The sequence below is a fragment of the Saccostrea cucullata genome, unplaced genomic scaffold (genome assembly GCF_032062105.1).
Source record: "Saccostrea cucullata isolate Sc308-1 unplaced genomic scaffold, CSIRO_AGI_Scuc_v1 ctg1381, whole genome shotgun sequence".
Classification (NCBI taxonomy): Eukaryota; Metazoa; Mollusca; class Bivalvia; order Ostreida; family Ostreidae; genus Saccostrea; species Saccostrea cuccullata.
Window position 1 is genome coordinate 120,569 of NW_026923903.1, and position 72,089 is coordinate 192,657.

Here is a 72,089-nt window from a genome sequence, read left to right on the forward strand (position 1 = left end):
GAACACATGAGCTTCAATGTCCATCAGCTCTTACATGTTGCCCAGAGTGTCCGTAATTGGGGTCCAATATGGGGTACATCTACATTTCCTTTTGAGGGCAATGGAGGACATTTATTGACGATGTTCAAGGGAACCCAACATGTATCAACGCAGATATGCAAATATTTGATTTTGTTTCAAGAAGCAAAGAGACTTTCCTTGTTTCATTTGTGTAATGCATCTGACTCAGTGAAATTTTTCTGTGACAAGTTACAAGGTAAAAAACATCACAAATCTTACATCAGGATCAATAAGGAGCTTCTTTGAGTTGGAAAGAATGTACACAGAGCGTTATCAGTTTTTGAACAATTAGCCATAGAGAATCACTTGAACATTAATTTGGAAAATCCGTGTGGTGTATTTTTTGATAGATTTTTGTTTAAAGACAATTTGGTTTATTCTCAGTCTTACACTAAGAGTGATGGAAAATCAATTAACTATGTAATCAAAACTCTGTCTGGTGATTTTTACATTGTTGAGAAGTTATTGTTATTTAATGAAGAATGTGAACATTTTTCTTCTGAATGTGGATGTAAAACACCTTACATTGTTGGAAAAAAACTTGAGAAAACAAATGAGCTGTTGTTTATTGACACAGATAGTGGTGCTTCATCTTTTTTCATAACAAGAGTCAAGGAAACCCAAGCTAGAGTTGTCATTGACATTGAGGACTTTTACTCAAAATGTCTACTATTGGTCAGTGGTCTTGTAAAATTTGTTGTGTGTTTGCCAAACCATTATGAATGGGATTGAACATTTTTCATGATGTGTATCTGTATATATATAAATCATGTAGATGTATCAGTTATGCTATGAAATCTGGTTGGACATGTTGAAATGATGCCATTACCATGAAAAGATTATCATTTTAATAGTATTCATGTTTGCTTTAATGAACTCATCAACAAGTTGCTGACAACATGCAGGTGTAGATAATGTGTAGCCAAAATAGCTAGCTTTCCAAGTTGTATATATGTTGATGTTGATATGTCTATTTTATATGTTGAATTATGTTTTCCTCAACAAAGATTAGATACAACTGTATCTCAAGCTGGTATTTTTGTTGTGTATACTTTTAAAATGAAATAAAACACCTGTTAAAATACATGTGATTATATGAATTGGTAAAGAATAAAATGTATATGAATGCAATTAACTCTTGTTGTTTACTTACAAGTCGTATAATACAGTTAAATTTTATTATCTCGAAACTGATGGGAATGAGATAAAACTTCCAAAATATGTAAAGATTAAATACTAAATGAATATGTGGTTGGGCCGGACTTCCATTCATGGTATTCAAGATATTAAGTATGAGATACCCAAGTCCAACTGTGTTAAATGAACAGTTGTTGAAAACTGGTGTAAGAACTGTGAATTCCATCAAACAAATATTAAGGTATAATCAGTATTGGGATTTGCATGGATTTTATTCTGCATATTAATGAAATGTTGCATTGAAATGTTAAAAAAAACTCGTGCAATTGAATCAGAAACTGAATACTTTCCTACAATTAGAAAGATAATGCACAATTTTTTGCATATGTATATTCTTATATACATATGCAAAAAATTGTGCATTATCTTTCTAATTTTAGGAAAATATTCAGTTTCTGGTTCAATTGCACGAGGAAATGCAATTTAGAAAGGCCAAAGTATTTCTAGCTATAAACCTACAGAACTCCACTTGAATTAAAAAGATGATATAGTCAGACTTGTGAATGAGATTTAGGAGTATTTCTGTATGGGTAGAATGGCATTACAAGAGGGTAATTTAATTTCATTGATAAAAAATTTCAGTCGAATAATTTAAACCCACAATTTTCAATAGTTTTGAGAGTATTTATGCAATCCGCAACAATTCAATGTGCACGGAATTGGTTTTATATATTTCAATGCGATGTGTCATATCCTATTTAGTCCTGGGCGGAGAAAAAAACATTGGGATACAAAATGAAAAACAATTACGGATGTAACAACTGGTTGTTTTTGTAAGTATTGTGTGTTTTAATTTCCCTTGTGAGTTTTTTTATGTATGAGTATTTTATAAGTCACACAGTCGTCTTTGATTCCATATTCTACTGCGTTTTGATAGAACAGTTTTTATAGGTCAATTTGGTCACTTTTACTTATGATGAAGTTATTAGAAGCTGTTACGAAAATTGTACCAGAGGATTGAAACACGTATGAAAATATCACCTCTTATTGCCATTATTGCATATTCTGGGCGTTCAGGATACACTTATTCATAGAACCTTCAACATGTTGAATCAATAAATGAATGTTTACATCACCTTTTAAAACAAATGAAAAAATAATGATGGATTTTAATGACAAGGTTGTCATACCAGTTTTGTTTATAAACATTTAACAAGTATTTCAGAATAGAATAAATATTTTTCATTTGTATAAGCTATACCATTGTAGTAACTTTTGAATGATAATCAGATAATAATAATAAAAAATAAACAAACACACACAAAAAAGGGGGAGGACCAATTAAACTAATAGATACACTGTAGAATACCCAGGTAAACTTATGTATTGAAATGTGAGGGAACAAATTCACAATTATATTAATGAAATCCTTTGAAAAAAAAATTGTTTTTTGATACACCATAGAGAAAACTTTGAATTTTTTATTTAGCATAGTGAAAAATTTGATTTACTTTGCAAAAACTTGGGAAATTTGATTAACTTTGTCGAAAAACTTTTGAACTTTGATTTACTATGGCGAAAACTTTGGAACTTTGATTAACTATAGTGAAAACTTTGGAACTTTGATTTACTATGGCAAAAACTTTGGAACTTTGATTAACTTTGACGAAAACTTTGGAACTTTGATTTACTATAGTGAAAACTTTAGAACTTTGATAAACTTTGGTGAAAACTTTGGAACTTTGATTTACTTTGGCAAAAACTTTGGAACTTTGATTTACTATGGCGAAAACTTTGGAACTTTGATTTACTATGACAAAAACTTTGGAACTTTGATTAACTTTGACGAAAACTTTGGAACTTTGATTAACTTTGGCGAAAACTTTGGAACTTTGATTTACTATGGCGAAAACTTTGAAACTTTGATTTACTATGACAAAAACTTTGGAACTTTGATTAACTTTGACGAAAACTTTGGAACTTTGATTTACTGTAGTAAACTATAGTTAACTATAGTAAACTATAGTTAACTATAGTTTACTATAGTATTTTTTTGTTAGGGGTGCCTTCTTTTTCGGGGGAGTATTATTATTTTCGTACGCATTAGTAGCTTTCCTTTTCATAGCTCCAGGAGTCTTCGCTCCAGACGACGTTTCCATTTTGTTTACTTTTAAAGCATTGGCAAGACTGCGATCGGCTTCTCTATAACCGACGATACAAACAAGCGTTGTAAAGATTCTGAATATATTATTATAATAGTAGAACCTATAGACGGCCAGCTTTAAAAATTCCGGTATTTCAAACTTTGATCGTGAAAAACTGGAAATCAGAACAATAAACAGAGAAATCGTAAGGCGTATTTTAGACCCTCAATTCGTAAGCCTTACGCCAAAATCGTAAGGGTTGGCATCTCTGTTTCTGTTATCAAATCTCTTGACCAGTGCTTGATAATTACACTCACGGGAGACATGGGATTTCTCTAACATACATAATATTTGTTATGGATTGCTGTCAAGTATATGCTGCAAAAAAATAAGTATTTTCTTGATTTAACATTTTTTAATAAGGATAAACAAATTTTTTACATTTTTTTAGGATTATGAAATGCAAAATTCAAAAGACTAAGTTTATAGGTCACCTGAGTAAACTCAAGTGACCTATTGCTATCTGTTTTCGTCCGTCGTCGTGCGTCGTCCGTCGTGCCTTAACATTTGAACATTTTCAGCTTCTTCTCAGCAACCACTGGACCAATTTCAACCAGATTTGGCACAAAGCATCTATGGGTGAAGGGGAACAAAAATTGTGAATTTCATGATCCTTGCCCCCCTGGGGCCATGGGCCAAAACCACTAAAATTAAAGCAATCTTTAAAAATCTTCTTCTTTACTCCTGGACATCAAGCAGTCAAACTGTTCGCATGATTGTAATCAGCAATGAGTCCTCTACCAAAATTGTCAAATTCATGGCTCTGGGGTCAGGGGTTCTAGTGCTAGGGCGGGGCTAAATAAGTAGGTAGTGAAAATGCATTATTTCTTTGAAAATCTTCTTCTCTGCTCCTGGGTACTAAATAAACCAACTAAGTACATAGTTATGATGAGCAAGAGTGCCTTTAACAAAATTGTGAATTTTATGGATTCAGGGTCAGGGGTTCTGGAATTCGGGTGGGGCTCTATTGATTATATATAGTGAAAATACATGATTTTTTTGAAAATCTTCTTCTCTGCTCCTGGGTATTTAATAAACTAAGTACATAGTTATGATGAGCAAGAGTGCCTCTACCAAAATTGTGAATTTTATGGCCCCATGGTCAGGGGTTCTTGTTTTAGGGGGGGGGGGGCTCTAATGATTGTATAGTGAAATGCATGAATTCTTTGAACGTCTAATCCTTTGCTCCTGGTTAATATACAATACTAATGATCTAATTACATATTTAAGGCCAGGATTTATTTTATTTGCAGTTTTACAAACCCTGCGCTCAAGGTTTTGCAATTTCAGAAAAAAATAAAACAATTTTTTCTTTCCGATGTCAATTTGAGTCGGGATCGAGATTTCAAATTTACGAACTCGCACTTCCGGTTTTAAGATGAAACGGCAGGTAAATAAAGCCAGATGGTCTGAGAAGATAGCTTGGTTTAGTGTAAAATTCTTTGATACGAATGCCATTCAAAACGTTTCACCCGTTCAAAGGACAAATAAAATGCTGACGACTTTGTTGCATAATGACATGCTGGTGAGATAATTATGTATTCGTTTCAAAAGTATCTGTCTGTAAATTATTTCCCCCCCCCCCAGGTTTTAAACTGCCCGTGGTAGCTATTGCATATTGCCAGCGACATTGTTTAGGACTCTGTTATAGCTTACAGTCTAAGCATCATTCTTCACAAAAGGGTTGCTTATGCATCAGATGTAATGAATAAAACTGTGGGAGAAGTTAAGTCCATTTGAGGAAGAAATAAACAATAACCTGAAGACATTTTAAAAAATTCAACTATTAACAGGCAAGAATATACAAATATATACAGGCATGTAGTATCATTTGTATCAGCCAGTAAAATTGTTTTACACTTAATTGAAAAAATGTTCACCCTACTCCCCAATTCTCCCTGTCTATTTTATGATAGGAATTATAATTTTAGGCATCAAGTAAATTTTAGAACAATGTCTACACATTTACCTAACACATATTTAAAAAAAAAATTATTGTAATGTTCATAACTAAACCTGAACATAGAAAAAAAAAATGCTGGCCTTATAATGAAGAAAGGGGCCTCTTTCAAACTAGATAATTTCGGGGCCGCTGGGCCAGGGGTACCAGGGGGGGGGGTACTTTGACTAAAAATAAATTAATGCTTTGAAATCCGTCCTTTGATAAGCAATGGTGCCTCCTTCAAAATTTGTGAATTTTATGGCTTTTGGATTAAAGCATGAACCAAATGCAATCGCTGGAAAATTGTTACATGATACTCAGGTGACCTATAAGGCCCGTGGGCCTCTTGTTTAAAAATATTTCACATAAATTCAAGGTCACACTGACCTTGAAATAGGTCGCAACACACCTTCCCAAGATGTATACATTTGCCAAGTTTGATAGTTCTCGGTCTATTAGTTTACTAGTTATGAGCCGGACAGGATTTTTCCATATTTGGCCATAGCATCTGAATTAAAGGTCAGAGCGACCAACTTTTTGCGCGTGACACACCGTCTACCCAAGAAATATCAGTTTGATAATCCTAGGCCTAATTGTATTGAAGTTATGAGCCAGACATGAATGGACAGACAGACAGACGAACATGAAGTCTATTACATAATACGTCCCGTCTTAAGACGGGCGTATAACAATCAATCATTTAAAAATCATCTCAAAACCATAAAAGGATTGGTTAGAATCGCCAGAAGTCCAGTTGTATAAGTTTGCAAAAACTGACTGAAATTAGATGACAGGAAACAGACAGGGCAATGTGAAAACAACAAACAGAATTCTTGTATCTCAAAAAAGAATTGGTGTTTTCAGATAGAGAATGAAAGCTATGGATTTGTTTTAGAAAAGACAGAAAATGGTTCCTTCACTATATTGTGATACCAAAGTCAACAACAATTTTTTAAGGACTTCATGCGATTCAAAATTCATAAACATTGTGTATATTCGAAAGAGTGGTTCGCTAAATGATCAAGCATCAAGATATTATACGGAAGGTTGCATGTATAAAGTGTCATCAAGGATACACTGCTGTATGGGCCTGTTGTAGAACGTTCATAAATTCATTGGCAAGTTAACTAATGTTGAAATACATTATTTTTGTTGTTTCTGTTGTTACACTAACATTTTTTTAGGAATAAGTCATGGATGAACAGGAAATTAAAAAAATCATTTAATGTATTTTGTATATAATTTTTGTAGTTATAAAGATTACGTTAAATGTTAAGAAGCGGTTTAGAGCTGTGTAGATGGAAAGAGATCAGGAAAAGGAAGGAGTAATACCATATTCCTGGATTAGGGAGAGAATGGTTATGTTGCCACCAGGTGAGAGTGCAGCAAGGGCACTGAGGGACAAAAAAGGAGCCCCAAGTCGCATGGAAATTTAAGGTGATCAACGTTAAACACCAATCTGGTATGTAGTAAATGTTTGATACAGAACACCTGCATACTTGAACAGTTTGCTAAATTTATTTGTCAGAGTAAGAAGGATATGGAAATAACAACAGTATTCAATCTCAACGTTCATTAAACAAATATACAAAATAAGAGCAGAGCAAACACGGACCTCTGAAACATCAGAGGTGGGATCAGGTGCCATGGAGGAGTGAGCATCCCCTGCCGACCGGTCACACCCGCAGTGTGCTCGTTGTCATAATCAGGAAATAACGGAAAAAATCCGTGGTCAATAAAGTGTATAAATAATGGACTAACAGTTGGTATGAAAAACGTCAGTCAGCATTTCATTCAATGATAAATTGTATTTGCTGACAAGGTCATTGTATCGACCATAGAATTTACGAAATGATGACTTTAAACGAGACTGTTGATATTCTTGTTTCATCAACTTGCTTGTCAATAATTTACCTCGTTTAAGAAATTGTTTATACATAGAGCATGCTCTTGCGTATCGAATCAACTGAGATATAAATACTCCGTATGCAGGTGATGAAGGTATATTGCTGCATAAGTAAGGGAAGTTGACGATAGAAAAGTTAAAGTCATCACGTTTATCATATAGCTTGGTTGTTAGATTACCATTAGTGTCTATTTCAAGTAAAATATCCAAGTATGAAGCAGAAGTGTCGGACTCTGTGGTATCTTTTATCTCAAGCTCACCAGAATATATCGTGTCGACGTAGGAATGGAAATTATCATTATTAATTGACAATACGTCGTCGATATATCTAAATGTCGAGTTGAAGGCCACAGCAAGTGTTTTCTTCTTATCACGTAAAAGATTTTGCATAAATTTTGCTTCATATGAATATAAAAATAAGTCTGCTAATAACGGAGCGCAATTTGTACCCATGGGTATTCCAATAGATTGTTGGAATACCTGGTCTCCAAAAACCACATAGATATTGTCAATCAGAAACTCAAGCATCTTCTTGATGTCAACTTCAGAGTACTTATGTGTGCAATCAGAATCTGTTTTAACAAAATAATGAAACAAATTTTTAAATGATGGCCTAATAATGAAATTTGTCATTGAAACATTGAAATAAATGTGCAGTTGAGGATTAGAATTAAGGCATGAACATGGCAATGTAAACATTGCTTTAGGCCGTGATGCTAACTTTTAAAGTCTGCACTAATAACAGTTTCCAATAATTGTGTTTGTGAAACAGTGGAAGAAGGATAGCCTACAGAAAGGTTGGAGCCTCCATCAGTCCAAAATGGCGCGTGGGTCACGCATGTTGGACAGGGTTTCAATGTCTGTTTCGCTCCCCAAAGATGGATTGATTGTATATTGTTTATCGTCCCTCTCGAAAATTTTTCACTCGTATGGAGACGCCACCACTTGCCGGTGGAGACCTGCAAATTTTGTCCCATACTCGGCACTCACTGTCATGGAGCAGGAAGGGATATTTTTCGTGTCAGCATCTACTGCAACATGGGACCTCGGGTTATGCAAATGTATGGTCTCATCCAAAAGACCGGTCTCCACGTCCCACAATTGGATTCGAACCTGCGAAGTAAGGATTGACTCCTTTGGCCACACCAATAATTTTTTTGTTCGACGGACCTGCGCGCTCGTATTTAAATAGAACTATACAAATAATATAAATTTAAAATACCCGCACTATGGGAATTTTCTGCGGTTTTCTGTTCTATTTCCGCTCTTTTCATCATACTTTTAATCTATTTACTGTAAATCAGAAAAAAAATAATTCTCCGCTCAATTTTTTTTTTACGCCCCGCTTAAAAATTTAGCCTACAATAAAATTATAATATTATCATTTTGCCGCTAGCCCGCTCGTAGGTTTTTCATCAAATATCCGACGAACAAGAAATTTAATTGGCGTGGCCTTACTTCGCTACTCTAGAGCAGACGCTCTAACCACTGCGCCACACGGGCGACTCCCTATAAATGGAATATTTGAGTCCACAGGCTCTCAAATTTCCTCAAGGAAGGAAGGAGACCTTAAGAGATTGTTGAACAAAGCAATCTAAGAGCCGGATTCCGAGAGTTTATTTTCCCTGGAGGAAATTTTAAAGTTCTGATACGGTAAAAAAAAAACCATCAAACCGAAAGACTGTTGAGGACACTTGCTGTGGCCTTCAACTCGACCCTCAGATATATCGACGACATATTGTCAATTAGCAATGGTTATTTCCATTCCAAAGTCGATACGATATATCCAGGAGAGCTTGAGATAAAAGATACCACAGAGTCTGACACATCTGTTTCATACTTGGATATTTTAATTACGTTAATGGTAACCTTACAACCAAGCTATATGTTAAACGTGATGACTTTAACTTTCCTTTCGTCAACCTCCGTTGCAGCAATATACCTTCATCAACGTCATACTGAATGTATATTAAGTTGATTCGATACCCAAGAGCATGTTCTACGTATGAGCAATTTCTATAACGGGGTAAATTATTGACAGGCGAATTAATGAAACAAGAATATCAGCAGTCTCGTTTAAAGTCATCATTTCGTTAGTTCTATGGTTGATACAATTACCTTTTTAGCAAATACAATTTATCATTGAGTCAAATGCTGACTAACGTTTTTTTTTTTAATAATTGTTAGTCCATTATTTGAAAAACAATGTCTGGTTTAAAAAACAAATTATGGTCGGGGGTATAAAATAAGGAATGTCGGGTAACCGGAACCACACATATTTTTTTTTAGCTTCAGTAGTTTTCATATTAGTTCAAATCATTGAACTGAGATTACTTTTTAAGAATTAAAAGGAAAATACAGATCTGTAAACAAATTGGTAATGCCACTGAGTTTATGCTATTTTAATACCTTGGATATGTCAAAGTGAGCTAAAAGCTCCAAACACTTTTTATTTGTATATTTTAACTTTGAATTTCTGGACGTTTTTTTTCTTGACCCCATCCAGCCTTTTCTTGCAGCATAGCCAAACACAATGATTATGTAGTAAAAAAAAGGAGAATTGTTACTGAAAAAATATGGGACCTTCAATCCCATCTGAAATAGGAGTTTTGAGATTCGATAAGCCCCCCCCCCCCAATTCTTATAGCCAGTCAACTTGTGTCAATGTTTTTTTAGGTACCCCCCCCCCCTTCAAATAGATTCTACATCTCTGATCAGTGTCATAAATGCTTAAGAAAACATGTATTGATAACATAAAGGTGCAGAAACAAAAAAGAGATTTATTCATAATACACCATTCATGTAGTGTTACTATTATTTTTAACAGGCTAAATATTTAGATTAAAACGATCCGAAGAAAGGACAAATGTCCTCAATGCAGTGATAGAGGAGGGGGGATATGTTATGATTACGTAGATTTAGAACATTGCGCCATCTATACAATGTAGCATTAATTCAGATATCAATCGCTCCTTACACATCTAGCACCTATTATGTTTGAATATGCTTGTTTGTTTTTTATTTATTTTTTTTTATTCCTTTATTTTTTTTTTTAATTTAGTTAATTTGTTTTATACTTCAGTAAGTTTATGGACTTTACTTTTAGGTTCGGCATTAGTATTAAGGTCTTTATCAACACTACCTGTCGCCTATAAACTTTTGTAAATAATATTTCCATAGATACTTCGCACTAACAATCGTAAGAAAAATATGGGGTATACACCCCGCGTACAACATGTTGCATACACCCCGGACACAACATTGATTTTTCGTCAATATCTTTATATACGAACTGTCTTATTAAGAGACAATTTGTACAAACATTTATATAGTAAACATGTATTTAACAATAACATAAAAGTGATGATAAAGCAAAGCTTTCTTCTGATATTTGATCATAAACACAGTATAGCGTCAATCTTGCTCCGATCCTCGGAATTATGTTGAGGTGTTTGATAAAACTAGAAGATATCCAGTGGATTCATTGGTATCCATATACTCCTTAGATAATGCTTTCTTCCGTAGGCATATGCTTTCTGGCGAAAAATATCCGTAAATTGAGAAAATGGACAAAGAACCTACATTGACCCCCTTTCTCTCGCTTCGGAAGCATACACCCCACGCAACATAGTATACACCCCGCATGTTGGGATATACACGGTGCTTTTGTAGATGCATATGATTTTGTACATCAGATCTTTTAAGTGTGTTATAAGTCTGTGCTAACATGTATTATAACAATTCTCATGCAGCTGATTAAGGTTGATGTAAGAACACAAGCAGTAATTACAATAAGTTTATGTCTGGAACCTCTACAAATGAAATAACATTATACTTGACTTTATATACTGGTATAGATACTACATCAGTGTTGTCCAACAAGTTATTGGGTTGAAAGATGAGGAATTTAGGTGGCTGTGCAATCACCTAGGGCATACAGAAAAGGTACATGAGCCTTACTAGTGATGCACATCTAGTTCCATTGAACGGATTGAGATTGCAAAATTGCTGATCATACAGGAGAAAAATGGTGGGGCCTTACTAGTGATGCACATCTAGTTCCATTGAACGGATTGAGATTGCAAAATTGCTGATCATACAGGAGAAAAATGGTGGGGACGTGTTCTGGGAAGAAGTTGTCAGAAATAGAGTTTAAAGATAATTATTTTACTCAAAGAAAAACACATAATAAAGTCATGTTTTAGTTCACTTTATTTAGGTCCTTGGAGTTACTTGGAAGAGCTATTGCTATTTGCTTTGTTTGTTGTCCATCGGTCATAGACTTTGGAATGTTGAACAAATTTCAGCCAGTATCGGTGTATAGGAACCTTGTTATGTCCTAGTAAAGGAGAACGTATATTGTGAATTTTAAGGTCCTTGCCTTCGTGGGGCCTGCAAAGGGGGGGGGGGGGGCAAACCAGCAAGTTTAAGGTCAGACAAAACCTCTTGTTCAGTAATATTTAAGTTCCCAAGAACTTATGATTTCAGTACTGTTTCCTAATTTCGAAGGAATATGGGTCAACTTTGGAATTGATTACAGCATCTTAGGAAGTATGTGGAATTTCAGAATGAACTTTGGCAGTAATGTAGACTATTTATAATTATGTTAATGTATCTGAAAAGAAAGTATACATGTGATATTAAATCGTTTCGAATATTAGTATTTCACTGATGTAATTCGGTATCCAATCTGAGATGTTCCATGCCTTTACTTTTTGTCAGCCAGATAAAAGCGATGTAAAGGCCTGTGTCATGGAAGTGTTCAGGCCTCATATTTGAATAGTGTCTTCTTTACTAGATGATATCCAGTTGACAAACTGTTCACATCATTGTAATGAACACCAAGCCCTCAACCTTAATTTAGAAATTCTTGGCCTCAAAGCCTATGGTTCAGACCCCTTGGTCATATATTGAAAACATATTACAACATTTGAAGTGTTTACTGTTGGATATGTTTGGAAAATAGTATTTACTGTTACCCGCTGCCAAAAGTATAAATTTTGCCCAATTGAGGAGGGAGGGTGTGGGGGGTTAGAATTATGCTTTCCCATTGCCTAGAGCAAGTGGAAATTTGTCTCAGGAAAGTTAAGTTTTTGTGCCAACTAACCTGTTATTGAAGGTACAATTGAACTGTTTTCTAGAATACCAGGGATCTGCATTTGCAGTCCCTATTGTTCTTTAGAGCTCACCCGAGCCGAAGGCTCAAGTGAGCTTTTCTGATCGAAATTTGTCCATTGTCTGTCGTCGTCGTTGTTGCCGTAAACCTTTCACATTTTCATCTTTTTCTCCAGAACCACTGTGCCAATTTCAACATAACTTACCACAAAGCATCCATGGGGAACGGGGATTCAAATTTGTTCAAATGAAGGGCCACGCACTCTTTCAAGGGGAAATAGTAGAGAATTTGTGAAAAAATAATAGCATCTTTGAAAAACTTTCTTCTCAAGAACCACAGGGCCCGGAAAGATGAAACTCATGTGGAAGCATCCTCAGGTAGTGTAGATTCAAGTTTGTTCAAATCTTGACCCCGGGGCTAGGGCGGTGTCATGTATCTATGATTTACTAATTGACATTTTATATTCCGGATTTCTATGTTCTGATTTATGATCATGTTTGGTTCTAAAAATAAAATATAGTTGTTTCCGGTTTAAAAATGGCTGCTTACATGTGAACACGACATGGTGTCAGAAAGTGGCTTATATCATATGTTTAGAGCGTCATCACAACTCACAAAGTTTGCATTCCTCGACTTAATCACTCGAGAAAGAGAAATATGGAGTCTCTTATTGGCGCAACCCCGAAAATCGACTGGAAAAGTGGTGATCTTCCGGGAACATGGACAAAAATTCAAGGCTCACACAGAATTTATGTTCAACGGACCGTTGAAAGAAAAATCCGAGGAAGAAAAATGTAACTACCTCATGATCTGGGTAGGCGAAAAAGGTAGGGATGTCTACAGTACCTGGCACATTACAAATGATGAGAAAAAGAAACTAGAGACATATTACACGAAATTTCAGGCCTACTTTCAGCCGAAAAGTAACAAAGTGTTCTCAAGATACAAATTTCAGTGTAGAACTCAGCAAGAAAATGAGACGTGAAGAATTCGTGACAGTTCTAAAAGTTTTAGCGAAAGACTGTGGTTACACAAATCCAGATGAAATGATAAGAGACAGAGTAGTGTTTGGTGTACGTTCAGCCAAAATAAGAGAAAAGTTGATCACAACAGGAAGTGACCTGACGTTAGCACAGGCTATAGACATTGCAAATTTATATGAACTTTCGAGAGCTCAACTCAAAACAATGAATGACGAACCTAAAGGAAATACCACAGGTAATGTGATGAATAAAGTGAACCGTATCACAGCAAAACAGTCGTTCAAAGGAGAACAATTAGACAATCCAAATTGTAGACAGTGTGGATATAGGAAGCGCAAGCATGGTGAGAAGTGTCCAGCGATTGGCAAAGTCTGCTCAGGTTGTGGAAAGAGAAACCACTTTGAACGTGTTTGTGAATCTAGTGCAACATATAACCGCACACGAGGAGGACATTATGCTCATAGAGGGAAACCAGCGCAGCGAGGAAAATTCCATGGAAAGCGTCCAGGAAAATTTAAGAGTCGCTCAGTGAACATGCTGGATGAATCCGACGAGAATGACTCGGACTGTCAAGATTCATTTTTCCTAGGAATGATTGACACTGGACATGTTGATGTCAACACCATAGACAATTGGATGACAACTTTACAGTTGAACAACACAGATGTACAGTTTCTCATGGATACAGGTGCAAAGTGTAATGTACTCACTAGAGACACATATCACAAACTTAAGATGTCACCCCTAGAGAAACCGAAAGCTTCGCTTACATCTTACTCTGGACATAAAATCATCACAGATGGTATGACAACAATACCGTTGCAATATAATGGCCAAACTCATGCAATAGAGTTTTACGTTGTCAACAGAAATGCACCAAACATTCTCGGAGCTGAGACTTGTTGTAAACTTGACCTACTGAGATGTATGAATTCTATTTCCTGCAAACTAGGATCTAACAAGGACAAACATCAGTCATCTGGAAAAGACATTTTGAGTGAACCTCAATATGCAGAACTATTTGAAGGGTTAGGATGCTTACCTGGACAGTACTCAATAAAATTTGATCCGTCGATAACACCTACCATACATCCACCACGCAAGATACCTATCTCATTAAAAGACAAAGTTCATCAAGAATTACAGAGAATGGAACAGTTGGGAGTCATTGAACGACAGACAGAACCAACTCCGTGGGTGAACAGCATGACTGTTGTGAATAAAGGATCCAAAATCCGAATATGTATTGATCCCAGGGATCTCAACAATGCAATTCAACGTGAACATTTTCCGTTACGAACTGTTGAGGATGTCATTGAGAATATGTCACAGGCAAAGTACTTCACAAAATTAGATGCCGTTAGTGGATTCTGGCAAATCCAACTAGACGAAGCTAGCTCGAGACTTTGTACGTTCAACACACCATTCGGGCGATACCGATTCAAGCGTATGCCATTTGGTATAAAGTCTGCGTCCGAAGTATTCCAGAACATCATGTCACACATGTTGGAGGACATAACTGTTGCAGAGGTCATCATTGAAGATATTTTGGTTTGGGATCATCGATTGAAGAACATGACCAGAGATTACACCAAGTTTTACAGCGTGCGAAAGAGTACCACTTGAAGCTCAGTAGGCAGAAATGTGAAGTGCATAAAACTGAAGTGAAATATGTAGGACAAGTACTTACCCAAAATGGAGTGAAACCTGATCCAGAAAAAGTGAGAGCTATTGTAATGATGCAGAAACCAGAAAATCGACAGGAACTACTTACCTTTTTAGGACTAGTTCAGTACTTAGGAAAGTTTCTTCCAAGACTATCTGATGTAAGTGCATCACTACGCAAATTGACTGAAACTTCGTCAGGCTGTGAATGGAATTGGACAAAGGAACAAGATATCAGTTTTGAGACATTCAAGGCCATGATTACCAAAGCTACGATCTTAGCATACTACAACCCAGGACTACCACTAACACTCCCATTGGATGCAAGTTCAAAAGGACTTGGTGCAACTATCTTACAACAAGGTAGACGCATTGCGTATGCATCAAGAGCACTGACAGCGTCTCCAAGAAATTAAGCACAGATAGAGAAAGAGGCATTAGCAGTTGTCTTTGGATGTCAAAAGTTCCATCAGTACATCTATGGTAGATCAGTAACTGTAGAGTCCGACCATAAACCATTACAGTCTATTTTTCAGAAACCGCTCTTAGCAGCACCTTTGCGTTTACAAAGACTACTTCTAGCCGTTCAGAAATACGACTTAAAGATTGAGTACAAACCTGGCAAACTTATGTTTGTTGCTGATGCTTTGAGTCGACACTATCTTGATGAAACCAGAGAAGAGTTGATACCTGAAGTTGATGTCAACAATATCACGCTCAACAGACACTTACCGATGTCACCTGATCGTTACAAGGAATTTCAACAAGAAACTTCTCAGGATCAAACATTACAACAGCTACTCAATACAGTACTGTTAGGATGGCCCAACAGTAAACAGAGCTTACCATCAAACCTTCTTCCATACTGGACATTTCGGGATGAAATATCACATGTAGATGGACTACTGTTCAAAGGCAGTAAACTTATCATTCCAAAATCGAGGCAGCAGAAAATGTTAGACTTGGTTCACGAATCTCATCTTGGTATCGTTAAGTGCAAGAGTAGAGCACAGGAGTCTATGTATTGGCCGGGCATTGCAGCACAAATAGAGGATAAAGTATCCCAGTGTATAACTTGTGCTGAAGTTCAGAATTCAAATCTAAAGGAACCAATGACGTGTACAGTGTTACCAGATTGTCCATGGTCCAAGATAGCATCTGACATTTTTGTATACAAGCAGAACCATTACATACTTACTGTAGACTAATACTCGAAATGGCCAGAGACAATCATCTTATAAGACCTTTCATCACTACAAGTCATCAACTCCCTTAAAAGCATGTATTCCAAGTACGGGATTCCTGATGAGTTAGTATCAGACAATGGTCCTCAGTATGCGAGCAAGGAGTTCAAAGATTTTACCAAAGAGTATGGATTTACACACACAACATCTAGTCCATTGTATCCTAAATCTAATGGACAGGCGGAGAGAATGGTGCAGACAGTCAAGCGGCTTCTCAAGAAAAACACAGACCCTTACAAAGCATTGATGGATTATCGCAACACAGAAATCCAAGGGCTAGGACAGTCACCCTCACAGATGTTTCTAGGACGTCGTCTGAAAACAAACTTATCTATTGCAGCAGATCTACTTCGTCCTAAGAACAACAACATGCAGAAGAAACAACAAGCCAGACAGTTGCAGTACAAGAAATTTTATGATCGCACAGGAACTAAGAGTCTTCCGAATTTGGACACAGGAGATAACGTTATGCTACAAGATGGCAAAACATGGAGACACGCGACCGTGGAATCCAAACTACCACTACCAAAATCCTTTATCGTATCGTGTGATGGGAAAAAGTATCGTCGAAACCGCTGTATGCTGAAAAAGACAAATTCCGTAAAACCCACACAGGAAGTCAGTGAGGATTTCGATTTCCAGATTCCAGAGAGTAGTGCTGAAGAACATGTTCCGCTAAAGCCGTCTTCAGAGTCTCACGAGTGCGCAAAACAAACTCCTGATGAAACCGTCAAAACCAGATCAGGACTTACTGTGAAAGTTTCATCCAAATTTGCAGACTATGTTATGCAACCAGTTTAAATGTAGTTTCAAAAGTTTTGTAAACTTTAAAGTTCAGTTAAGTCTTTACATGATTTCAGATTTCAATATTCATTGACTGTTTAATGATTGCTTTGAAACTGAGTTACTGTTAATTGATGTGATTATTGCTTTAAAAAAGGGAGGATGTCATGTATCTATAATTTACTAATTGACATTTTATATTCCGGATTTCTATGTTCTGATTTATGATCATGTTTGGTTCTAAAAATAAAATATAGTTGTTTCCGGTTTACAAATGGCTACAGAAATAGAAAGTAGTTATGCACATACATGGTCAGAAACCAGAAGAGCTTATGCGATAGTAATGCATCCGGCGTCCGTCCGCCTGTCTGTAAACAATTTTCAAAATGCTACTCCTCCTACAGTTTTGATCTGATTTCAATATAACTTGGCATACAAGTAGACTACACTAAGATACATAACTTTTGTATCAGTTTTTGATTTCGACGAACGCTGTTGGTGTTGTTAATAAATATAGAAATTTCAGTGAAATTCTTTCAAAATGCTACTCCTCCTACAGTTTTGGTCTGATTTCAATATAACTTGGCACACAGGTAGAGTACACTAATATACATAATTCTGTGTATCGTTTTTTTTATTTCGACGAACAATGTTGGCGTTATTACTAAAAATAGAAATTTCTATGAAATTCTTTCAAAATGCTACTCATCCTACAGTTTTGGTATGATTTCAATATAACTTGGCATAAAAGTAGACTACATTACGAAACATAATTCTGTATATTGGTTTTTGATTTCGGTGAATGGTGTTGGCGTTGTTACTAAAAATAAAAAGAACTAGAAACGATCTCATTGCGAGCAACGAGTAGGTCTTCCGTCCGATTCCGAAAAATAACCCATAAAATCGAGCTGAAAATGGATTAAACATATTTTGGACACATTGGGAATTGAAACAGGTCACGAGTGTGAAAATCCAATACGCTTATCGATTACGCTATTGAACAACTACTCTTACTTCACTTGTATGCACATATAATTCTGCAACAGTTAATCTGTCTTGGAACTATGAAAGAAGGGTCACTATTCATAATTTCGCGCCAAACGCAACGAGTAAATCTTGGCGAATATCTTTTGGAATGTTCATTTAAATAGGTGAGATAGCTTCAATCAAATAACAAAAGAACGTTCTTATCGCCTAGCCTACATTTTGAGGTGTGGAAAGTATAACACACACATGAAACATATCGTATATAGGCAAATAACACTAAAGCAGCGAAACAGCTATGAATTGGTAATTTTTCAATTTTCAATCACGAAAGTTGACTATGCCGATTACTTACACTTTCATGAAAAAGGTGGTATGTTTCACCGAAAAAAATGCCTCGATCGCCCTACGAGGGTCAAGAAATAAGATTCTATTATCTTCAATAACTTGCATTGAGAAAATAAAATGTTTATATAGGTCAATTAAACGGTCTTTGAAAAATTGTTATCTTTAAAAATAAAATATTTTCTTATTGTAACAGTTGTCCTTTCTATTGATTTAATATGACACAAGTGTGCATGGGAAAACAGTGGTCACGTTTTTTACCTACTACATTCTTGAAAAACTATTAATTTTAACTATGATTTAAGCTATGTGTTACCGTTATGCAAAACAAAAGATATAGATATTGTACTTCGTTTGCACATCAATTCTTTTCTATTTCTACTTTGAGAAACAACCAAAACCAATTAAAGAAGACTTGTAAGTAGACCTTGGATAATAAATGTAGTTTGACACCGAATTGCAATGAACCTACGACGTGACAATCCAAGTATCCCTTCAAATTTCATTGTTCCTTATGTTACTTTCGTTCAAGCAAACGCTCAGCTGCCTCTGTAAACCCCTATTGCGAAATGTCGGAATTGACAGAGACCGCCGCCATTAAGATCACGCTTCAGACTATTGAATGTTAATATCTCGAGTTCGAATTCATCAATTTACAAACAAATTATATATTAAGCCTAATGAGAAATGTTTCTATCAACCATACTAATATGATTTGAAAATATTGAAAAACAAAAAAGTTTAAAAATTTGACTTTTTTTCTTTGCATGCCGTAACGACAGGAAGTAGAGACGACGTACAAAAGATCGCGTCTTCGATAGTTCTTATCAAGATCTATAATCCCTGAAAGTTCCACAGTGATATCTTTAACCGTTCTTTAGATTATCCACGAATAAAATGTCAATTTAAAATCAGAAAATTGTCCGTAACTTGGCACCAGAAAGGAATTTCCAAAAAATCTCCAGGATATAGTAACTGCATATAGCAACACATTGTTCCTGCAGATTTCATAAAAATCCATCCAGTAGTCTTCGAGAAATCACGTGCACAAAATTTGATGGTCAGAAATATTATACTACACAATCTAAATATTTTGATATGCTAAATATTAAAGTATTTAATTCAAAAGTATATAAAAAAACACTAATTCAAGTGTATTTTTGATTTTACAATGTTCCCATTTCACGTGCACACACGTGCATACATGAGCATGTTGACCATACCTTCTTGTAGGAATTCATTACATATATGTTCTAAATCCCAACCTGTTTTGTTGAAAACCAAGGCAGTTATAGCTGTTTAACATTTCAGCCAATCAGATTGCAGCGCACGTACAAGCACATGTATGCATGTGTATGTGACCAAACCTTCTTGTAGAAGTCCATTATATATATCTATGCTCCAAATCCCATCCTGTTTGGTTGAAAACCAAGGGAGTTATAGCTGTTAAAAGTTTCAGCCAATCAGATTGCAGCGCATGTACACACACGTGTATGCATGTACATGGTGACCATACCTTCTTGTAGAAGTCCATTATATATATCTATGTTCTAAATCCTATCCTGTTTGGTTGAAAACCAAGGGAGTTATAGCTATTTAAAGTTTCAGCCAATCAGATTGCAGCGTACGTGCATACACGTGTTTTCATGATAATTGCTATATATTTTATTGTAGGATATCTTAATGCATGGCTATGTTTAAAATTTCAAAGGATTTCGTCAAAAAACAAGAAAGATATTGAGACTTTAGTTTCAGCCAATCAGAGTAAAGCGCACGTGCATGCGCGTGAGATCTTGCTATTTTGACCACGTCATCTTGTCTATACTACTATTATATCATTACATTATGAGTTTCAAAGCATTTCATCAAAAAATAAAAAAAGTTACGGCAGTATACATTATATTGGTCATTTTAAGTGTTGCACGTGCGCGCTCTTGCAGGCACGTGCGCACAAAATGACCTTCGTTTGGCAACTGTACATAACATGCCTACTAACCCTAAAAATGTTTCACCTAAGTCGGATGTATAGTTTACGAGATCACTCGTGGACAAAATTTTCCCAGGAATAATAATAATAACTAGAAAGTCTGCTATTGCAAGCAATAGCATATGTCGCCCCGTACTGGACAAGACTTTCATTTTAATCATCACTAAAACAAAAGTCCATTAGCTAAGTTTGAACAACCATCGAGTTGTATGATGGTCCTTTCCATTGGAAACGGAAGACCTTAATTGGGTACATCCCACTCATTATTTTTAGAATCGGTAGGAGAAGAAAGTAGTGCAGGAAAATTACAAGTTCCTAAATTTGCAGACTTGCATAAAAGAAATCTGGCAGATGTACTAAACTGAGCCTCATACTTGTTAATTGGCAGTATCTTTCCTATCATAAAAGCTTGGCAAATGTAATCTATGAAGAAGATCAGCCGAATTATTTTGTGTATTGTAACGCCAGTGAGAACTCTGCAATTTCCCTCTTTCACTTTCATTTTAGAGGTTCTACCAAAAAACGAATCTGACATGCCACCATCAATTCGAGCATTTCTGCATTGCAGAGAGCTGATGTTTGTTATGAGATGATAAATCATGTGTAAACTTTCTCAGTTTAGCGGAATCATGAACATTTTCGGCGAGATGAATGTTTTGTATACAGTGGTGATCAAGGCTTCGCGAACCTTCAGGAGCGGATCAAAAGATTTTTGACTGAATAAAAACTATGAAAATGACGTACCAATTTTTTAATTTATACTTGCACTATCTAATGAAATGAATAATATACAAGTGATAGATATACAAGAAAACGCGAAATGATAATAAATGCAGCTGACAATCGTTATTTTTTTTTTATATAGATAAAATAAAATATTTATAAATTCAAGAGACAAAACAGAAGGAGAATGAATGATGGCAAAATATCACATGACGGGAACTGAATTTTATGAATGAAGATTTTAAAAAGTTACTTGTAAGTTGTATATGTTATATCTGTGTATTCTACCTGGCTGTGTTCTTCAAAAGGGGGGGGGGGGTCGTCTTGAACATAGTAAATAGCCATAACGTTTGAACGGTAAGTACTAAGGCTTTCGTATTTCAAATATGTAATCCTTGTGAAAAGAACTTTTATTGGATACGACGAACTTTGACCTTTTGACCTAGACCTTGGAGAACACATGTGTACATCTGAATCTTTTTTTCTGTTTCGTTTCTATGGCAACTGTGAGCGACTCATTACAATTATTTTGAAAGTAGAAATCACTTTGACACATTGCAAGGAATTAACATTGAAAGTTTCAAAACGATTGCCTGAGTAGTTATTGAGAAAATCGAAATTAAAGAATTTTAACTTTCACCTGGTTTCCATGGCAATAATCGATTATTTGAAAATTTTAAATGCGAAGCGCACAACTACAGATACTAATCCTTAAAATAAGAAAAGTTTCATGACGAACGTTTAAGGGACCAGAGAGAACACTCTCGGACAAAATTTGTCGCTTTTTACAGGTTTCCATGGCAACGGTAGACATATTGGAACTGAACGACCTCACTGCACAACTACAACCAGTGATCGTCCTTTGAGGAAAGTTTCAGGAAGATTGTCCCAGCCATCTCCGAGAAACAGCCTGGATAAAAAAAACATGCGTACAATATCAATATGTCGTCCCCGACTTCGTTCGGGGCGACATAATAACTCCTGAATTTTTCTCATCAATAACTCCTGAATTTTCCCCTTCAATTCGAGCATTTCTGCATTGCAGAGAGCTGATGTTTGTTATGAGATGATAAATCATGTGTAAACTTTCTCAGTTTAGCGGAATCATGAACATTTTCGGCGAGATGAATGTTTTGTATACAGTGGTGATCAAGGCTTCGCGAACCTTCAGGAGCGGATCAAAAGATTTTTGACTGAATAAAAACTATGAAAATGACGTACCAATTTTTTAATTTATACTTGCGCTATCTAATGAAATGAATAATATACAAGTGATAGATATACAAGAAAACGCGAAATGATAATAAATGCAGCTGACAATCGTTATTTTTTTTTTATATAGATAAAATAAAATATTTATAAATTCAAGAGACAAAACAGAAGGAGAATGAATGATGGCAAAATATCACATGACGGGAACTGAATTTTATGAATGAAGATTTTAAAAAGTTACTTGTAAGTTGTATATGTTATATCTGTGTATTCTACCTGGCTGTGTTCTTCAAAAGGGGGGGGGGGGTCGTCTTGAACATAGTAAATAGCCATAACGTTTGAACGGTAAGTACTAAGGCTTTCGTATTTCAAATATGTAATCCTTGTGAAAAGAACTTTTATTGGATACGACGAACTTTGACCTTTTGACCTAGACCTTGGAGAACACATGTGTACATCTGAATCTTTTTTTCTGTTTCGTTTCTATGGCAACTGTGAGCGACTCATTACAATTATTTTGAAAGTAGAAATCACTTTGACACATTGCAAGGAATTAACATTGAAAGTTTCAAAACGATTGCCTGAGTAGTTATTGAGAAAATCGAAATTAAAGAATTTTAACTTTCACCTGGTTTCCATGGCAATAATCGATTATTTGAAAATTTTAAATGCGAAGCGCACAACTACAGATACTAATCCTTAAAATAAGAAAAGTTTCATGACGAACGTTTAAGGGACCAGAGAGAACACTCTCGGACAAAATTTGTCGCTTTTTACAGGTTTCCATGGCAACGGTAGACATATTGGAACTGAACGACCTCACTGCACAACTACAACCAGTGATCGTCCTTTGAGGAAAGTTTCAGGAAGATTGTCCCAGCCATCTCCGAGAAACAGCCTGGATAAAAAAAACATGCGTACAATATCAATATGTCGTCCCCGACTTCGTTCGGGGCGACATAATAAGAAACAGAGTAAAAACAATATGTTCCCCAACTTCGTTTGGGGAACATAATAATATGGAAAAAGAAACCGAACGAAAACAATAAGGTCTTCCGTTGGAAACGGAAGACCTTAATTTCTGTGAAATTCTTTCAAAATGCTACTCCTCCTACAGTTTTGGTCTGATTTCAATATAACCTGGCACACAAGTAGACTACACTAAGATACATTAAATAGTACCTCATTCTTTATATCTGTTTTTGACTTCAATAATCACTATTACCTTGGTTAATAAAAATAGCAATTTCTGTTACTCTCAAAATGTTATTTTAATTATAGTTTTGATTATAATATAATGTGGCATGCAAGTAGACTATACTAAGAACATAATATTAAAGAGACTTATTCAAGGATCATTATTCTCTCTTTTGCTAGTGTAAAGTTTAAATTCCCAACTGCTCAATTACTTTCCTTTTTTTCTGCTATAAGTACAAACCAGTAGAGCTTCAGTCCCGACAGAGACTTCTGTTTTAAATTGTGAGGTTCATCAACCTGGGAAAAAGTACTTGTATGATTCACTTAAAATTTTGAAAAAGAAAGGAAAAGTATCTCCGAACTCGACAGATCTTACTATGTAAAGGTGGGGAGGGGGCTTCATTTTGTATTCACAAATGAATTTCTTTATATATATGACAGCATTAGCCTTCCACTGAACATTTTCTACAATGAAAACAACAAATATTAGGACATATTTCTTTCCCCTTTTCCTAATCCAAAGGGGATCCAACTCCCGTACCTACCGCCACCTTCTGGATCCGCCACTGTCCGCGGAAAGTCACCCAGTTTAAGGTGATTTTATTATATACAGGACTATTGGTTCTGAGGTCTGTCTTGAGAGAAGATAAAAGCCATTTCCTGACAGTAGCTATGCTTATCATTAGGATTATAATCAAACTAAAACAAATGAATATTTGCAGTATGCTAAAGAATTATTACAATATTATGTGGAACATTCACCAGCCATAAATGGAGACACTTTTCCCACCTACATGTTTATATGTTCACTCTCTCCTCACTAACCGGATGACGTTCAGCACTTGGCACTTCATTAAATTAAATTTAGGCCTTATAACATGAAAGTTACCTATTCAAGTTAAGGAAAATATGTTCGAAAATCGAAACTATTTTTGCCTAGATAAGCATACATACGAATGAAAGAAATGGAGACATTTCCTAGCAAACAAATGCCAAAATAAGTTGCAGGTCACAATTTCTACCCAGAAAAAGAAAGGATGCTTTCTTCTTGAATGAAAAATTTGCTGTTGGGTTAACGAGAGCAAACAAACGTTTTCTCTGTGATGTGTTTACACATACGTCTTTGGAAAACCTAGCTGTTTGAAATCCCTGCTCTTCAAATTTGGTCGATATTCTAAAGTTACAAAATAAGCGCAGACCAGCCATGCGAATGTTGCTCGAGCTCGAGTATGATGAGTTTGAGAGGAAAAAAGCTTGCCTGCCAGATGATACAGGTATGTTATGATCTCCCTATGCCATGAGATGGAAAGATAGAGGTGTGAGTATGACGTGTTTTTGATCAAATACTGCAAATTTTTGGCATGATCAGACTAATGTTAATAAAAATTCTCAAGAAGGACGTTTAACAATCTACGATCAATCAGATATGTAAATGTATTATTTTAATTGCACTAGTATGTCAATTTAGTAAGTACACATACCAATTTTACTTCATTTTATATTTTTTTTAATTTAATATAGCTGAACATGCTAATTTGGTGATTAATTTTGCATGTAAACAAAGCATTTCAAGGTTTAATTAATTATATGTGAAGATGTCTCTTGTTTTTTAAGAAGGGTATGGGGATGACGAACAGTATTCAATTTCAAAGTCCATTGAATAATACAAAAAAAGAGCAAAGCAAACACGGACCCCCCAAACAACAGAGGTGTGATCAGGTGCCATGGAGGAGTGAGCTTACTTTTTTCAGGTGTTTATAAATGGCTGGGTCTAAAAAATGGCCGAGGGCGGTTTTGAAAGAAGGACACCAGGAAGAAGAATTGGCAATCCCTTTTTCTTCGTTTGAAGAAACCTTTTTCTTCGTTTGAAGAAAAAGTTTTGACGGAGTTCATCGAAGATCACAGTCGCCTGCATCGACAAACAGATCCGATTTACAAGCAAGATCAAACACATATGAACAAAGATCAAGATCACCAGCAAAATCCAACAAATCCGGCCGAAGATCAAGGTCACCTGCAGCTGCATGGTCCAACAGATGACATCAACGATCATATATCCTGCAGGAACAAAGATCAAGGTCATAACGAAGGTACAGTAGGGATTTATCCTCCACTGTAGCCCCATTTTAGCTCAGGGGTCATGCTGAGAACAAACTTAAAAATTATACTATATCGTAGAGAGTAATCATAAGTTTCAACATAATTTTAAAATTTGTGTTTTGGAGAAAAAACCTCAACAATTTAAAACATTGGATCAGATAAAAAATAATTTGATTAGAAAAGGTCGCTAGAGCTTTCAGCTGAAGTAACCCAAAGAGATTGATTTTGTAGCAAAACTAACCTTTTTATGCCTATATACATGAAATCTTTCAGTACATAAGATGTACAAATAATTGTAGCATGATACGTTTGAGTCTAGTATTTCTTATGAATCAGTGGGACAAAACAACACTGATGAACCAGTTCCAGTTGAGAGCAGTGATGTTCCTGCTTATGAAAACGTGCCAGATGAGCATCCCAGTAACAGAGATTCTTTGAGAAACAACATCACTAATATATTCCTTGTAGAAGAATATGGAGATAACGAACAGTATTCAATATCAAAGTCCATAAAACAATACAAAATAGGAGCAGATCAAACACGGACCTCCGAAAAACAGAGATGGGGTCAGATGCCATGGAGGATTGACCATCACCTGCTGACCGGTCACACCCGACGTGTGCTCCTGATCATGATTAGGAAATAAAGGGAACATACGTTGTCAATTCAGTCTATATCCTAAAAACAAGAGGCCCACGGGCCTTATAGGTCACCTGAGCATTATGCAACAATTTTCCAATTTTTGAATTTGATTCATGTTTTAAGCCAGATGCTATATGACATTCATAAATTTTGAGAGAGGCACCATTGATCATCATAACAATACACTTAGCAGTTGCCTAGCTTGGTTACTGAATACCAATATGCAGGTTAGGGGGAAAAATGCATCCCAACTAACCATTGTGCCCCTAACACTGTAACATAAACCCCTAACCCTAGGTCCACACATTGCACAAAGGCACCCTTAATATCAAAAAATTAATAAATGTTTTATAAATACAAAAGAGCACATTTCAAACAATAAATTCATTTTCAGTATATAAGTAGAGCCCCCACCCCACCCCAGACCCTGGGGTTTTGAAATTCACAATTCTGCAAGATAAGCACCCTTTCTCATCATAACTAAGGTAGTTCATCTGCTTTATACCCAGAGACAAAGAAAAAACATTTCAAAGATTTAATGTATTTTCCTTATATAATCGATTGAGCCCCGTCCCCTTACACCAGAACCCCTGACCCAGGGGCCATAAAATTCATAATTTTAAAAGAGGTATTCTTGCTCATCATAACTATGTACTTAGTTAATTTAATTCCTAGGAGCAGAGAAGAAGATTTTCAAAGAATTCATATATTTTCAATATATAATCAACAGAGCCCTGCCTTAACACTAGAAACCCATACCCGGGGACCATAAAATTCACAATTTTGGTAAAAGCACTCTTGCTCATCATAACTATGTACTTTGTTAGTTTATTAAATACATAAGTGCAGAGAAGAAGATTTTCAAAGAATTAATGTATTTTTACTATATATAATCTATAGAGCCCCGCCCTAACACCAGAACCCTAGCCATAAAATTCACAATTTTGGTTGAGGTACTCATGCTCATCATAACTATGCAATTAGTTGGTTTATTTAATACCTTCGGGCAGAGAAGATTTTCAAAGTAATCATGTATTTTCACTATATATAATAAATAGAGCCCCGCCCTAACGACATAACCCCTGACCCTTGGGCCATAAAATTCACAATTTTGGCAGAGACACTCATGCTTATCATAACTATGCACTTCGTTAGTATATTTAATACCCAGGGGCAGAGAAGAAGTTTTTCAAAGAAATAATGCATTTTCACTATATATTTTCAATAGAGCCCCGCCTTAGCACCAGAACCCCTGACCCTGGGGCCATAAAATTCACAATTTTTGTGGAGGCACTCTTGCTCCTCATAACTATGCATTTAGTTGGTTTATTTAATACCAAGGAGTAGAGAAAAAGATTTCCAAAGAAATAATGCATTTTCACTACATACTTATTTAGCCCCGCCCAAGAACTAGAACCCCTGACTCCAGGGCCATGAATTTCACAATTTTGGTAAAGGAATCAATGCTGATTACAATCATGCAAACAGTTTGACTGCTTGATGTCTAGGAGTAAAGAAGATTTTTAAAGATTGCATTAATTTTAGTGGTTTTGGCCCCACCCCTCAAGCCCGAGGGGGGCAGGGATAATGAAATTCACAATTTTTGTTCCCCTTCTCCCATATATGCTTTGTGCCAAATTTGGTTGAAATTGGTTCAGTGGTTTTAGAAAAGAAGCTGAAAATGTTCAAATGTTAACACACGACGGACGACGACGACGGAAGAAAAGCAATAGTTCACCTGAGTAAACTCAGGTGTTTTATTGGAAGATTTTGGGATTTATATAATACTTTTTTTAAATCTGAACAGATGTCAGGATTTCACCCCCCTTCTGTTGGAGAGAGAGTCCTCCGATCCTCCCCAGATGGAAACTGTATAGTAAGTGATGAGTCAATGGCCGTGCTTCTCAAGCTGGCATCTTTGATAAATATTGATGACCAGTTTATTCCATTTACTACGTATGTAAGAACTAAATTTCTTTAATTGAATAAAATAAAGGGAAACGAACTTTAATTTTCTCAAAATTGGGAAGTTATAATTGAATCTATTTTTCCTTCTTTTATTTCATGCTTATTTTAAAACTCATAACACTGACGTAAAAAAGTTAATCTAATTTTATAACAGTTGAACTTCGTGATTTAACCCCCGGTGAGCCTTCTGTTATCCTTGACACGGGAGTAAAGAAGACTGCATTAATTTAAGTGGTTTTGGCCCCATACTTCAGACCCCAGGGGGGGGGGCAGGGACAATGAAATTCACAATTTTAATTCACAATTTTTGTTTCCCTTTATCCACAGATGTTTTATACCAAATTTGCTTGAAATTGGTTTAGTAGTTCCAGAGATGAAGTTATGTGTTGTGATGTTAATTCTTGTAAATGAATGAGGTTTACGGAAATAGTTTTTCCGCCTTTTTTACTCAGGCAGTTATGTTATGCTGTTACGTCATTATGTTAAATTGAGCGCCTTTTTTAGTGCGCCTTGAGCAATTGATAACTACGAGCTACTTGTGCTATTCGCAAAAACATCGCAGTTGCGTTTCATACAGAGTGAAATGGTAGACAGAGAACGAAGAGCAAACGCGGGGGCCAAAATGTTAGAAATCATGAAGTCCTTGAAGGAAGGCGAAACGACCGGTATCGATACCACGCCAGTTCGACCCTCGCCAGCAGCAAAAGGTCAGGACGGTCAACACGAAAAAATTGCTTCCCCGCGTGATATAGCGGACCTCGAATCAAAGTGCCAAGATCTCGAGAGAAAGCTACAGCAGATGAAACTGGAGAATAAATACCGCGACTTGCAGACTCAAATACAAAAGGAAACCGAGATGCGTGCTGCAACCCCCCGTCCCGTAGAGGCACTGCCGCAAGCCCCACTAGAAACGGAAACGAGGACTTGGACTCGGGAAGTTCCACAGGAATTTCAAGGTAATTCTATTACGTCTAAGAAAGCTAGGAAAATTCAAGATTACGTTTGGACTGGAACGAGAGACTTGTTAGACGAATCGAAAACGATTGATATGGGCAATGGAGTCAAATTGAACGTAGGAGAGAAAAAGCTATCCCTAGGAGATGTAACGGTAGAGCAGTGGGGGTACGCAAGCCTCCAAATTCTATTTGAGATGATAGCAGATGGTACCTGTACTTTAAGACAGTCTCAAGACTACTTACGCTACACCCAGTCCGTCTTCAGATTAGCTGCTAATTATGTGTGGCCAAGCGTTTTGCTGTATGATAGAGAATACCGTGAAAATCAGTCAAAGTACTCTTACTTATGGAACACTCCGTGCGCTCAACTTCGAGAGTTTAATCTAATACCTAAGCGGGACAACTCTACCACACAGACAGTTTCGCACATGTATAGACAGCAAGTGGACAAAACAGCTACAGCGGAGAAGCCAGCTCACCAGCCAACAACGTTAGCACCCAACAAACGCGGACGAGGACCATTCTTACCAAATGGACGGGAAATATGCCGTCGTTTTAACCAAGACAACTGTGTGCGTTCAGACTGTAGGCTAGCCCACAATTGTTTTATTTGCTACGGGCCTAATCATCCAGCAGTGAAGCATGGCTTGGCAGGAAAAACGACAGATCCAAAAAACGCATAGGCAACCCTCCATCCCACGACCTGCAGCTATTGGCCTGGGAAAAACTTATCCCCCCCTGATGACTTTGATAGAGAATTCATCTTGCAGGGCGTAAAGGAGGGTTTTCATATTGTTGACAATGTTATAGACCTTGATACTTATGTTGAATGTAGCAATTATAAATCTTCTTTAGTTTTTCATGATCAGGTTGAGTCACAAATTAATTATGAGATTTTGCATGGAAATTATGTTGTATGCGGTAAACCTATGAATATTGTTAGTGCCCTTGGCGCTATTCCTAAGTCCTCTAACAAGGTTAGGCTCATTCACGATGCTAGTCGACCTATTGGCAAAAGCTTAAATGACTATACTTCAGATACTTCATGTACATATATGGACCTTACCCATGCTTGTAAACTGATCTCAAGAAACTGTTTTTTAGCCAAAGTTGACCTTAAAAGTGCTTACAGGTCAGTCAACATTCACCCTAGTAATTACAGATTTACAGGTTTAAAGTGGCAATTTTCAAATGAAAGTTATGCAACGTATATGTATGATGCAAAATTACCCTTCGGGGCTGCTAAGAGTCCTAGCATTTTTCAAAGATTGTCTAGCTGTGTTTGTAGAATTTTGAAATTTCAGTATGGTGTTACAGTGATTGTGTACATTGACGATTTTTTAGTTATCGAAGAAACTTTTGAGAAATGTTTGTTTGCTTTACAAGTTTTAATCAAAACATTGAGACAATTAGGGTTCTGTATCAATTGGAACAAAGTGGAAGGGCCGTGCCAACAACTGACTTTTCTTGGTGTGAAGATAGACACTTGTGATCTTACCCTCTCACTTCCTCAGGACAAAATGGAAGCGCTTCAAGACCTCCTGATGACCTTTCAAACCAAGAAGCGAGCAAGTAAACGTCAACTTGAGTCCTTGATAGGTAAACTAAACTGGGCTTGTCAGGTGATACAAGGTGGCCGCACCTTTCTACGTCGTGTGATCAACGCTAAAAATGTCTTACACCGCCAATCGGACAAAGTACTCTTGGATTGTTTTCGAAAAGACTTGGAGTGGTGGATAGCGTTCCTCCCCATATTCAACGGAACAGTGCATTTTTTAGAGACACGTCCTGTTCGTTCCTTGATGACGGATGCTTGCAATGCAGGAGGCGGCGGCTACTTTAGCGGTGATTACTTTTATGTGAACTGGACACTGGACGTGCCAGAAGTCGCAGACAAGCATATTAATACCAAGGAAACTGTGGCTATAATCCTAGCATTACAACGTTGGGCACCTCTGCTTGCGAACAAAAAAGTTATAGTGTACACAGACAATACTACTGCTAAAGCATACATAAACAAAGGTTCCAGCAGAAATACTTTTATTATGGAATGGCTCAGAAGCTTATTCTGGACTCAAGCATTTTATAACTTTAGTGTCTATGCATCCTATGTAAAGGGTAAACTGAACACAATAGCAGATGTGATTTCGCGTTTAACTGAACCTTACATGCTCACTAAGCTCTATGAAATATTACCATTTGATGGGTCATACATTGTACCTTTCACAGTAAAAGCACTGGTCTCACACATGTCATCAGCTTTTATTTATTGCAGATGGGGCCGAGCTTCGTCAAGCACTGCGCATGGCAGCCAGTCGCCTGAGGACCCAGGGATGGGCGGTTAGCACCAAGAAAACTTACCAAGCCCAACTTACCTGCTATCTGGACTTTTGTGCTAAAGTTAACTTACCTGGAGTACCAGCAGCACCTGAGCAGATTATCTTATACATTGCATACCTGGTGGATGTGAAGTCCTTTAAGTATAGTACCATCAAGAATTACCTGAACATTGTGAAACATTTACATTGTGCTAATGATTTAGATGACCCTATTCATGGAGTGTGGTCCATTCAGCAAACCCTGAAGGGAGCAAAACGTGAACTTGGTGATGCCCAGGGAGCAGCGACACCTATTCAGCCTAGACATCTCTTACTGATTAGGAGTTCCCTATGTTTAGATCTGAAGGAGGACTTGTCCTTTTGGACGGCATGCCTTATCGCCTTCTTCGGACTTCTGCGGCCTGGAAACTTCTTATCTCAGGGACCTATCTGTGTTCCAGACCGTGATTTGTGTATTCAAAATATAAGCCCACATGCCAAGGGCTTCTTGTTATCCCTGAATTGGACCAAGACCCTGCAATTCCGAGAGCACCAACTTCAAGTTACACTTCCTGACTTGCATGGTCACCCACTGTGCCCAGCCAGTGCCTTGCGCAGCTTATTTCATCTGCTCTTCATTGACCCTTTAACGTCTGACACCTCACCCCTCCTACAGAAGGCAAACGGCGAACCCCTGTCTTATAGCTGGTTTCTGTCGCGACTGCGGAGAGTCTTGCATGGAGTGGATATAACTGGGCACTCCTTTCGAATGGGAGGGGCCACTTGGGCCTTCCAGCAAGGATTACAAGGCGAGTTGATACAGGAACTGGGCTTCTGGAAGAGCAACGCCTATCTGCGCTACTTAGAGTCTACCACTGACCAAAAGATTGAAAAAAATGTACCAGTTTGGTAGAGGACTACCTTTCAGTCTTTAGGGGGGGTTGGGTTTTTTTTTTTTTTTGAGGTTTAGTCCCCCTCTCCTCTTTCACACATTATTTACATGGGTCTGGGAGGTTACATGTACATTCACATGTATGTTCTTTGTGTTTTTATTCTACTTTAAGTTGAGCTATTCACTGTGCATTGCAAATAAATCTTTGTACGCCCAGACTCATCTTTTTTAGATATATTGAAGTAAAATGTTAATTCTTGTAAATGAATGAGGTTTACGGAAATAGTTTTTCCGCCTTTTTTACTCAGGCAGTTATGTTATGCTGTTACGTCATTATGTTAAATTGAGCGCCTTTTTTAGTGCGCCTTGAGCAATTGATAACTACGAGCTACTTGTGCTATTCGCAAAACCCACCCACCCCCACCAGTAGTATTACTGCAGTCTGTATACTTTGTATAATTTAGCACATATGGGAGGTATATGTTACATGTACATTCACATGTATGTTCTTTGTGTTTTTATTCTACTTTAAGTTGAGCTATTCACTGTGCATTGCAAATAAATCTTTGTACGCCCAGACTCATCTTTTTTAGATATATTGAAGTAAATTAGGAAAATAGACATCTTTTTTTTTGGGGGGGGGGGGGGGGATGCTTTCACAGTAAGTATCAGCTTTTCTGGCGAAGTAGTTCCTGAAAAGATTTTTCCTATATATTCCTATGTAAAACTTTGATTCCGCATTATGGCCCCGCACAACTCCCTGAACAATGTCGAATCTAAACTATATCAGGATGCTACCACCTAAGTTTCAGCTTTTCTTGCCCAATGGTTCTATGTATACTCAGACTATTAAAATACGTCGATTTCTATTATTCTTAACATGCAAAAATTAAGAATTCGTTGGTTTAACAAAAATGTAAAATATGATTACTAATGGTTATTTGAGGACAAACTAATATGCAATGATTATTCACAACAACTCTAGACTCGATTATTAAAACATAAAAGAAGCTCCATACACCCCTCACATTGTCCGAAACTCCAAACCCAATCCTCAGCATTTTACACCAATTGATGCCGAGGAGTAAGAATAATTCAAAAATTTCGGTATTTTATTGGAGGGACTTCAACCAATAGAAACGAAATAATATGTTGCGAATATGTCTTCGCACCAATTAACTTAATCACTTAACGACTGGATGTGGTTAAGTCGTACATGGATATTCCTGACAGTATTTGAAATTTATTTAAATAGTATGTTTACGAACAAAATTTTGAATTTAGGTTTACAAATCTTAACCAGCTGCATTTAGGTCTGCGCATCTTCCCAAGTCAAGAGTTTCTGATCCGCTCCGCTCCACATTAACCCTTGACCGAATAGGCTAAGTTTGACGGGGTTTACTGTCACGCCATCTAGTGAGATTTACATATTCTGAACTCTCCTGACCTCTGCTATTAGCCAATCAGAGTAAACGAATTCAACAGCGAATTCGAGATAATATTGGTAGTCGGTAATTAATTCAATATAACTCAACTAAAAAACTGAGACAAACCTTTAAAAGGGCTATCTAATGAAAAATACATTATCCTTGGGACTAAAACTGACGTGTTTTTCTGTTTACGATGTAGTTTCAGTTGTTTAAATAAAACAATGATTTTGATTGGTTCCTGAAAACTTGCATGAGGCCATTCAGAGAACGCATTTCAAACCCCGTCAAACTTAGCCTATTCGGTCAAGGGTTTATGTGGAGCGGAGCGGATCAGAAACTCTTCACTTGGGAAGATGAGGTCTGCGATGAACGTTTCAAACACACTGAGACTATAATTATGTTCCCCAAAGTTTGGGAACATATTGTTTTTACTTTTTCTGAATTTTTTCTTTGTTCTCCGGTACTTTTTTGTCCGCGAGTGTTCTCGTAAACTACTCATCCGATGTAGGTGAAACCTTTTTAGGGTCACTAGGTATGTTATGTAGATGTGCGGAACGAAGGTCATTTTGCGCGCACGTGCGTGCATGTGCGCGCACGTGTAACACGTGAAATGACCAATATAATAGATTTAGCCGTAACTTTTTAAATATTGGATGAAATGCTTTGAAACTCATAATATAAGGATATAATAGTAGTATAGACATGATGATATGGTCAAAATAGCAAGATCTCACGCGCATGCAGGTGCCCTTCGCTGCGATTGGCTGAAACTAAAAGTCTAAATATCTATTTTGTTTTCTGACAAAATCCTTTGAAATTTTGAACATAGTCCTACATTATGAAGATCTACAGCATGATATATAAGAATAATCATGAACGCACGCACATGCACGTGTGCTGCAATCTGATTGGCTAAAACTTTAAATGCCTACAACTTTCTTGGTTCTCAATAATACAGGGTGAAATTTCAAATATGAATAGATATAATGATTGCCTACATTATACTACTATCAAAAGTAAATGCATGGACGTGCATGCACATGCGACCGCACACAATGTATTAAAAGACAGTATACTTGAGTGTTTGATGTTCATGCAGAATTAAGAACTTCTAAATGTCAAGACATGTAACATACTGAAGCATGCAGATCTTTTTACCCTTGACCTTGAAACTTAGGTCAAGGTCACTGGTAACCTGAATAAAATGTTGATATTAGCTATTTACCAAAATCACCTTGACCTATGAACTTGAAATCGACCTTAACCTTTGTCCTTGACCCAAGGGTAAAAAGAAACATGAAGTACATGTACATGTATCTAGAAACACCTTTCAGAGTTTATTTCGGTTGACAGGTTAGAAGTTAAAGAGGTGGTGGTTTTTAATGACCTTGACCTTTCATTCAAATGTCACAATCAATCTTAAGTTCTTGGAATAAGATACAAGATTCAACTCCAACGTTAAATAGGTTAAGAATAAAAATAACCCCCACCCCCACCCCCCACCCCCACACACAAACAAATCAAATTAATGGCAACGTAGAGAATCACTGTTAAACTCAAATAACACCTCGGACCCACATAAAATTTCAGGAAAACTGCAGAAAAGAGCTTGAGGAAAGTGTATTAAAATATTTCATTTGAGTTTCCAAAGTATATAGAAATTATTAATTTATACAGAAAAAATTACAAATCCTGTCGTGTTTAAAATTAAAGTGCAGATGACCAAAGTTGGCATATAAGCCTTTTATAGCCTATTTATTCAGATGTCGTTAATAGCATTCAATTCTACTGATTTGAAATAATATTTTAATACCAAGCATCCTTTGTTTAATTTACCTTTGAAATTTATTTGAATTTTTTTTTAGAATTACGCAATCCCCAGAAATAGCGATTTTCGGTATATTAAAAATCAATATACATGTACGCTCCTTCGTAAAATAATCAGATATTTGCATTCATGAAAAAAATATTAATAAGAAGGTGTTTAACAATATAGGTCATATTAGCTGACACGAATGTCTTTTTAAACATCTCTTGTAAAACCCAGAGAGTAGCCCCCTATGCATTGGAAAAAATGAATAGTTCCGGTCAAAAAACCTTTATATATTTATTTACAAAGTATATAAAATTTACCAGGCACAGGTATCAGAGTTGTCAAAATGGCCTGAGAGGAAATATTAAAAAAAATTCTGAACAGAAAGGAAAATCCCTTTTCCATGTATGGAACTACTATTGAATATAACCAACCCCGAGCCCGATCTTAAAAACACGGTAGTAGAAAATTAGAATTTGCTGTTTTATTAATTTTTTTACTTTTAACTTCTTTTCTTGAAGCCAAATGATATGAAAACACTCAAGAAGGTGAAAAGGCTTCATATTGTTATCTGAATTAAAATCAAAATTGTAATCTGAACAATTAGTCTCCTTATTATGTTCCCCAAACGAAGTTTGGGAACATATTGTTTTTACTTTTTCTGAATTTTTTCTTTGTTCTCCGGTACTTTTTTGTCCGCGAGTGTTCTCGTAAACTACTCATCCGATGTAGGTGAAACCTTTTTAGGGTCACTAGGTATGTTATGTAGATGTTCGGAACGAAGGTCATTTTGCGCGCACGTGCGTGCATGTGCGCGCACGTGTAACACGTGAAATGACCAATATAATAGATTTAGCCGTAACTTTTTAAATATTGGATGAAATGCTTTGAAACTCATAATATAAGGATATAATAGTAGTATAGACATGATGACATGGTCAAAATAGCAAGATCTCACGCGCATGCAGGTGCCCTTCGCTGCGATTGGCTGAAACTAAAAGTCTAAATATCTATTTTGTTTTCTGACAAAATCCTTTGAAATTTTGAACATAGTCCTACATTATGAAGATCTACAGCATGATATATAAGAATAATCATGAACGCACGCACATGCACGTGTGCTGCAATCTGATTGGCTAAAACTTTAAATGCCTACAACTTTCTTGGTTCTCAATAATACAGGGTGAAATTTCAAATATGAATAGATATAATGATTGCCTACATTATACTACTATCAAAAGTAAATGCATGGACGTGCATGCACATGCGACCGCACACAATGTATTAAAAGACAGTATACTTGAGTGTTTGATGTTCATGCAGAATTAAGAACTTCTAAATGTCAAGACATGTAACATACTGAAGCATGCAGATCTTTTTACCCTTGACCTTGAAACTTAGGTCAAGGTCACTGGTAACCTGAATAAAATGTTGATATTAGCTATTTACCAAAATCACCTTGACCTATGAACTTGAAATCGACCTTAACCTTTGTCCTTGACCCAAGGGTAAAAAGAAACATGAAGTACATGTACATGTATCTAGAAACACCTTTCAGAGTTTATTTCGGTTGACAGGTTAGAAGTTAAAGAGGTGGTGGTTTTTAATGACCTTGACCTTTCATTCAAATGTCACAATCAATCTTAAGTTCTTGGAATAAGATACAAGATTCAACTCCAACGTTAAATAGGTTAAGAATAAAAATACCCCCACCCCCACCCCCACACACAAACAAATCAAATTAATGGCAACGTAGAGAATCACTGTTAAACTCAAATAACACCTCGGACCCACATAAAATTTCAGGAAAACTGCAGAAAAGAGCTTGAGGAAAGTGTATTAAAATATTTCATTTGAGTTTCCAAAGTATATAGAAATTATTAATTTATACAGAAAAAATTACAAATCCTGTCGTGTTTAAAATTAAAGTGCAGATGACCAAAGTTGGCATATAAGCCTTTTATAGCCTATTTATTCAGATGTCGTTAATAGCATTCAATTCTACTGATTTGAAATAATATTTTAATACCAAGCATCCTTTGTTTAATTTACCTTTGAAATTTATTTGAATTTTTTTTTAGAATTACGCAATCCCCAGAAATAGCGATTTTCGGTATATTAAAAATCAATATACATGTACGCTCCTTCGTAAAATAATCAGATATTTGCATTCATGAAAAAAATATTAATAAGAAGGTGTTAAACAATATAGGTCACATTAGCTGACACGAATGTCTTTTTAAACATCTCTTGTAAAACCCAGAGAGTAGCCCCCTATGCATTGGAAAAAATGAATAGTTCCGGTCAAAAAACCTTTATATATTTATTTACAAAGTATATAAAATTTACCAGGCACAGGTATCAGAGTTGTCAAAATGGCCTGAGAGGAAATATTAAAAAAAATTCTGAACAGAAAGGAAAATCCCTTTTCCATGTATGGAACTACTATTGAATATAACCAACCCCGAGCCCGATCTTAAAAACACGGTAGTAGAAAATTAGAATTTTGCTGTTTTATTAATTTTTTTGCTTTTAACTTCTTTTCTTGAAGCCAAATGATATGAAAACACTCAAGAAGGTGAAAAGGCTTCATATTGTTATCTGAATTAAAATCAAAATTGTAATCTGAACAATTAGTCTCCTTATTATGTTCCCCAAACGAAGTTTGGGAACATATTGTTTTTACTTTTTCTGAATTTTTTCTTTGTTCTCCGGTACTTTTTTGTCCGCGAGTGTTCTCGTAAACTACTCATCCGATCTAGGTGAAACCTTTTTAGGGTCACTAGGTATGTTATGTAGATGTGCGGAACGAAGGTCATTTTGCGCGCACGTGCGTGCATGTGCGCGCACGTGTAACACGTGAAATGACCAATATAATAGATTTAGCCGTAACTTTTTAAATATTGGATGAAATGCTTTGAAACTCATAATATAAGGATATAATAGTAGTATAGACATGATGACATGGTCAAAATAGCAAGATCTCACGCGCATGCAGGTGCCCTTCGCTGCGATTGGCTGAAACTAAAAGTCTAAATATCTATTTTGTTTTCTGACAAAATCCTTTGAAATTTTGAACATAGTCTTACATTATGAAGATCTACAGCATGATATATAAGAATAATCATGAACGCACGCACATGCACGTGTGCTGCAATCTGATTGGCTAAAACTTTAAATGCCTACAACTTTCTTGGTTCTCAATAATACAGGGTGAAATTTCAAATATGAATAGATATAATGATTGCCTACATTATACTACTATCAAAAGTAAATGCATGGACGTGCATGCACATGCGACCGCACACAATGTATTAAAAGACAGTATACTTGAGTGTTTGATGTTCATGCAGAATTAAGAACTTCTAAATGTCAAGACATGTAACATACTGAAGCATGCAGATCTTTTTACCCTTGACCTTGAAACTTAGGTCAAGGTCACTGGTAACCTGAATAAAATGTTGATATTAGCTATTTACCAAAATCACCTTGACCTATGAACTTGAAATCGACCTTAACCTTTGTCCTTGACCCAAGGGTAAAAAGAAACATGAAGTACATGTACATGTATCTAGAAACACCTTTCAGAGTTTATTTCGGTTGACAGGTTAGAAGTTAAAGAGGTGGTGGTTTTTAATGACCTTGACCTTTCATCCAAATGTCACAATCAATCTTAAGTTCTTGGAATAAGATACAAGATTCAACTCCAACGTTAAATAGGTTAAGAATAAAAATACCCCCCCCCCCCCCCACACACACACACAAACAAATCAAATTAATGGCAACGTAGAGAATCACTGTTAAACTCAAATAACACCTCGGACCCACATAAAATTTCAGGAAAACTGCAGAAAAGAGCTCGAGGAAAGTGTATTAAAATATTTCATTTGAGTTTCCAAAGTATATAGAAATTATTAATTTATACAGAAAAAATTACAAATCCTGTCGTGTTTAAAATTAAAGTGCAGATGACCAAAGTTGGCATATAAGCCTTTTATAGCCTATTTATTCAGATGTCGTTAATAGCATTCAATTCTACTGATTTGAAATAATATTTTAATACCAAGCATCCTTTGTTTAATTTACCTTTGAAATTTATTTGAATTTTTTTTAGAATTACGCAATCCCCAGAAATAGCGATTTTCGGTATATTAAAAATCAATATACATGTACGCTCCTTCGTAAAATAATCAGATATTTGCATTCATGAAAAAAATATTAATAAGAAGGTGTTAAACAATATAGGTCACATTAGCTGACACGAATGTCTTTTTAAACATCTCTTGTAAAACCCAGAGAGTAGCCCCCTATGCATTGGAAAAAATGAATAGTTCCGGTCAAAAAACCTTTATATATTTATTTACAAAGTATATAAAATTTACCAGGCACAGGTATCAGAGTTGTCAAAATGGCCTGAGAGGAAATATTAAAAAAAATTCTGAACAGAAAGGAAAATCCCTTTTCCATGTATGGAACTACTATTGAATAAGTTCATTTTGATTGGTTAGGTATTGGCGTGATACCCTTAGTCGACTTTAACCCTGCCTTGTCGTCGGAATAAAACCAACTTTGAGCCCGAGGTTAAAATAAGTAGAGAAATAAAATGTGAATCGATATATTAAAAATATGACATATGCTTGAAAAATGGTAAATTTATATATGTATTTTTTTCTTTGATTCGCGGGATAGAAAGATATGTTAATCGCTTAATCAACATGCCATAATCATCTTGCATATGCATGTACATGTACGTGTGCGCGCATGCAAAACGTTAAACAATATATCGTTGATAGTTGATATCATTGTAACTTTTATATTCTTAAATGAAATGAAATCGATAGGCCAGATTTTAGCGAGGATACTTAGCATATTTATAAAAGGTCTTAGAGGAATAAGGCACGATAAGGGACATGGGGAGTTTAAATTTAAAATACTTTATTCATTTATTATCTTTTTATTACGGTTTGAGAAAGGGTTTACTTACAGTTTATGGGTGTTCAATTTACTCCAATAAATAACAGAGTTTAAAATATACACAAACAGAACTCTGGTAATACCCTTCTCAGAAAGTTGCTCTGGACAGAATGAAACAAGGTTTTCCCGCCTGAATGGACAAACTCAAACCATACAATACCAACTGACCAATATAAAGGATGAAAATATAATACATCCTTATTTATATATAGACTAATCCATAAACTAACCTTAACCCATAGTCTTTGGGTAAAACCATTATTCAAATAGGGATGTTTGTGATTTTAAACAAAATATTAGTAATTCACAGCGCTTGTGTAATTGTTTGAATGAATAGATGAAATTCCCGAAATAAAATATATATAGCATTAATTAAAATAAAAAATCCAAGTACAACTATCACACGTATAAATCGAGATCCGTGTGGCAGTAGGTGCTGGCACGATGAAGATCCCTCCTTGCTCAATGGCCCTGAGTGCCGAGTACGGCAAATGGTTGGATCTCCTCCTTATGAGTAATAACTTTTCGAGACGGTCAACAATATACAATCAATACCGCCTTTTTCAAGGCCCTTCGGATGTGACCGTGTAAACCGCGGCCCCGTGTCACAGCAAGTGTGGCACGATAAAGATCCCTCCCTGCTCAAAGGCCGTAAGTACCGAGCATAGGCCTAAATTTGCAGCCTTTCACCGGCAATGGTGATGTCTCCATATCGGTGAAATATTCTGGAGAGGGACGTTAAACAGTATACAATCAATCAAGGCAGGATGAAAATGAAATCTTTGGATCCGAATGATCTAAGTTTACGAAAATCATAAAGTTAAGATATGTACAAGATTCCTTAGAATTTTTTATGTATTTTCCAGGAATTATAACCCACCTGTCAAGTATTTCTGATCTAACTGCATGAAGGTGTTCCTCTCAAATTTCGTCTTTAGAAAAGACCAAATATGTTCTTTAATACATTGTGAAGTATGACTGGCTTTGGAAATGAAGGTTCATGAACGTTGCCATCATCGCCACCTTACTGAAGTTGTTCCTGATGACAGTATGGCAACAGACAGAATAGGTCACCACTATGGAGTCCTTTGTTCAGCAATGGTTTGGAGCACCATCTATGCTTTACATGATTCTTGCTGCACATTTATAAATATGAACAAATACAGAAGTTACATCGACTTTTTCCCAGACATTGTACAAGGCCGATGCTTTGTACTGGATATTTATCTTCACAGTCTCGGGGCAATCTTTTGAAAGACAGTAGTCATCAACATGCACAGTGATTGATATGATTATCTGAGATGGAGGTCTATTGAGGATGGAGAAAGGAGCATATGGGTCCAAGTGAGTTTGTCTGCAGTGTGCATTACTGTTGTTTGCTTGTTCTGTCTCATAAACACATTCTCTGACTTCCTGGACCATTTCAGCAAGGGGGCCATTCTGCTCGTTCGTGAGTTGTTGATTAGGAAGATTGTTCATGTATTCGTCTGTGTGTGCCTGTCTTGTACATCTTTCTTGTCGAGCCTGAACGTTCTATTCATGGCCTTTTAGCTCTTCCTGTCGCATCTCTTATTCAGCCTTTACTAGCTTTAGCAGTGCATCCAACGCTGCACTTTTATCATTGAGAGTCATCACCTCCTTAGAGAAGTATTTTAACTTAGCTCATGATGCGTTTAGTTTTGCTTCCACTCTTTTGAGGTAGTCACTTAAACTTCTGCTCCGACTAAAGCTGTTCTTGGTGAGCCCTGAAGAAAATTCACTAGACTTTCCTGATTTGAACCAGCTAGGGCTAAGTTTTCTTTGAAATTGAACCTGTTTGGAGTGCGATCGTTTTATCCAAAATTAAGCCTCCCCCCTCTTACCCTTCAGTTGGAATGCTTTTCTTCAGTGACCCATTTTTTAGCTCACCTGAGCCAAAGGCTCAAGTGAGCTTTTCTGATCACAATTTGTCCGTTGTCTGTCGTCGTTGTCGTCGTCGTCGTTGTCGTCGTCGTTGTTGTTGTAAACTTTTCACATTTTCAGCTTTTTCTCAAGAACCACTGGGCCAATTTCAACCAAACTTGGTACATGTACAAAGTATCCTTGGGTAAAGGGGATTAAATTTTGTTCCAATGAAGGGCCGCGCCCTTATTCAAGGGGAGATAATTATGAATTAAAGAAAAATTAATGGCATTTTTAAAAAATCTTCTTCTCAAGAACCACTGGGCCAGGAAAGATGAAACACATGTGGTATCATCCTCAGGTAGTGTAGATTCAAGTTTGTTCAAATCATGACCCCCGGGGCTAGGGTGGGGCCAAAATGGCCGACCCAAGTTTTACATAGGAATATATAGGAAAAATCTTTAAAAATCTTCTTCTCCAGAACCACTGGGCCAGGAAAGATGAAACTCATGTGGAATCATCCTCAGGTAGTGTAGATTCAAGTTTGTTCAAATCATGACCCCCGGGGCTAGGGTGGGGCCAAAATGGGCGACCCAAGTTTTACATAGAAATATATAGGAAAAATCTTTTAAAAATCTTCTTCTCAAGAACCACTGGGCCAGGAAAGATGAAACACATGTGGTATCATCCTCAGGTAGTGTAGATTCAAGTTTGTTCAAATCATGACCCCCGGGGCTAGGGTGGGGCCAAAATGGCCGACCCAAGTTTAACATAGGAATATATAGGAAAAATCTTTAAAAATCATCTTCTCAAGAACCACTGGGCCAGGTAAGATGAAACTCATGTGGAATCATCCTCAGGTAGTGTAGATTCAAGTTTGTTCAAATCATGACCCCCGGGTCTGGGGTGGGGCCAAAATGGGCGACCCAAGTTTTACATAGGAATATATAGGAAAAATCTTTTAAAAATCTTCTTCTCAAGAACCACTGGGCCAGGAAAGATGAAACACATGTGGTATCATCCTCAGGTAGTGTAGATTCAAGTTTGTTCAAATCATGACCCCCGGGGCTAGGGTGGGGCCAAAATGGCCGACCCAAGTTTTACATAGGAATATATAGGAAAAATCTTTAAAAATCTTCTTCTCAAGAACCACTGGGCCAGGAAAGATGAAACTCATGTGGAATCATCCTCAGATGGTGTAGATTCAAGTTTGTTCAAATCATGACCCCTGGGGCTGGGGTGGGGCCAGAATGGGCGACCCAAGTTTTACATAGGAATATAAAGGAAAAATCTTTAAAAATCTTCTTCTCAAGAACCACTGGGCCAGGAAAGATGAAACTCATGTGGAATCATCCCCAGGTAGTGTAGATTCAAGTTTGTTCAAATCATGACCCCTGGGGCTAGGATGGGGCCAAAATGTCCGACCCAAGTTTTACATAGGAATATATAGGAAAAATCTTTAAAAATCTTCTTCTCAAGAACCACTGGGCCAGGAGAGATGAAACTCATGTGGAATCATCCTCAGATGGTGTACATTCAAGTTTGTTCAATTCATGACCCCCGGGGCTAGGGTGGAGCCAAAAAGGCTGACCCAAGTTTTACATAGGGATTTTTAGGGAAACCTTTAAAAATCTTCTTTTCAAGTACTTCAAAGCTATGATTAGTGATATTAATATGGAATCATCTTCAGGTAGTGCAGATTCTAGTTTGTTCAAATCATGAACCCCTGGGGGGTTTAAATTCAAGCCCCCCCCCCCAGTAACCTTTCAGTTCTGATCTGATATTTGCTTTTTCCTAGCCAATGTGCTCAGGTGAGCGCTGTGGCCCCTGGGCCTCTTGTTATCTAATGAAATATTTCTTTCTCTGATGGATTTTGTTTTTGTAGATTTGAAGAAGACGCTGTGAGGGAAGAATGAGAAAACCACTGCATCGCAATTTCCTGAGTATTTCTGATGAGATTATAGCATTTTCTAGAGATCCGTCCACATTTTCAAGCAGCCTAGAATTTATTTTAATTCGGAATTTAGAATAATGATGAAAAATGTTGTGATTAATTTTTCTATTTTCGTTGAAATTATTTATTTATATGGATGCCAGTGCATGTTTACATTGTGCTTCAATCTTTATTAATTATTCCATGAAACAGGAAGATTTTTACTATGATAGGAAAATGCTTTTGCAATGTTTCCCCGTGGGGATCCGGGTTAGAATAGGTCCTCAGTACCCCCTTGCTTGTCGTAAAAGGCGACTATATGGGGCGGTCCTTCGAATGAGAGACCGTATAAACCGAGGCCCCGTGTCACAGCAGGTGTGGCACGATAAAAATCCCTCCCTGCTTAAAGGCCGTAAGTGCCGAGCATAGGCCTTAATTTACAGCCCTTCACCGGCAATGGTGACGTCACCATATCAGTGAAATATTCTGGAGAGGGGCGTTAAACAGTATACAATCAATCAATCTTGCAATGTTTTTTTTTGTTTCATATATATAATTTTTTTTTAACTTTTACAAAATATTTTTTCTTTCAGTTTAATCAGGCCTGGACGATTTCTAAATATGGAAGTCAAGAACGATAATCGCAAGTTGCTATAAATATATTTCCTAAACACATCAGAAGGTTTTCTGTCCAATCAGAATACAAGATTGTGACACACCTATGAAAAACCGTAAACTAAGAGTGGAAGTACACGTGGATTTTCTTTTTTCATGAAAAAGATTTTTTTGATCATTTATTTTTTTTTGGAAATCAAATTAGGTGTATTGGTTAAAAGATATATTTACTACATTTCTACAGTGAAAAAGCGATTATTTTCAGACATTTTACAGCATAATAAATTGGGCATAGCAAATGAGATATGCATGGAATGCATGTTGTTTACTTCTAGTTTATTGATAATTTTTATTTTTCAACAGATGAAATAAAAAAGCATTTCTTTCTTAATTTTGTCAGAATATGAACATTATATAATTAACACCAATGAATGCAATGAAGAATGCCCTTTAGCCTGACAGGTCCTTTGCCTGCTGCCCATTTCTCGTGCATAGTTCAAGAGCAGCTGGTTTCAAACTTTCCTAATCTAGGAAACATAAGTAACAACAACAACACAAGAAGTCTAGCCATTTTGCTTTCTATTGACTTGAAGCTAGATGGACGCATGAAAACTTCATGTATTTTATGCGATTCTCTTTCGCATAACCAGTGGAGTTAAAATTTTCAGCTGAAAAGTTTCTCTGCATATGGTTATCAAACAGATATTATAATGAAATGTAGAAGGTATATATATTGAGGATTAGATTAAAAAGAGTTTTTAATGAGATTATGTCTTAAATGAGATTATCTCATTTCCTTAGAAAACGGGAAAGGTCGATTGATTTTTTAAGTTTTGAAGTAGTCAATGTGTCGTAAAATTGTCTGAAAATAATAGTTTGTTCACGGCAGAAATTTAGTAAATATCTCTTTTAACCAATACATCTAATCTAATTTAAAAAAAAAAGAAATTCAAAAAAATCTTTTTTCACGAAAAAAGAAAATCCACGTGTACTTGCGCTCTTTGTTTACGGTTTTTCATAGGTGTGTCCCAATCCTGTATTCTGATTTGACAGAAAACCATCTGATGAGTTTAGGAATTATATTTATAGCAACTTGCGGTTATGGTTTTTGACTTCCATATTTAGAAATCGTCCAGACCTGTTTAACATGATGTAAATGGTTAAAGGGAGGTATTTAATATTTTCTGCATACAGCTGGACAGTGAGGAACTGTTGAATGATCTCTGATGACAGTTGTGGTGCAAGATTTAAAAATAAAAGTATCAATGTAAATATGTTATCTGGACATTTTGGGGTCAAAGAGTGTTTTATGCTTAGTGAGAAAACATGACTAAATTGTTAAGCTAGCCTTTGAGTACTTGATATGACTGTCAAATCCCAGAATGATTTTTATTTCATATGTAATTATTCTCTTGTCCGCCTTGTCTTTTTGATTATAATAGACAACATTGGCCTTGCCTTGTATTTTAAATTTATTTTCACATTTTGATCTAACCACAAACTCTGGCATTTTTCTCCCGTTAAATTTGATTTGCATGACGTTTGGAGAGTTTTTTTCCTGGGTATTCTAATTTAAAAGTAAAAGCTATGTTAACTGTAATGTAAATTTCAATTGAAGAGAAAAATGCTCATAAAAATCATTGTTATTAATCCCTATTCACCAGACCTGCTTCTGGTCCGGAAAATTTTAGCACAATTAGATTAATTATTTAGGAAAATGTACCAGTACTACCGTCCTCGAAAAGAAACGATTGACAAATATTTCTATGCTGTTTCTTATAAGTTGTTGTTATAAATTATATATCACTTGATATAAAGAACTTTACAAATTCAATCGAATTTTTTTGAGTTTCTTTGAATCCATCCATGGGATATATTGTCCATCTTGTTCATTTTTATTAATTTCTTTGAATGCATTTGGCAGAAAGAATAAGGTCATCGACAGATTGTATGTATTGCATGAGCTTGCTTCGTTACGGTTGAGAAACTTCATATATGTTTGAACAAATTAAAGAAAAATAAAAGAATGTAAACTTTGTAGAACTAGTAGATTTAATTAAGGTAGATATTTGTAAAGGGGGGTTATTTACAATTATGATTCAGGGTTATTTTGACAACCAAAGTAAAACAAGCCAACGTGTCCATTCTTTCATACAATTTCTATAAGGTTCATGTTTAAAAAAAAAGGGGGGGGGGGGCAAAGATCATTTTAAGTTGCAATACTTTACAAATTTATTGACATTTGTATAATTTATGGTAAAGACTAGAACAATCCCTCCAATTTTAGGCAAACGTAAAGCAGAGGGAGTAACCCTGCGACAAAATTTCCATAATCTACTTTTTAAACAAGCAAAATTTAGGGAAAAAAATACAAGCTGGGATATCATCAAATACAAAACATTAAAGAGTTTTGAAAGATATAAATACTAAAACAAACATTCTTCTCCTAGATATATGTCTTATATTGTATATATCTATTATTCACAGTAGAACCTGAGTGTAAAAATTTAAATTCTAGGGCTTAATCCGCCATATTTATAAAAATGCTATGTTTTTTTTTAAAACATGAAAAAAATCTTACCATTGTATGTTATCATCGGTATCTGATGACATGTTGAATAGTTCTTTTGAATTTCCGCGAAAGTTTAGTTGAAACATGATCCTCGGGTGTTTTCGAAAACTACCAAACATAATCTTCGAACAAGTTGTTGAAAATCGACTTCTTCTGGCCGAGACCAGCTGAGTGTGACGGAGAAAAATAATGTAAACAGCGATAAAGCGGCGGACTAAAAAAATTTACCCGATGCTGCTGAACAGCCCAGTATACCCGAAAAACTCTTAAAGTTAGTCAGTAAAAGGTCCCAGGAGAAATCCATAATGCCGGCTAGTTATTTTAAAGTATAGAGGGGGTAGATCTAAATATACTTATCTTTCGTCATTTACAGACTTTCCTTTGTGATGAAATCTGGTTCATCTCTCGCTGACCTATTACTGTGTAACACAAGAGAATAATGTTCTTGTATAGTTCTTTTATTCTTGATTTGATAAATATCAATGATTATGATGATGATGATGATTATGATGACAGTGGTCCTAAAATAAACAATACACAATTGAAAATGATAGTCATAAAAATAAATAAATGTAAACAAGTACAATATAACCTCCTGACATTTCAATATTAGGAAAAAGTAATATTCACTTCATTAAGAAATATTTATGACAGTCAGACTTCTATTACACTTTATCATACAGCATATAATCTAAGCAAGAAATAAATATGCAGTATATATAATAAGTAATAAAAATGTACACAGTTCACAAACCTAAGTAAGGAATGCAGTATGGCTTCCGGTCACTGTGACGTCATCACACAAGGACTGTCCACTATAAATACAATCAGGTCTTACTACTCAATTCATACAAACTATACATACATGTACTTGACAAGGAACCACTATTATAATAGAAATGTTTTGCATTGAACAATCTTTTAAAATCATATATAGCATCAGGGCATCCATTATTTTTAACCTATAAACACACCTATAAATAAATGACTAGATGGTAACATCACGGCTTCATTTTTGACTAGTAATAAACAACTTTCAATCGGGAAATTACACAGTTGCATATTTCATAAAATATAGAATAATCATGATTCACTTGTGACATAAGTACCTAGTCTAATATGAATGTAAGACAAAAATATCATTACTCACATATATCAGACAAAAGGCGTTTAGTAACACGGCTGACACACGTCTTCACTGGTCAACATCTACTGTGAAAATACCGCCAAAAGATGGCCTACTGTACATTCAGTAAATTGACCAATCAATGGACAGATTCACAAGTGTAAAAAATAAATTATAAAAATTACTTACAGCCAAATACTAACATTATTTCAGTTATTCAAAAAGGATTTAAACATAAAAATAATTTTCCTTTTCATAATTTGTAAACTTTATAAAAATTTCAATCTGAATCTCGAACCCGATGCAAAATATACTTCGCCCTCTTACACATTTCCCCCCTTTGTCATTGCTTTCCACAGCAATGAAAAGGTTTAATAAAAAATAAAAATTTTCGATCACAACATTCAGGTATATACACAATTAAATACAATCAAATGAAATAACATAATTACATCTGATTTGGTATCTACATAATCACATCTGATTTTGTCTTGCCCACGAATCACTTAAAGTAGCACTTAATGTAGCACCAAGATTCACAATCGCATCACTTAGTTCTTTAGAATTTGTCGGTTCAGCGGAAATTTGATTGTACGGTAGGGTACTCTTAGGTAAGTTGAACGGGTTGGAATGTTTCCCTGCCGTCGTTCTCTTACTTCGTCGAGGTTGTGTCACTTCTACCGTCTCTTCTTCTGAATCTTCCCTGCTTGTGGGAGGAACACACGGTTTTCTTTCCTATCACAGCATCTTCCAAATTCTCGGCGGTTGCAGAATGTTCTTCCTCTTGAATTTGTACGGCCTGTTCTGGTATATACTCAAGGTCAGATTCTTCAGAACTGGAACATCCATCACTCGAATTCACTTTTTCAGCTGTGTCTAAGATCTCTTTCCTTGTCACATTCTTGATCGGGCCAGATCCATCTGCCAGCTGAATAGAATACACATTATCACCGAGGTATTTCACAACTTTGTATGGAGTAGCACACCACGTATCCTGAATTTTGTTTCTTCCAAGAATGCGATTCCTCGTAAGAACTCTTGTTCCAACTGGAATGACCGAAACTATGGCTTTCTTGTTCTTCTGTTGATTCCGCTGTTCTGCAGATTTTTCCGTATTAGACAATGCCAACTTTGATGCTTCCAACATCTTCTTCTTATGGTCTTGTATCCAATCATCCATAGGTAAGTTTTCAATGTCATCATCTGAAGATTTGTGTAATCTAAGCATCAAATCGATGGGAAGTATTGGTTCTCGTCCGAAAAAACAAGAAATGTGGAGAGTAACCAGTCCATGAATGAACAGTGGCATTGTAGATATACAACAAGTATGGAAGATATTCAGGCCATTTCCGTTTCTTTTCTGGAGGTAATGTTCTCAGTCTGTCATGCATGGTCCTATTAAATCTTTCACATTGTCCATTCCCTTCCGGATGATAAGGCGTTGTCCGGGATTTTTCAATGTTGTAGTAACTACACAGTTCTTGAACAATGAAACTCTCAAAATTGCGTCCCTGGTCACTATGGATACGCTTAGGGATTCCAAAATTCACAAACCAGTTTTTAACAAGAATTTTTGCGACAGTATTTGCTTTCTGGTCTTTACTTGGTACGGCTTGGGTAAATTTAGACAAAATGTCTGTCATAATTAACACATTCTCACGTCCATCAGATGATTTTTCTAGCAGAGTAAAGTCAGTGGCCAGAATTTCTTGAGGTTTGTGCGCTATTAAATTACTCATTGTAGGTTTAATCGCTGGAATTGGAGCTTTCCCTATTAAACACCTTTCACAAGATTTACACCATTTCTGGACATCTTGTAGCATCCTTGGCCAAAAACATCTTTTCTTCAGCAAAGAATAAGTTCGCTCGACACCTTGATGACCTGCATGGTTGTGAATATTTTCCAGAACGGTCTTCTTCAGAACTTCAGGAAGTAATAGCTGTCTCTGTTCACCAGTCTCATCTGTGATCTTCCTGTACATAATTTTCATCGAAAAGTTTATCTCTCTGATTAAGAAGTTTTCTCACATCTTTGTGCTCCTTCTCTAAATCATCAACCGAAATTTTACGATTTTCCTCCATCCAGTAACGAATTCTACTCAACTTCGGGTCATGATCTTGAAGTGCTGCTACGTCTGCAGGAATATACTCAGGAAGCGTTGTCATGGCGCTCACTGTCCGCATCTGAAAGTCTGTCATCTCCTCTGAATTCAACTGAGTCGGTAGACGGCTATTTAACATCTCTTGTTGTTTCTTAATTAGAGTCATTTATTCACTCAGTTCTGTATTTGGAGTAGGTACACATGATGTTTTCTTCACACTGAGATTCACACCAGGGTTGTCTTCTATCCATCGTAACATTTTAAGTCTGAATTCAAAAAATGGTACGTTGCCAGAGTCTAACACAACTTTTCTCAGTTCTTGTCGGGTGTTCTGATCTCTGATTCCATCAACAAATCTCTCGGTAAGCTTAACATCAGTCACTTGCTCTTTCTTATCTTTCTTGTTGATTTTCTGAGCCACCTCCATTAATACAAGAGAATATTTTTCTAATGTTTCATCCTGTTTTTGGTCTCGTTGATAAAATTTCTGGAGAAGTTGGGTAGTGGTTTCTTTGACTTCAAACACAGCCTCCAAGATGTCGAGAATTTGCTTTCCTATTTTTCTCTCTGTGTGAGGTCGAAGTTTCACTTCTGATTTTGCGGATCCAGTTAAATGGTCCATGATGAAATTTACGAAATCGTCTTCGGACTGTGTAGACTGTATATGTTCCCTCATGTCGGAGATCCACTCGTAAACATCTGGGTCTCCATCCTTAACTGGTCGACCTCCAAACTTAGGAAATTTTCTTTCGGACTTGACATACACTAAAGGTGTTAATTTTTCTTTCGACTCGGTAGCTTGCAGTGAAGAAACTTTTCCTTGTAGATTTTTAGCTCTACTGGTCAGAGACCAGAAGAGCTTATGCGATAGTAATGCGTCCGTCGTCCGTCCGTCTGTCTGTAAACAATCTTTCAAAATGCTACTCCTCCTACAGTTTTGGTATGATTTCAATATAACTTGGCACATAAGTAGACTACACTAAGATACATAATTCTGTATATCGGTTTTTGATTTCGATGAACGGTGTTGCCGTGGTTACTAAAAATAGAAATTTGTGAAATTCTTTCAAAATACTACTCCTTCTACATTTTTGGTCTGATTTCAATATAACTTAGCACACAAGTAGACTACACTAAGATACATAATTCTGTGTATCGGTTTTTGATTTCGATGGACGGTGTTGCCGTGGTTACTAAAAATAGAAATTTCTGTGAAATTCTTTCAAAATGCTACTCCTCCTACAGTTTTGGTGTGATTTCAATATAACTTGGCACACAAGTAGACAACACTAAGATATATAATTCTGTATATCAGTTTTTGATTTCGATGAATGGTGTTGCCGTTGTTACTAAAAATAGAAATTTCTGTGAAATTCTTTCAAAATGCTACTCCTCCTACAGTTTTGGTGTGATTTCAATATAACTTGGCATACAAGTAGACTACACTAAGATACATAATTCTGTTTATCGGTTTTTGATTTCGATGAACGTTGCTGCCATGGTAACTAAAGATAGAAATTTCTGTTAAAAACTTTCAAAATGCTACTCCTCCTGCAGTTTAAGTCTGATTATAATATAATGTGGCATGCAAGAAGACTATACTAAGAACATAAAGAGACTTAATCAAGGATCATTATTCTTTTTATTGCTGTGGTAAAGTTTCAATTCCCAACTGCTTAAGAACTTTTCTCTTCCTCTGCTATAAGTACAAACCAGTAGAGCTTCAGTCTCGACAGAGACTTCTGGTTTATGTCTTGTTGCATCACCGCATTATCCTGTCGATCTTGGTTTTTCTCTCGTCTCCAAAATCTTAATTTTGTCCAATAGTCCTTGGATGACCTGTTCCATGATGATGCACACTGTCGTCAATCACAAGAATCACAATCACAAGAATCCTGTCCACGACGCCATTTGTAACACAAGAGAATAATGTTCTTGTATAGTTCTTTTATTCTTGATTTGATAAATATCAATGATTATGATGATGATGATTATGATGACAGTGGTCCTAAAATAAACAATACACAATTGAAAATGATAGTCATAAAAATAAATAAATGTAAACAAGTACAATATAACCTCCTGACATTTCAATATTAGGAAAAAGTAATGTTCACTTCATTAAGAAATATTTATGACAGTCAGACTTCTATTACACTTTATCATACAGCATATAATCTAAGCAAGAAATAAATATGCAGTATATATAATAAGTAATAAAAAATGTACACAGTTCACAAACCTAAGTAAGGAATGCAGTATGGCTTCCGGTCACTGTGACGTCATCACACAAGGACTGTCCACTATAAATACAATCAGGTCTTACTACTCAATTCATACAAACTATACATACATGTACTTGACAAGGAACCACTATTAAAATAAAAATGTTTTGCATTGAACAATCTTTTAAAATCATATATAGCATCAGGGCATCTATTATTTTTAACCTATAAACATACCTATAAATAAATGACTAGATGGTAACATCACGACATCATTTTTGACTAGTAATAAACAACTTTCAATCGGGAAATTACACAGTTGCATATTTCACAAAATATAGAATAATCATGATTCACTTGTGACATAAGTACCTAGTCTAATATGAATGTAAGACAAAAATATCATTACTCACATATATCAGACAAAAGGCGTTTAGTAACACGGCTGACACACGTCTTCACTGGTCAACATCTACTGTGAAAATACCGCCAAAAGATGGCCTACTGTACATTCAGTAAATTGACCAATCAATGAACAGATTCACAAGTGTAAAAAATAAATTATAAAAATTACTTACAGCCAAATACTAACATTATTTCAGTTATTCAAAAAGGATTTAAACATAATTTTCCTTTTCATAATTTGTAAACTTTATAAAAATTTCAATCTGAATCTCGTAACCCGATGCAAAATATACTTCGCCCTCTTACAACTGTTTAGTTCAATAGCCACAGGATTAGTTTTGAATGGAATTCTTGAACATGACTTCATAACATCCTAGACTATTTTACCTATTCCAATTTTCTCTCAATCATCAAAGTGTGATCTTATGCGACGAACTTGAGATTTTGTATATCAAGAAATGTGGGAAATATGAAATATATAAAATTATGTAATATTTCCCTTGTCATGTTGGACGTCATCAGTCTTTATGCAATACCTTCATCTGCGCTCTGTACATCTTTTTCACATTTGCTATCGAATTGGCTTAATATTCTTGAACCAATCTTCAACCAACCTGCGACGAATCTGCCAACTTAATGACTTTTTGACGATTCTTAGCCAACTCTATACCTTCATTGATACCACTGTTGGGGGACTCTTCTCCGTCGTCCCTCTTCAAATGTTACCCGGCCGTTTTCAGTTTGGTGAGAACTTTCCCATCATGCTTATATTGATTCTCATTTCCTTTTTTACGGAAAAAATAATTTTCATTAAGATTTTCTTCAATTTTACTGATTTGGGATGTTGAAAATTGTTGGAAAATCGTCAAACGATTGCCCAACTTATCTTTTAGAATGTCTAACAATTCCGACTGTTGACGCTACACACCTCGATTAACTTCTTCAGAAATTGCACTTCGTATTCCATTGTGTTACCTAGCGTTCATGACAAAAAACACGACTTGCCCGAGAAGCGTGCGCTTGAAGTCCTCTGGTTAACATCTGACAGCTGTATGTTAGTTTGTCATGATTTTACCATTGCTGTATATCATACAGTGTATTTCCGAACTCGATCACAGCTTCCTGACAGTACACATTAATTTACCACTGGTTACGTTGGCACAGGGAGTTTTTCTGCTGGCTCATCAACAGTTCACAGTACAGGCAGAAATCAGTCTAGATCTGCCTGCTACAAATGCCTTGCAGTCCTGCAAGTAATGCACCATCTTTGAGGCCCAAACTGTGTTGTGAAGTTCAGTTACCTGCTTCTATAGTTGAGTTGTTTTCTTGAAAAGTTAAAAAAGAAAAATGAATATGAAAACCGAATTTTAAAAATCTGAGGTCCTTTAAACAAGACTAATCTTTAAAAGGGAAATCTTGAAAGTATTTAGATATGACTGTAAAATTTTACCTAATAAAACCTCGATGATGTATCAAGAAAATCACCCCTTGGTCACATGCTGGCTTGTATAAAACACAGACTGGAAACTTACTTCTGGTGTTGGGATCCAATTATTCCAAAATGCATTGGTTCCAGTGGATCTGGCTCTTCTTGCACAAGGAACAGTGTAATAACTCCGCGGCAAGAATGTAATACCCATCCACATCTAAAACAGGACGGGTGTTTCTATAGGATTCCTGTTTGGTCAGTTCAGTTTTCTTGCAGTTGGGGCACTTCAGCTGCACTTTAAACAGCCGCAGAGGCATCTACATTAGGGGGCGGTGAGTAAATTACCTCTCTGGCTTAGGCTTCTGATTTTGCACAAGTCTGGGTTGAGGAGGCTCATACCAAAGGCGGTCAATCTTCCTTACATCCGGCTCAGCTTTACCCTTGCGTTGTATTAGAACAAAGCTTTGGATATCCAAGAAATATCCTCTAGTTGTAGACTTGCCTTCCAGCTCTCAATGATAGGATAGTCTGGAAAAAAAATTACCTAATAAGCATGCTTAGATTTTATTTAAAATGTATAATATATTTCAACATGTCAAAGAATTTAAATTGACATTATTTACCTTGTACATCTGGTTTAGAAAATGGGGTAAATATCGTCTTTCTTGTTTCTGGTGGAGTTAAAGACTCAGATAGTATAAATGTAATGCAAAACTAGTGCTAATTGTAACGGGGACCGTTACAGATGTTCCCCAAACGCTCACCAACTCTCTTTTTGTGCCATATTACCTGTAAGCCTTCATTAAATAAGACAAACTCTATGTTTTTGAGACTTTAACATTTACCTGGAAGTGTACGAAGTTCATTCAAATTTTAGCATTGCATGCGTGCGCATGCGAATGCCTGTGCGTAATGACCATATCATTTTTTCTACACAATCCATATATTTTAATAAACTAAAAATTAAAGTATTTAATCCAAAAGTAATAAAAATACCCTCATTCAAGCGTATTTTTGATTTTGTTCATTTCACGTGCACGCACGTGCATACATGAGCACGGTGACCATACCTTCTTGTAGAAGATCATTGCATCTATCTATGTTCTAAATCCCACCCCATATGGTTGAAAACCAAGGGCGTTATACCTGTTAAAAGTTTCAGCCAATTAGATTGCAGCGCACGTACACGCACGTGCGCATGTGCATGGTAACCATACTTTTCTTGTAGTAGTCCATTATATCTATCTATGTTCCAAATCCCATCCTGTTTGGTTGGAAACCAAGGGAGTTATAGCTGTTTAACGTTTCAGCCAATCAGATTGCAGCGCACGTACATGCACGTGTATCCATGTGCATGGTGACCATACCTTCTTGTAGTAGTTTCATAATATCTATCTATATTTCAAATCCCATCGTCTTTGGTTGAAATCCAAATGAGGTATAGCTATTTAAAGTTTAAGCCAATCAGATTGCAGCGCACGTGCATGCACGTGTTTTCATGATAATTGCTATATATCATATTGTAGGATATCCTAATGCATGGCTATAATCAAAATTTCAAAGCATTTCGTCAAAAGACAAAAAAGATATTGAGATTTTTGTTTCAGCCAATCAGAGTGCAGCGCACGTGCATGCGCGTGAGATCTTGCTATTTTGACCATGTCATATTGTCTATACTTCTAATGTATCCTTATATTATGAGTTCTAAAGCATTTCATCAAAAATTTAAAAAGTTACATCTATATCAATGTAATCGGTCATTTATCATGTTGCACGTGCGCGCTCTTGCAAGCACGTGCGCGCAAAATGACCTTCGTTCCGCAAATCTACATTACATGTCTACTGACCCTAAAAACATTTCACCTTAGTCTGATGTGTAGTTTACAAGATCACTCGCGGACAAAATTTTCCCAGGAAGAAAAATAAGAACTAGTGCTAATTGTAACGGGGACCGTTACAGATGTTCCCCATACGCTCCCCAACTTCCTTTTGGTGCCACATTCCCTGTAAGCTTCATTAAATAAGACAAACTCTATGCATTTGAGGCTTTAACAACATTTACCCAGAAAGTACCAAGTTCATTCAAATTTTAGAATTCCACGCGTGCGCATGTGAATGCATGTGCGTCAAGACCATATCATCTTGTCTATACAATCTATATATTTCAATATACTAAATATTAAAGTATTTAATCCAAAAGTATTTAAAAAAAATACGCTCATTAAACTGTATTTTTGATTTTACTCATTTCACGTAGAAGCACGTGCATACATGAGCATGATGGCATACCTTCTTGTAGAGGTCCACTACATCTATCTATGTTCTAATTCCCACCCCGTTTGATTGAAAACCAAGGGAGTTATAGCTGTTTAAAGTTTCAGCCAATCAGATTGCAGTGCACGTACACGCACGTGTATGCATGTGCATGATGACTATACCATCTTGTAGAAGTCCATTATATCTATCTATGTTCCAAATCCCATCCTGTTTGGTTGAAAACCAAGGGAGTTATAGCTATTTAAAGCATAAGCCAATCAGATTGCAGCGCATGTGCATGCACGCATTTTCATGATAATTGCTATACATCTTATTGTAGAATATCCTAATACATGCCTATGTTTAAAATTTCAAAGGATTTCGTCAAAAAACAAGAAAGATATTGAGACTTTAGTTTCAACCAATCAGAGCGAAGCGCACGTGCATGCGCGTGAGATCTTACTTTTTTGACCATGTCATTTTGTTTATGCTTCTAATATATACTTATAATATGAGTTTCAAAGCATTTCATCAATAATTTAAATAGTTACGTCTGTATCAATTATATTGGACATTTCTCGTGTTGCACGTGCGAGCTCTTGCAAGCACATGTGCATGCACATGCTTTCATGATAAATCTTATAATACAGGCTGTAGATCTCCCTAATATATGACTATGTTCAAAATTTCAAATAATTTTATCAAAAAACAAAAAAGATATTGAGACTTTAGTTTCAGCCAATCAGAGCGAAGCGCACGTGCATGCGCGTGCGATCTTGCTATTTTGACCATGTCATCTTGTGCTTACTACTAATTTATCCTTACATTATAAGTTTCAAAACATTTCGTCACAAAATAGAAAAGTTACGGTTATATCCATTTTATATTGCCAGGTCATTTTAAGTTTTGCACGTGCGCGCTCTTGCAAGCACGTGCGCGCAAAATGACCTTGATTCCGCAAATCTACATAACATGCCTACTTACCCTAAAAAGGTTTCACGTAAGTCGGATGTGTAGTTTACAAGATCACTCGCGGACAAAATTTTCCCAGGAAGAAAAATAATAATAAGAATAAGAATAATAATAATAAGAAACAGAGTAAAAACAATATGTTCCCCAACTTCGTTTGGGGAACATAATAACTAGAAAGTCTGCTATTGCAAGCAATAGCATATGTCGCCCCGTATTGGACAAGACTTTCATTTTTATCATCACTAAAACAATGGTCCATTAGCTAAGCTTTGACAACCATCCAGTCGTATGATCAGTTCTTTCCGTTAATAACGGAAGACCTTAATTGGGTACATCCCACTCATTATTTTTAGAATCTGTAGGAGAAGAAAGTAGTGCAGGAAAAAAATTACAAGTCCAAAATTGCAGACTTGCATACAAGAAATTGGGCAGATGTACTGAACTGAGCCTCATACTTGTTAACTGGCAGTATCTTTCCTACCAAAAAAGCTTGGCAAATATTATTTATTAAGAAGATCAGCCGAATTATTTTGTGTATTAAAACGCAAGTGAGAATTCAGAAAATTCCCTACTTTCACTTTAATTTCTGGAGGTTCTGCCGGAAAACAAATCTGACATGCCACCTTCAATTCGAGCATTTCTGCACTGTACAGGTCTGATGTTTCTTATGAGATGATAAATCATGTGTAAACTTTCTCAGTTTAGCGGAATCATGAACATTTTCGGCGAGATGAATGTTTTGTTTACAGTAGTGATCAAGGCTTAGCGCACCTGTATAGGAGCGGATCCAAAGATTTATGAATGAATAAAAACTATGGAAATAACGTACCAATTTTCTAATTTATTCTTGCACTATTTAATATAATTAATAATATACAAGTAATAGATATACCAAAAAACGCGAAATGCTAATAAATGAAGTTGACAATCGTTATTTTTTATATAGAAAAAAAACAAAATAATTATAAAATCTAGAGACAAGACAGACGAAGAATGACTGTTGGCAAACTATCAAATCACATCAGGAGAACTGAATTTTATGAATGAAACTTTTAAAACGTTACCTGTAAATTGTATATGTTATATCTGTGTATTCTACCTGGCAGTGCGCTTCAAAAAAGGGGGGGGGGGTTGTCTTGAACATAGTACCTTACGTTTGAACGGTAAGGGCTAGGGCTTTCGTATTTCAAATATGTAATCCTTGTGAAAAGAACTTTTATTGGACACCAAGAACTTTGACCCTTTGACCTAGACCTTGGAGAACACATGTGTACATCTGAATCTTTTTTTCTTTTTCGTTTCTATGGCAACTGTGAGCGACTCATTACAATTTTTTTAAAAGTAGAAATCACTTTGACACATTGCAAGGAATAAACACTGAAAGTTTCAAAACGATTGCCTGCGTAGTTATTGAGAAAATTGAAATTAAAGAATTTTAACTTTCACCTGGTTTCCATGGCAATAATCGATTATTTGAAAATTTTAAATGCGAGTTGCATAACTACAGATACTAATCATTAAAATAAGAAAAGTTTCATGACGAACGTTTAAGGGACCAGAGAGAACACTCTCGGACAAAATTTGTCGCTTTTTACAGGTTTCCATGGCAACGGTAGACATATTGGAACTGAACAACCTCACTGCACAACTACAACCAGTGATCGTCCTTTGAGGAAAGTTTCAGGAAGATTGTCCCAGCCATCTCCGAGAAACAGCCTGGATAAAAAAAACATGCGTACAATATCAATATGTCGTCCCCGACTTCGTTCGGGGCGACATAACTAGTGCTAATTGTAACGGGAACCGTTACAGATGTTCCCCAAACGCTCCCCAACTCCCTTTTGGTGCCATATTCCGTGTAAGCCTTATAAATAAGACAGCATCTGTGCATGTTTGACTTTAACAACGTTTTCCCAAACGGATACCAATTATATTCAAATTTTAACATTGAACGCATGCGCATGTGAATGCACGTGCGTAATGATCATATAATCTTGTCTACACTTTCTATATATTTAAATTTACTTTATATTAAAGCATTTAGTCCAAAAGTATTAAAAATCACTCATTCAAGTGCATTTTTAATTTCACTCGTTCCAAATGCACGCACGTGCGTGCACGTGCATAATGACCATACCTTCTTGTATGGGGCCCTTATATCTATCTATGTTCTAAATCCCATCCTGTTTGGTTGAAAACCAGGGGAATTATAGCCATTTCAAGTTTCAGCCAATCAAATTGCAGCACACGTGCATCCACGTGATTTCAAATTTTTTTTTCTAAATAATATTGCAGAATATCCTAATGTTTGACTATGTTTCAAATTTCAAAGCATTTCGTCAAAAATCAAAGGAGATATAGCCATTTAAAGTTTCACCCAATCAGATTGCAGCGCACGTGCATGCGCGTGATTTCATGAAATTTTTTCCATATTATATTGTAGGATATCCTAATTCATGACAATGTTAAAAATTTCAAAGCATTTCTTCGGAAAACAAGAGATATTGAGATTTTTGTTTCAGCCAATCAGAGCAAGGCGCACGTGCATGCGCGTGAGGTCGTGCTAATTTGACAGTGTCATATTATTAACGCTATTAACAGAGGCGTAGTCACAAACTTAAAAGTGGGGGGGCTCAACTCCGGAAATTCTTTGACAAGCAAAAAAAAAAAAAAAAAAAAAAAAAAAAAACAAAGTTTAAAAGTGGGGGGGCTCAACTCCAGAAATTCTTTGACAAGCAAAAAAAAAAAAAAAAAACAAAGTTTAAAAGTGGGGGGGCTCAACTCCGGAAATTCTTTGACAAGCAAAAAAAAAAAAAAAAAAAAAAAAAAAAAAAACAAAGTTTAAAAGTGGGGGGGCTCAACTCCAGAAATTCTTTGACAAGCAAAAAAAAAAAAAAAAAACAAAGTTTAAAAGTGGGGGGGCTCAACGCCAGAAATTCTTTGACAAGCAAAAAAAAAAAAAAAAAAAAAAAAAAGAACGTTCCCCAAACTCGAAAATCCTATTTCGTGGGGGGGGGGGGGGGGGGGGGAGGGGGGGGGTATTGGCCAACTTTTTCAAAGGCAAGTTACTTTCAAATCCAATTTTTTTCCATAGTAAAGGTAATGTTGGGGAAAAATAGCTGTGATTTTGTTCTTCATTAAAAAGTGGGGGGGCACAGACATACTCTTGCCCCCCCAGATCTGAAAGTGGGGGGGCTAGTGCCCCCGCTGCCCCCCCTGTGACTACGCCTATGGCTATTAATATATCCTTATGTAATGAGTTTCAAAGCATTTCATCAAAAATTGTAAAAGTTATAGCTATATTAAGTATATCAGTCAATTCACTCATTTCACGCGCACACACGTGCAGGCGTATGCGCGCAAAATGACCTTCGTTCCGCACACCTACACTACACACCTATTAACCCTAAAAAGGTTTTAGCTCAGTTTGGTGAACAGTTTCTGAGAACACTCGCGGACAAAAAAGTACCGGAGAACAAATAAGAAAAAAAATAATAACTAGAAAGTGTGCTATTGCAAGCAATAGCATATGTCGCCCCGTATTGGACAAGACTTTCATTTTTATCATCACTAAAACAATGGTCCATTAGCTAAGCTTTGACAACCATCCAGTCGTATGATCAGTTCTTTCCGTTAATAACGGAAGACCTTAATTGGGTACATCCCACTCATTATTTTTAGAATCTGTAGGAGAAGAAAGTAGTGCAGGAAAAAAATTACAAGTCCAAAATTGCAGACTTGCATACAAGAAATTGGGCAGATGTACTGAACTGAGCCTCATACTTGTTAACTGGCAGTATCTTTCCTACCAAAAAAGCTTGGCAAATATTATTTATTAAGAAGATCAGCCGAATTATTTTGTGTATTAAAACGCCAGTGAGAATTCAGAAAATTCCCTACTTTCACTTTAATTTCTGGAGGTTCTGCCGGAAAACAAATCTGACATGCCACCTTCAATTCGAGCATTTCTGCACTGTACAGGTCTGATGTTTCTTATGAGATGATAAATCATGTGTAAACTTTCTCAGTTTAGCGGAATCATGAACATTTTCGGCGAGATGAATGTTTTGTTTACAGTAGTGATCAAGGCTTAGCGCACCTGTATAGGAGCGGATCCAAAGATTTATGAATGAATAAAAACTATGGAAATAACGTACCAATTTTCTAATTTATTCTTGCACTATTTAATGAAATTAATAATATACAAGTAATAGATATACCAAAAAACGCGAAATGCTAATAAATGAAGTTGACAATCGTTATTTTTTATATAGAAAAAAAACAAAATAATTATAAAATCTAGAGACAAGACAGACGAAGAATGACTGTTGGCAAACTATCAAATCACATCAGGAGAACTGAATTTTATGAATGAAACTTTTAAAACGTTACCTGTAAATTGTATATGTTATATCTGTGTATTCTACCTGGCAGTGCGCTTCAAAAAAGGGGGGGGGGTGGGTTGTCTTGAACATAGTACCTTACGTTTGAACGGTAAGGGCTAGGGCTTTCGTATTTCAAATATGTAATCCTTGTGAAAAGAACTTTTATTGGACACCAAGAACTTTGACCCTTTGACCTAGACCTTGGAGAACACATGTGTACATCTGAATCTTTTTTTCTTTTTCGTTTCTATGGCAACTGTGAGCGACTCATTACAATTTTTTTAAAAGTAGAAATCACTTTGACACATTGCAAGGAATAAACACTGAAAGTTTCAAAACGATTGCCTGCGTAGTTATTGAGAAAATTGAAATTAAAGAATTTTAACTTTCACCTGGTTTCCATGGCAATAATCGATTATTTGAAAATTTTAAATGCGAGTTGCATAACTACAGATACTAATCATTAAAATAAGAAAAGTTTCATGACGAACGTTTAAGGGACCAGAGAGAACACTCTCGGACAAAATTTGTCGCTTTTTACAGGTTTCCATGGCAACGGTAGACATATTGGAACTGAACAACCTCACTGCACAACTACAACCAGTGATCGTCCTTTGAGGAAAGTTTCAGGAAGATTGTCCCAGCCATCTCCGAGAAACAGCCTGGATAAAAAAAACATGCGTACAATATCAATATGTCGTCCCCGACTTCGTTCGGGGCGACATAATAATAATAAGAAACAGAGTAAAAACAATATGTTCCCAAACTTCGTTTGGGGAACATAATAATAATAAAAAACAGAGTAAAAACAATATGTTCCCCAACTTCGTTTGGGGAACATAATAATATCTCTTATATATATATGGATTCCTATACTCTAATCATATTAAATGTCATTTGTAAAATGTATTTTTTTTTTTAAAAGACAGATTTATTTAGGATCGACTTTAAATGATGACATGAATAGCAGGCCATACTTTAAGCACATGACAAAACACCTCAAATTACACAGAACTGGGTTAATTAGCATAGCTGATATTAAACATATAGGTGAGTGATAACATAATCACATTCATAAACAATGTGAAAGAACTCTAAAAGACCTACAAGGTGGATTACAAGCCTTTAAGTTTTCACTGAGGTAAAATCTTCCCGAGATTCGCCATGGCCGCCTAATTTACATAGAAAATTAAGTCGTACTTGAACACATAAAAAATTTTTAAAAAGTGACCTGGTGTTATAACCTGAGAGAAACACAATGTTTCTTGTTTTGACTGTTATTGAACACACACAAAGGTTTCGTTTCTTTGACTGTATAAAAAAAAGTTCCTCTTTTTTTTCAAAGGTACAATCGTTTCTTTGACTGTATTTTAGAAAGAAAATCTTTTTTTTTTCTAAGAGACACACACAAACGTTTCTTTTTTGACTGTTTAAGTAAGCAACTTTTCGAAACAATTGGGCGGCCCTTAAAAGGGCCTTTTTTTGGTTATTTTTGTTGGTTTTTGTAATTTTTTGGTTTTTTTTTTTTTTACATTTTGGGTTCAAGGTGGGTCCCTAGGCTGCCAGGAGCTGCTGGACCAAGTGCCCAATGGATTCTTCGTCATCGGAACTGTCATCGTGCCTCTGGAATCCCGTTCTCTGGGAAAGAGGAACTAACAATCGCTGCCCGTTCCTGCAGAGGGGGCAGCCCATCCCCTGCTCGATGATCCTGGCGGCGCATAAGATGCACGAGGGGCGGTGGATGCATCGAGAACATGCGTAATTGTTCTCCTCCCCTTCTGCCATGCATAACGAACAATATATCCGTTGAACGGGGACCCGGAATCCCCAGGTGGGATCCGGCCTTGGTTCCTAGCTCTGGACTGTGGGTAGGAACAGCGGGTGATTTCGAAGGTCCTCTTCCTCGTCTGCTTCTCGAGCTCCTAGTGTAGGGGTGGGTCCTCCGTCTCTCCCTGCTGTGCACCTCATTATTGGCAAGGGCTTGAAAAAAATTGTATCGGGAGAGCTCTTCTCCGGTGGCGATCCGCCTCACGATGACGACTGTCTCAATGGATATGCCAGGGATCAGCCTGTAAACTTCTTGGAAATTGTTGTTGGACATCTTCTTCTTACTTCTTCTTTTCTTTGTAAACAACAGCTAAATCAAGCACGAAGGAATGATACTGAATCCTTGGAGGGTCTGTCAGGGTTCTCCATCATTTGAAATGTTACTGTGTTGCAGAGTTAACGCGAAGAACTCAAATTTCGCGGTATTTCCGCGATCAAATTCTCAATTGAATCACTATTCGTGAAAATTACAAAAGAATACATGCACACACTTATTTAAAAATCGCTAATTAGTTACACAAATGCTATGGTCGTACATATTGATAAAAGTAAAAACACGTTCTGAAAAGCAGAGGAAATTCTGACCGATGCAGTCGTACTACTTAACATTTTTAAAAGTAAAATTGCCGTGATTATTTATCAGTTTTCCTGATCGAGTTATCGCATTACATAAAAAAAAGAAACTTCAGAACAGTAAACTATTTTAAGAGTTCCTTGAACAAAATTTTAAGCAATTTATTTACAGCAATTAAATGGCTGATTAAATCAATACGATGTTATGTCTGGCTTATAGTGCTAAAATTATTCTAGAGCCATGGCTCTATAGAAAAGACATATTTAATTTTTTTCAAAATCATACAATGTATTTTATTGCAACTACCAATTAACCCTTATATGGAAGTGTGAAAACAAATTATTTGTCTTTGTTCCGTCATGCGTAAAGTCCGGCGAGGGTCTAGAAGATAATTAATTATGCAAGGTGAAGTCCTAGTGTTTAAGTGCTCTAACTTTTATAATTGAAAGAAGATATAATTGTTTGATTAAAGTCTCAGTTAGAGAGAATTTGTGTGTTTAGATTTTCTAATTATCACAGATCTTACTGTGTCGGCAAAATTTTTACTGTGTTGCATGCATAAAATTTGAATCGTTACTGTGTCGGAGAAAATTTTACTGTGTCGGGAGCAACACAGTAAAACAGCTCATGGAGAACCCTGGTCTGTATTTATAAACAATAGCAGACGATAGTGCAAAACATGGAAAATCCAATCATGTGATCAAATGTGATTGGCTAAAACAAAAAAATGGCATTTGGTAAACACGCCCACCACAGTGACAAAGCGAAATTGAAGGGGGGGGGGGGGGACCCGAACCCGATTGTATATGAGGTCATACAGTAACATAACAGTGATGTAGTATTACAAGATTTTTTTTATTTCTTAAAAACTAACAAAGCTTCTAACTGTCGAATTCTCCTCCGAAATCGTATTCGATCCGCTACTAGGGTCATCCAGCGACCTCTCTGGTCTTTCAGGGGAGGTAGTTATTCGTAGATTTTTGATTGAGGTTTTGGAATTAAAAAAAGTCACTGATTTTTTTTCTTAAACCTGTGTGAAATTTCCCAGGTATTCCGTATTGAATACATACTTTCTCCATCGCATCTATGTCCTGCCACAGTAAAAAAAATTAACTTATTACTTTTTTATTCTCATGTTTATACCCCACCCCACGTAGGTAAAACGTATTGATGCACACGACCCCTTACAGGTGATGCAAACAGGTATAGAAAAACGCAGGTCAAAGGTGCACACGGACCCTAAGTTTTTTGCACACGGTCCTTTACAGATGATATAACAGGTATATAAAGCCCAGGTAAAAGGTGGACACGGCTCATAGCTGGTATATTAACTAAACCAGAAGTCTCTGTCGAGACTGAAGCTCTACTGGTTTGTACTTATAGCAGAGGAAGAGAAAAGTACTTACGCAGTTGGAAATTGAAACTTTTCAACAGCAATAAATGGAATAATGATCCTTGATCAAGTCTCTTTATGTTCTTAGTGTAGTCTACTTGCATGCCACATTATATTATAATCAGACTAAAACTGCATTTGGAGTAGCATTTTAAGAGGATTTTAAGAGGATTTAACAGAAATTTCTATTATTAGTAACCATGGCAACACCATTCATTGAAGTGAAAACTGATGTACAGAATTATGTATCTTAGTGTAGTCTACTTGTGTGCCAAGTTATATTGAATTCAGACCAAAACTGTAGGAAATGTAGCATTTTGAAAGAATTTCACAGAAATTTCTATATTTAGTAACCACGGCAACACCGTTCATCGAAATAAAAAACCGTTATACAGAATTATGCTTCTTAGTGTAGTCTACTTGTGTGCCAAGATCAGACCAAAACTGTAGGAGAAGTAGCATTTTGAAAGAATTTCACAGAAATTTCTATTTTTAGTAACCACGGCAACACCGTTCATCGAAATAAAAAACCTTATACAGAATTATGCTTCTTAGTGTAGTCTACTTGTGTGCCAAGTTATATTGAAGTCAGACCAAAACTGTAGGAGAAGTAGCATTTTGAAAGAATTTCACAGAAATTTCTATTTTTAGTAACCACGGCAACACCGTTCATCGAAATCAAAAACTGATAGACAGAATTATGTATCTTAGTGTAGTCTACTTGTATGCCAAGTTATATTGAAATCAGACTAAAACTGTAGGAGAAGTAGCATTTTGAAAGAATTTCACAGAAATTTCTATTTTTAGTAACAACAGCAACACCGTTCATCGAAATCAAAAACCGATACACAGAATTATGTATCTTAGTGTAGTCTACTTGTGTGCCAAGTTATATTGAAATCAGACCAAAACTGCAGGAGAAGTAGCATTTTGAAAGAATTCCACAGAAATTTCTATTTTTAGTAACCACGGCAACACCGTTCATCGAAATCAAAAACCGATACACAGAATTATGTATCTTAGTGTAGTCTACTTGTTTGCCAAGTTATACTGAAATCAGACCAAAACTGTAGGAGGAGTAGCATTTTGAAAACAAGAGGCCCACGGGCCTTATAGGTCACCTGAGTTTCATGTAACAACTTTCCAACAATTGAATTTGGTTTGTGTTTTAAACCAGAGGCCATGAAATTCACAATTTTGCAAAGAGGCACTGCTGCTTATCATAATTATACACTTAGCAATGCTTACTAGATAGTCACTTAACACCCATAAGTAGATTAGAGTAACTAAGAGAAAAATGCACTTCCATTCTAAACCATGCAATTGTGCACCCCATCCCACAGAAACCATAGACCCTGGGGCCACATATTTCAAAATTTTATCATCATGAAATTCACAAATTTGAAAGAGGCACTCTTGCTCATCATAACTATGTACTTAGTTAGTTTATTTAATACCCCAGAGCAGAGAAGAAGATTTTCAGAGATTCAATGCATTTTCACTATATAATCAATAGAGCCCCACCCTAACACCAGAACCCCTGACCCTGGGGCCATAAAATTCACAAATTTGAAAGAGGCACTTTTGCTCATCATAACTATGTACTTAGTTAGTTTATTCAATACCCCAGAGCAGAGAAGAAGATTTTCAGAGATTCAATGCATTTTCACTGAATAATCTATATAGCCCCGCCCTAGCACTAGAACCCCTGACCCTGGGGCCAAGAAATTCACAAATTTGGAAGAGGCACTCTTGCTCATCATAACTATGTACTTAGTTAATTTATTTAATATCCAGGAGCAGAGAAGAAGATTTTCAGAGATTCAATGCATTTTCACTATATAATCAATAGAGTCCCGCCCTAACACCAGAACCCCTGACCCTGGGGCCATGAAATTCACAAATTTGAAAGAGGCACTCTTGCTCATCATAACTATGTACTTAGTTAGTTTATTTAATACCCCAGAGCAGAGAAGAAGATTTTCAGAGATTCAATGCATTTTCACTATATAATCAATAGAGCCCCGCCCTAACACCAGAACCCCTGACCCTGGGGCCATAAAATTCACAAATTTGAAAGAGGCACTCTTGCTCATCATAACTATGTACTTAGTTAGTTTATTTAATACCCCAGAGCAGAGAAGAAGATTTTCAGAGATTCAATGCATTTTCACTATATAATCAATAGAGCCCCGCCCTAACACCAGAACCCCTGACCCTGGGGCCATGAAATTCACAAATTTGAAAGAGACACTCTTGCTTATCATAACTATGTACTTAGTTTGTTTATTTAATACCCTAGATCAGAGAAGAAGATTTTCAGAGATTCAGTGCATTTTCACTATATAATCAATAGAGCCCCGCCCTAACACCAGAACCCCTGACCCTGGGGCCATGAAATTCACAAATTTGAAAGAGGCACTCTTGTTTATCATAACTATGTACTTAGTTTGTTTATTTAATACCCTAGAGCAGAGAAGAAGATATTCAGAGATTCAATGCATTTTCACTATATAATCAATAGAGCCCCGCCCTAACAACAGAACCCCTGACCCTGGGGCCAAGAAATTCACAATTTTGGAAGAGGCATTCTTTCTCATCATAACTATGTACTTAGTTAGTTTATTTAATACCCAGGAGCAGAGAAGAAGATTTTTAAGGAAATAATGCATTTTAGCCCCACCCTAGCACTAGAACCCCTGACCCTGGGGCCATGAATTTCACAATTTTGGTAGAGGACTTATTGCTTATTACATTCATGTCAACAGTTAGCCTGCTTGATGTCCAGGAGTAAAGAAGAAGATTTTTAAAGATTGCACTAATTTTAGTGGTTTTGGCCCCACCCCTCAGGCTCCAGGGGGGCGGGGACCATGAAATTCACAATTTTTGTTCCCCTTCACCCATAGATGCTGTATACCAAATTTGGTTGAAATTGGTTTAGTGGTTTCAGAGAAGAAGCTGAAAATGTTCAAATGTTAACACACGACACACGACACACGATACACGACGGACGACGGACGACGGACGACGACGGACGAAAACGGATAGCAATAGGTCACCTGAGTGACTCAGGTGACCTAAAAAATGTTTACAGACAGACAGACGGACGACGGACGCATTACTATCGCATAAGCTCTTCTGGTCTCTGACCAGTAGAGCTAAAACTGTAGAATTTGATAATCATTCTGCGTGAGCACTTCGAACTGGACACAGGTGAAAAAAAAGAAATAGAAGCAATGATGCAGAAAATTCCCAGTATTATGTAACACCTGAAGGATATGAAGGACCTTGACAGAGTTAACTAGAAAACTGACCAGTCAGCAAGGGCCCCGCCATGGGGTGGAATTATAAGGATGCAGCTTATGGAATGATTAAAAAATATATGAAGAAATAAGCAACAGCAAATGTATTCTTAAAATTTTCAACATAATTCCTGAATATCCAAAAACCTGTAAATAATATCCTTGTATATTTACATTAGGCACTGGCAGTAAAGAACAACCTAACATTGAATGTATATATAAACAATAATGAAGTTTGTGTTTGTGTTATATAAAATGCAAGTCTTCAATGAATGCAAATACATGTATCACGAAGGCTTGACCTTAACTTCAAAACAAACAGCAGTTGCAGACAAAGTTTTTCATTAATCTTAAAATGACAAAGATAGGCCTACTACATTTTCTTCAGCAGGCTAGATAATTAATCCTGAGGGATTAATTGTACCTCTCTCATCATTTTCTTCTCAAGTTACAATAAGAACTTTTTCAGTATTAATATTAGCTAGAATGGCTTAATCCAACTACCTTAAAATTATTATTATTCTTGAATTTACATGAAGGGAAAAAAGTAAAAATAAAAGATATGTCTTCTTTAATCTATTTATTGTTTTTAGAATTCAATGAAATCATAACTCATTGTGTAGGTATTTTAACCAAAATAAAGTATAAACATTTATATCTAAATCCACATTTCAGAGCGTTCATAGCATTCCAAATTGACTGAACTTCAAAACAAACTTCATTTGCAGACAGAGGTGGTAATTAATCTCAATGTGACAGATAAAGATAATGCTTTGGATTTTCTTCAGGAGGAAAGCTAATTAATCCCAAGGGACTCATAGCAGCATTCAGTTTACAATGGAAACATCTTCAGCAGTTATCTCTCTTTGCTAAAGCATTCTTATATAAAGTTGAGGAATATATCCCACCACCCCAGCTCCAAACCAAGGGTCATAGAGAAACAAACTTAGCATCAAAATATGTCTTTCTGCCTATTGAACTACCATACCAAATTTGATCTTAATTGGGCAACCATAAAAAAAGTTATTAGGAAAAAACAGGAAATTTGTGGACAGAAGAAAGACAGACGGACAGACAGAGTGATTACTATAGGGCACCCGCAAATCCTTGCGGGGCCCTAATAAAGGATGCGGTGGATTTGGATTTGAATTTGGACATGGTTAATTTTCCTGAGGACATGAATAAAGAAGATATGAGCATTTTAAACACAACTTTGGACGGAATTGTGAACATGCTATCTGCTCTGGATAACAAGATGAATCAACTGAACACCAAGATGAATGATGTGGATAGCAAGGTAAATAAATTGAACACCAAGGTGAGTGATCTTGAAAACAAGATGGATAAACTGAAATGTCACAACAGCAGTGGATTTTGTTACATTAGTGGCCTATTATCCCCAATCACAAAGTCATTAACAGGAAAGACAACAAAAATGAGAGAAGAAAGAGGAAACAGTGACCAGAAAAAAGAAGGACCAGGGGGGATCCGGAGAGAGTAAGAAAATTAAACAGATGGATCCATGCTATGTATTGGTAAAAGACATAGAAAAAAACCTAGGGAAACCAAAAGGAAACTACCCCTGACCAGTGAGAAGGCACAGAAGAAGAAAAAAGTAAATTGGATGTATTTTTTTCATTCTGAATAAAATTGTTGTGTTCTTGTTATTGTGTGTTCTTGTTTTCAATAAAACCAGTTTGAACTGGTTTAGGCTAGACTGTCTAGACTGTGAATGAATGTGTGACGTCATAATGACATTCTTGAATCGTTGCCAAAATTGTAGTAGCAGCGTTATGAATGGTAGTAGCAGCGTATAGTAAAAAAACTATTTACAGTGTAAGCGTCCTATTGGACATAGGGCTATGTAATGAGTTGACCCCCCTATCCCCCACAGTCCCCCAATCTACACTCTCTTGACCCAGCTATCCCCCAGGGGCTGCACTCAATTGACCCACCTATCCCCTCAACCAATCAGAACTGATCATGTGATTTCTTTCAGCCAATCAGAATGCGGTCCTATCTAGACGGCTTATACTACTCACTTTATTTGTTGTTTTTTTTTCTCGTTTCACGTATTAGGAATTAAAATGATTATCAATGTGTCCACCGCATTTTTAAACATCCAATTCTTTTGGCAATTGCCAAAAACTTAACAAGTTAGGTTTGTACAGAATGAATTCTAGTCTGGCACAAGTCTATGATATATAGGGAATCTGTTGTTTGAATGAACTCCAAAATTTTCACTCTTTCAATGGCATGCCGTCAGATATTGCACATTATCTTTTTGAGGGAGTGGTTTGCAAAGTAATGACAAATTTCATAAAAGGGTGCGTTTCAGAAGGCTTGTTTGATCGTGAATATTTGAATGACAGAATTTTAAAATTCAAATTTTCTGAAGTAGATTAAAGCAAAAATCATCAAAGGTAACCAACATTTTAAGAAAACTGAACATAAAGCAGTCAGCTGCAGATATGCGGTGTTTTGTTAGGGTTCCTCCCTTTATTGTCTTA

General features: G+C 36.3%; 2 protein-coding genes and 1 pseudogene across 2 annotated transcripts; all 3 read left to right on the top strand.

Moving 5' to 3' along the window:
• The first annotated feature begins 13,411 nt into the window (after positions 1-13,411).
• On the top strand, positions 13,412-14,974 carry LOC134265225 (uncharacterized protein K02A2.6-like). The gene has a single exon (XM_062747476.1). It carries the CDS (start codon positions 13,412-13,414, stop codon positions 14,972-14,974), a length of 1,563 nt encoding a protein of 520 aa, XP_062603460.1.
• A 1,319-nt stretch (positions 14,975-16,293) lies between these two features.
• Positions 16,294-17,058, top strand: LOC134265226 (uncharacterized protein K02A2.6-like). The gene has a single exon (XM_062747477.1). It carries the CDS (start codon positions 16,294-16,296, stop codon positions 17,056-17,058), a length of 765 nt encoding a protein of 254 aa, XP_062603461.1.
• An 11,563-nt stretch (positions 17,059-28,621) lies between these two features.
• On the top strand, positions 28,622-32,408 carry LOC134265228 (uncharacterized; annotated as a pseudogene).
• The last annotated feature ends 39,681 nt before the right edge of the window (positions 32,409-72,089 follow it).

Coding starts and splice junctions, on each gene's coding strand:
- LOC134265225 (XM_062747476.1), top strand. CDS start 13,412: ATGATAAGAGACAGAGTAGTGTTTGGTGTACGTTCAGCCAAAATAAGA.
- LOC134265226 (XM_062747477.1), top strand. CDS start 16,294: ATGTATTCCAAGTACGGGATTCCTGATGAGTTAGTATCAGACAATGGT.